Genomic DNA, 71787 nt, shown 5'->3' with positions numbered 1-71787 from the left:
TATAGAACAGATTCCATATGAGGAGAGATTAAAAAGATCGAGGTTTTGCAGTTTGGAACAGGAATAACTAAGAGGGAATATGATAGAAATTCTGTAAAATCATGATCCATGTGGAAAAATTAGGTAAGGAAAAAATATTTACTCCTTCACATAACACAAAAAATAGGGTTACCCAATGAAATTAAAAGGCAGAAGATTTAAAACAAACATTTCTTCACAGTCACCCTGTGGAATTCTTTGCCAGGTGATGTTGTAAAGGCCAAAACTATAACAGGAGTCCAATAATAACTATATAAGTTCATGCATAATAGGTCCATCAATGGCTATTTGCCGTGATGGGCAGGGATCCAGCACCATGTTCTGAGTCCCTAGCCTCTATTTTCCAAAAGCTGGGAGGGGGTGACAGGGGATGAATCACTTGATGCTTTCCTGTTCTGTTCATTCCCTCTGAAACACCTGCTATTGGCCACTGTCAGAAGACAGGAGACTGGGCTAGATGGACCAATGATCATACCCGGTATGGTCATTCTAATATTCTTATATAGACCCCACATTGCAGCCCAGTGGCCTAGTTTGCTTTATTGTATTTACTGCTTTGCATTATATTCAGCAGCTCTGATAACTGAAGGGAGGTGGGGAGGATGTAGCTCCCTTTTATGGACACGCAGCCAGCCAGTAGCTATAAAATCCCTCTTAGTAGTTGTTCTCTACTTGCTTTATCTGTAAAGGGTTACAAGTCTCACTGCTGTGCATAGGTACAAGCAAGTGAGTGGGCATCTGGCCAAAAGAGCCAATGGGAAGGCTAGAACTTTTTACAATTGAAATAAGACTCCCCTTTTGTCTGTCTGTTGTTGTTCTCGGAGAGAGGCAGACAGGGCTGCAGTTATAATGTAAGAAGCTCTGGGCCAGATATAAAAAATCATCTGTATCATACCTGGAAACTACTCATTTGAAACCCCAGATATGTAAGTAGATCAGGAAATGTCTAGGAAAATGCGATCAGGTTTATATCTTTTTATTTCTTTATGGCTTGTGGACTCCTCTGTGCTAACCCCAAGTGCTTTTGTTTTGCTTGTATCCTTTAAGCTGGACTTCAAGAACGTTATTCTTGATGCTTAATCCTTGGAAGTGCTTTTTTAAAATTTAGCAATAGCCTGAATTTTCAGATATAATGTCTTTCTTTTTGTTTTTAATAAAATTTACCTGTTTTAAGAACAGGATTGGATTTTTGTGTCCTAAGAGGTTTGTGAACATGTTGTTTAATTAGCTGGTGGCAACAGCTGATTTCCTTTGGTTTTCTTTCTCAGCTTTTCCCTGGAGGGGGTGGGGTAAAAGGGCTTCAGGGTACCCCACAGTGCAGAATTCCCAAGTGTGCCTTCCTGGGTTCTCAGAGGGGTTTTGCACTTGGGTGGTGGCAGCATCTACCAATCCAATGTCAGGAAAAGCTGTAACCTTGGGAGCTTAATACAAGGGTCTGATGGGTTGGATCATAGAACCCCTCCCCTTTGGAGCTGCCAAGACTACTTCTGCCCCTGCTTTCCCTGCCAGCTCAGTGCCCCAGCATTTTGTCCTGCTTAGCCAGATACCCCTTGTCATAACTGTCCTACTCAGATCTGAACCTTAGAGTTCAGAACATGAGAAGCTAGCATGAAACCTCCAAACTTAATTACTAGCTTGGAGCTGATATCGCTGCCACCAGCAAGAATTTCAGTGTCTGGCTCACTCTGGTCTCCCCAAAACCTTCCCTGAGTCTCACCACAAATGGAAATAACTCACTTCCCTTCTCCCTCTTTTTCTCCAGGTGTTCCCTCCCTGGGTTCCTGGAGAGATATACAGATTCAAGCTCCGTGAATCTAAACACAGGGATTCCACCCTCTTTACCTCCTCCCAGATTTCCCCACCCTGGGTACTCTGGAAGATTCCCTGCTTCAAGTCCTTGAAACACAAATACCGAGAGATCTAATCTCTCTCCCCCCTCACCCAGAGGGTATGCAATGTCAGGCTTAGTAAATCTAACACAAAGAGATTTTCCCCCTCCCTTTGTTTCTTAGCCTTAGCCAGTGAAAAACACTTAAACAGGTCTTAAAAAGAAAGGAAAAGACATAAAATGGCCTCTGTATCAAGGTGACAATATACAGGGTCAATTGCTTAAAGGAAAAAATGAATAAACAGCCTTATCCAAAAAGAATACAATTTAACACATTCCAGCAACTACACACATGTAAATACAAAAAAATATATAAACCTATTGTCTTACTATCCTTGTACTTACAACTTGGATACAGAAGATTAGAAAGCCTGGAGATTCCTGTGCTCATTCTCAGAGCCCAGAAAGAGAACAGACCAAGAACAAAGGACTCACACCCAAAACTTCCCTCCATCCAGATTTGAAAAAGTCTTGTTTACTGATTGGTTCTCTGGTCAGGTGTTGTTTGTTACCCTTTTCCAGGTGAAAGAGACATTAACCCTTAGCTATCTGTTTATGACACCCCTGTCTGCTCCAACACAGACCCAGGGTGTTTTAATACCTGGGAGAAGCAAATAACTGTGCATATCTCTCTATCAGTGTCATAGAGGGTGAACAATTTATGAGTTTACCTTGTATAAGCTTTAGACAGGGTAAAACAGATTCATTTGGGTTTAGATCCCACTGGGAGTTGGGCATCTGAGTGTTAAAGACAGGAACATTTATGTTAGCTGCTTTCAGGTAAACCTGCAGCTTTGGGGCAAGTAATTCAGACCCTAGGTCTTTGTTGGAGGAGACGGACATGTCTGGCTCAGGAAGACAGGGTGCTGGGGCCCCGAGCTGACAAGGAAAGGAGGGGCAGAAGTAGTCTGGCAGATCAGGTTGCAGCTCCCATTGGAAGTTCTGTGATCCAACTCATCACACAGGGAAATAATTGTTAGAATCCTTGTGGGCCCCCACCTTCTGCACTCGAAGTGCCAGAGCGGGGATTCAGCCTTGACAGCAGTAATGCAAGAAACGGACAAACCCGTATCCTGTAAGGCATTAGCTTCAGCTAATTAGCATACAGCTTAAAGCCTACAAACTTTAAACTGATAAACTTTGCACAGATACACGGCCCCGCAGAAAACCTCAACTCTCTGGGGAGCTGAAAATGGAGTTTAATGTGAAGTTCGGACCACAGGTACATGATTCAACCACAGAAGTGTCCTGGAAATGAACTGGCATACGTAACAGGTATATGAGATACTTCCTAGGCTAGCCTGCTTGCTTGCTGATATATCTTTTCGTATAAGTTTCTTAAGGGTTTGATTCTTTGTTTCACTATAATAGGTTTATATGAAGTATATTTTGGTTGTAACACAAGGGACCTGCAGGGCACATCCTGTGTGGTGAGCTAAGGCAAAGTTAGGATACATATGTTTTGGACCTTTCGCCAACATAGATGATGATGAACTAAAGCATAAGGTTCATATATGGCTGTGACCTTTAAAATAGAGGATGCTTTGAAGTAGGTTAACAATAGGATGGGCTTTCCTAAATTCAAATCCTTTTAAACTTAACAGGAACACTACAACTTGGAACTTGGAAAGAACTGAAAGAACTGCTTAGGACAAAAATGACAAATGTAATACCAAACCACAAAAGGGCCATGGTAACAAACTGACATCTGTGATAATAAGTTAAAATCATTAATATACTAACCTTTAGGAAAAAGACACCCCAACATTAGTAAGATGAGGAAATACAAACACAGAAAAGGGAAAAAAATCCCCAATTGAATATGCATCAAACAGAATCGCATCAGTGTAACATTGTAAAAGTGGCATTACAGCCCAGGGCCAGTAGGAGAAGGAGATGCCATCCCTAGGAGGTGTCAGAATGATGGCCACTGGCGATGATGGGGAAAGTGATGGTAATGAGGAAGATGATGGCCAACCTTTCAGGGTGTTCTACAGGAGAAGGTGTGAGTATATGGATGTGCAGATATACATTCTGTAGTATCTCTGTCTACCTTACTGAGCTGGAGTGTTTGTGACTGTGCTAAATGTATTACTCAAGTATATTTGTAAAAAATAAAGAATTCTTATAGTTTGAGTGTTGCAACTGCGCACATCGAGGTTCTCGACAATATAATAATTTGAATAATACCAGGTCTGATCTTGGGGCAAGAATGTGTCAACCCTGAAAGTGATATTTGGGGATTCTTAAATGATCAATATTATTAATACATAATCCAGAGATCGGGCAACAAGATGTATCTGCCCCTTGCTGTAACCAGCTTGTCCCCACACTCCTCCCAGAGCTGAGATAGAACCCATGAGTCCTGAGGGGTTCGCATTCTCCGCAAAGTAACTAATGAAGTAAGAACCTACATTAACATTTTAAAGCTAACCAATGTCCCTTAAGTGATTGGCCACAGGATGTGAGAACAACTTAGTATTAGAGCTGAGTGAGTGTAATATTTATTTTATTTTATTTCTTTGATACTGGAGTTGTACACAATGCTCCTGTCAGCTGATTGTTAAGCTATCTTCCAAAAAACTAAGTAGCCCCTGGAATCACGGTTAAAGTTGCCACCCCCACCAACATCTCAAATGGCTCTCTTGTAGCTGAGGTGGGGCAGGGAGGTGGAAATGATCCAGCAAGTGACAAGGGGAGGGTAATAGAGGAGCAAGTGATAAACGTGGGGCCTTGAGGTGAAGAGGCAGAGCAGGGGAAGTCTTGGGAGAAGAGGTGGGGCAAGGGTGGGTTTCGGGGGTCCAGTTACCAGCAGTTAGCAAGGAGGTAACCCAGTGAATGGTACATGAACTGATTCCCCAGTCTATCATGCTGACACAGCACAGTAGTTTCAGGAAAGGGTTTACTGTCTCTCTGGCTATTCAACAAGTGATTCAGAAAGAGGGCCCAGCATCACATACCTGGTAAGCTTTGCACAGAGCTCAATCTGAGAGCCAGAGCACCAGGAGAAAGGTTTAGGTCCTTTTATGAGTAAAGAACTAGAGCAATCTGTTCTGGATCTGTTTGGTACTCACCCCATAGATGGTGGGGTTTAGCATGGGGGGGGGCACCAGAAGGTACACGTTGGCAATGAGAATGTGGAAATGCAGGGATACATTGTGACCAAATCGGTGCATGAGAAAGGAGAAGAGAAGTGGGATGTAAGAGGCTAAAGTGACGCAGAGATGGGAGCTCCAGGTCCGAAAAGTCTTGAGCCGGGCATCCTTTGTGGGGAGGCTGAAGATGGCCCTAAGGATCTGGATATAGGACACAGTGATAGAAAACACATCCAGACCCACCACCAAGAATGCCACAGAGAGTCCATAGTAACTACTGATGCTGATGTCGGTGAAGGTCAGCTTCATCACGACTATGTGCTCACAGTACGAGTGCGAGATGAAGTTGGTTCTACAATATGGCCATCACCTTGCCAGCAAGGGATGGGGCATTACAAACATGCCACCATGCAGCACCACAGCCAGACCGATCTTGGCCACCACGAGGTTTGTCAGGATGGTGGAATGTCTCAGGGGATGGCAGATGGCCACGTAGCGATCCAGAGCCATGGTCACGAAGATCCCAGACCCTATCACTGAGAAGCAGTGAATGAAGTACATCTGGGTGAGGTGGGCACTGAAATCAATCTCCCTGTAATTGAACCAGAAGATGCTCAGCGCTTTGGGCACAATGGATGTGGAAAGGACCAGGTCCGTGACTGCCAGCATACAGAGGAAATAGTACATTGGCCCATGGAAGCTTGGCTCTATCTTCACAATGAACAGGATGGTGATGTTCCCCAAGAAAGTTATGGCATACATGGTGCAGAAGGGGATGGAGATCCAGATATGGGCCATCTCCAGGCCAGGAAAGTCCAGAAGGATGAAGGTGGAGGGGTTGGTGAAGTCATTCATGTTGGAATCTGACATGGAGTAGTGGAGAAGATGTCCAAATCTGAGGCAGAAAGTTTTCTCCTGCATGTACCCTACATTCCCCGGATTTCCTGTATGTGGCCAGGCTCTAGGGTGATGGTCACACTACAAATACCTGGATGGAGAGACAATGTTAATGTGAGACACTACATGCACAACTGGAGGCTGGTCTCATGGGTAAAGCAGTTTGATCACGATTCACACACTGAAAAATGACATTTTCATTATTTAGGTAATAAGTAATAATTGGAGATATACCAATCTCCTAGAACTGGAAGGGACCTTGAAAGGTCATTGAGTCCAGCCTCCACTAGCAGGACCAATTTTTGCCCCAGATCCCTCAGTGGCCCCCTCAAGAATTGAACTTACAATGCTGGGTTTAGCAGGCTAATGCTCAAACCATTGAGCTATCCTTCCCCCCCAATGAAAAGAAATGAAATATGAAAAATTGACCCTACTAATGCCAATTCCATATTTTATGGTGCTCCATGCATCAATAATTCCTATACATCTGAAACTGTTTAGTTTAGAGCAGAGAGAAAAAAGCAGGTATATGATAGAGGAGAACAAAGTAAAAGAATGGAACGGATTACATTCAAATGGAGAAAGAGAAAACAGTTCTCAACCAGTACACTCTATAGACCTTTACTGTTCAAAAGGGTTAACTCTCCAAAGCCGCGGCATATTTATTAGCAAAACTGCCTGGGAGGAAAACTTTAGACAAAAAATTGGAATGAAAATTCTTCAAGAAGAGTTTATTAGATAGGTAAAATGCCACAATTCCACCGTCAAGAACGTGGACACCTTTACCTAAAAACCCAGTTCTGTGGCAAAGGGAAAGCAACAGTTAAGGGGGGGGAAAGCAGTATATACAAATGGGGGAAAAGGGAATATAGATAGCGAGCAATACAAATTGGATGTTATGAAAATTGATTCGTATGTTAAAGACATCAGGGAAAATCTATGTCTGGCAAGGCTAATGATCATAAAACGGAAGTTATTGAAGTACATTAAGAACAAAAGAAATCCTCGAAAAAGTTTAGACCAATTCCTAGAGAGTGAAAGGAAACTTTTTAATGTACCTGAAAAGTTAGATGTGTTCATGAAATGGCTGTGTTCTGCATTTGGAAAGAAGTGGTATGTGGTACTCATATCACATGAGGTGATGAAATACTTTCCAGTCCATCAGCTGTCAGGGAGAATGTTTAACAGCATCTACAGTAGGACCTTAGAGAGACGAACACCAGAGTTATGCACTGACCGAACAACCACACATCTCACTCGGAACCGGAGGTACACGATCAGCGCAGCAGAGCCACACAAAAAAGGCAAATTCAGGACAATTCTGTGTTAATTTTTTTTAATACTTTAAATTTAAGGGCAACTTTAAAAAAATTGAAGCTAAGTAAACAATGTATAATCTGGTAGGGAATTTGTTAAAAAAAAAGTCTAGGAATATGATTAATGCCAGTCAACAACATGGTTTATGAAAAACATGTCTTGCCATATAAACACAATGTTGTCCTTTAATGAGCGTATATGTTTCATAGATCAAAGGAACCATGTAGATGCAAGAAACTTCAATATTTCTCATGCATTTGATTTAGTAGTGGAAAATATTTAGATAAAAACTGAACACTGCACAATATCAGTAGGGTGTACATAAAATGGATTAATAATGGGCTGACAAATCTCAGGAAGCAGTTGTCAATGGACCATTGTCAGTGAATGTGGCTGGTTCTAGTGGGGTTCTTCTAGCCCTGATGCTATTCAATATTTTCATGAATGATATGGAAACAAACATAAAATCACTGCAGATAAAATTTGTGGACGACTCAAGGATTGGCAGAGTGTGTGCAATGAGGAGGCCAGGGCTGGCAGACAGATTTATCAGGAGTATTTGGTAAGCTTGGCTCATGCAAACAAAAAATTTTAATACGGTCACATGCAAAGTTATCCTCTCAGAACAGGGAATGCAGGCCTGACCCGCAGACTAGGGCACTGTATTATGGAATGCAGGGACCCTGAAAAGGATTTTGGAGTTATTGTGGACAATCAGCTCAGCGTGAGCTGCCAGTGTTATGCTGTGGCCAAAAGGGCTAATGCGATTCTTGGATGCATAAACAGGGGAGTGTTGAGTTGGAGCAGGGAAAGTATTTTACCTCTGCACATAGCTTTGGTGAAGCCAACTGTGTCCAGTTCTAGGGTCCACATTTCAAAATGGATGTTGAAAAATTGGAGAGAGTGCAGAAAAGAGCCACAAAAATGAGTGGAGGCTGGAGAAAATGCCGGACAGTAAGATTTCAAGAGCTTCATCTATTTATCTTCTAAAAAAAACAACCAATCAAGCGAGACATTCCTGGTCAGAAAAATGTGGGTAATAAAGGGCTCTTTAATCTAGTGGAGAAAGGCAGAGCAAGATCCAGGTGAAAATGATGGCCAGATTTTTAGCACAAAGGGAGATTAACCATTGGAACAAACTGCAAAGTGAAGTGGTGGATTCTCCAGCTCCTCCTGTCTGGAGATGCAGACTGGATGCTTTTGTGGAAGATCTGCTTGAGGGCTTGTCTACACTTAAAATGCTACATAGCACTTCAGTGTAGACACCAGTTACACAGACAGCAGGGGTTATCCTGTCAGCATAGGTAATACACCCCTCAAGAGGGGGTAACTAGGTCGATAAAAGAATTATTTCATTTACCTCAAGGTGTCTACACCAGGGTTAGGTTGAAATAGCTTCACCTCTGAGGGGTATGGATTATTTTGCTGTTGCAAAAAAGGAAAATGCAGTTGCGGGTTGCATTTACAAAGGCATAGAATGTAAGTCATGAGAGGTGATAGTATTCCTCTAATCAGTGCTGGTTAGGCCTCAGCTGGAGCATTGTGTCTAGCTTGGGTCACCAATGTATAGGAAGGATGTAAAGAAACTGGAAAGGTTCCAGAGGTGACAGCCGAAGATGGTCCAATAGATGGAAATACAAATCAGATGAGCAAAGACTGAGGGAACTGGATATGTTTAATTTGGAAAAGGGAAGATTGAGGGGGACATGACAACGGTCTTCAGCTACTTGAAAGGCTGCCATAAAACAGATGGAGAAAAGTTGTTCTTTCTCACCACAGTGGGTGGGACAAGAGTAAATGGTTCAAACTACAGCAGAGCAGATTTAGAAGAAATCTGAGGAAAAAACTTCCTAACTTTAAGAACAGGAGTACAATACTAATGATACCCTGGGAAGCTGTGGAAGCACCTTCACTAGAGGTTTTCCAAAGGGGTGTGAATAGCCATTAGTCTTGGATGACTAAGACAACAACAAATCCTGCATCTTGGCATGGGTTAGAGTCACTGACCCTTGCCGTCCCTTCTCTTTGGGCTCAGTATTCCTCTACTCAGATACTGGATCTGTGGATGTGGGGAAAGCAGTGGATGTGTTAGTCCTTGATTTTAGCAAAGCTTTTTATATGGTCTCCCACAGTATTCTTGTGACAAGTTAAAGAAGTATGGGCTGGATGAATGGACTATAAGGTGGATACAAACCTGGCTAGATCATTCGGCTCAACGGGTAGTGATCAATGGCTCCATGTCTAGTTGGCAGCTGGTTTCAAGTGGAGTGCCCCAAGGGTTGGTCCTGGGGCTGGTTTTGTTCGACATCTTCATCAATGATCTGGAGGATGGCGTGGACTGCACTCTCAGCAAGTTTTCAGATGACACTACGCTGGATGGTAGGGATAGGTTACAGAGGGAATTAGATAAATTAGAGGATTGGGCCAAAAGAAACCAGATGAAGTTCAACAAGGACAAGTGCAGAGTCCTGGATTTAGGACAGAAGAATCCCATGCACTGTTACAGATTAGGGACCGAGTGGGTAGGAAGCAGTTCTGTAGAAAAGGACCTGGGGTTAGAGTGGAAGAGAAGTTGGATATGAGTCAACAGTGTGCCTTTGTTGCCAAGAAGGATAACATCATTTTGGGTTGGGTAAGTAGGGGCATTGCCAGCAGATTGAGGGACGTGATCATTCCCTTCCATTCGACATTGGTGAGGCCTCATCGGGAGTACTGTGTCCAGTTTTGGGACCCACACTACAAGAAGGATGTGGAAAAATTGGAAAGAGTCCAGAGGAGGGCAGCAAAAATGATTAGGGGGCTGGAGCACATGATTTATGAGGAGAGGCTGAGGGAACTGGGATTATTTAATCTGCAGAAGAGAAGAATGATGGGGGCTTCTTTAGAGGTTTTTAAGGTCAGGCTTGACAAAGCCCTGGCTGGGATGATTTAGTTGGAAACTGGTCCTGCTTTGAGCAGGGGGTTGAACTAGATGACCTCCTAAGGTCCCTTCCAACTCGAATATTCTATGGCTTTTTGATTAGGCCTCCATACTTTCCATCAGATACAAGTCAGGTAACAGCCCCCATGTTAACATCCATAGCCCTGAAATGCAAGAGTAGGAGGTGATAGTATTTGTGATTTGTGCATTAAAACACAGCCGGCTTCTGAGATGTTTACTTATTGCCTTCTCCAAGAGGAGATTTACCTCAGTGGGGCCTGAACAAAGTATGGACTACGGCCTCTGAATTTGGTCTTGTGTCAGTGAAATGCAGCCACCTCGGCTGGAGGCCATCAGCCGGGGAGGAAAAAGAAAGAGGGACATATTTTCTCATGATATTGAAGCAAACTCATCACCTGTGGGCAGGGAACTTGGATGTTTAATGGATGTGAAGAGCAGAAAGGACACAGACTTACTCTCTATCCCATCATATACATGTTACACTCGGTTTGTCCAGCAGGTGAGCTCTTATGCAAGAAGTGGGTACCTGTTAATCTTGAGATGGAAGTGTCTTCCCTGCCAATCCCCCTCAGGTAGCCATGTCTTACACCTCTCTCAGCAGCGCATCTGCAGCCACATCCCATGCCCAGAGCCGACACAGGGAAGTGCACCATTCATAATATAGCTCTGTGCAATCCCAATGGGATTCGCTCAACCTCTAGAGGCATCGGAATGTAAACAGGCTGGAGATAAACATTTCTGTGCTGCTGAATTCTGAATCCTTCTTTAGGAGTAAACAGTAATTAAGGGACCTCCCCAAAGGGAGATGAGAACTCTTGGGCTCTGTGTGGAGTCAGAGGCTATTTGCCTGTGTATCTGTGTATATTTAAAAACTAAAGTTGATCAGTAAAAAAAAACCCGTGGATAATGCCTAGATCTCCATAGGGTCTGAATCATGTAAACACCCATGATGGCTGGGATGATAGTAGACAGACAGATCTGGATACAGATGACTGAGGGGAGATATGAACACTTTCTGCAGGCACACAGGGCTGTCGATCAGGGATCAGAGATTAATTATTCTCAGCAGTAACTATCATCAGACTGTGCAGCACCTTCCATTGAAGGGTCTTCAAAACTCCTATGAAAGGAAAGTCCCTATAAACATATCCCCATTATACAGATAGGTAAACTGAGGTACAGGGAGACATGAATGATCCACGATCATACAGACATTGAGTGGCAGGATGCAAGACAGAATGCAGTAGTTCTGACTTCCCTGTCTTGAAATGAGACTGACTGAATTCTCCTGTCTGAGCCGAACAGAGGCACCTTGTCAACCTGTGTGTAACAAACCAGAAAGGAAGTAGGCAGGAGATGGAGTGGTAACAGCAGTAAGAACGGGTGGTTCCATAGGCTGCTGGGTGGGTCTGACAGAGGTAAAATGCACAGCCCTGCCCTGGATCTGAGAAGCATGTCCTGGGCCGTTAAGAGCAGAGTGCATGTTCCGGGGCACTAGATCAGGGATAGCGAGAATGGGCTATTGAGTGGCAGCTACACCAGACAGACAGCTGGGCTTGCATGGCTCTGTGTTAGCTTTTGGAACGGTGCTGTAGCCATCCTGGAGGTCAAACATCTGAAAGCCCCCAAGGAGTTGAAACTCTCGGGCAATGCAGCAGACTCTGGGAAAAGACTCAGACAGAGTTTTGAGATATGTCTATGCAAGCAGCTGGGTTTGGTGAGAAAGACCAGGAGAAAACAGCAATCTTCTCCAAAATTGCAGGACTTGAGGCAGTGGGCCGCTTCACTGTCATGCAACTCAGGTTTTGTTTGCACTGACACTTTTGTTGGTAAAACTTTTGTCCATCAGGGGTGTGAAAAAACACCCCTTTGACTGGCAAAAAGACCAGTGTGGACATCACTATGTCATCAGGAGATACTCATTTGGGATGGTTTAACTATGCCGTCAGAAGAGATCTCTCACATTGGCATAGAGTGGGTACAGCGGAGACCTTACGATGGAACAGCTGTAGGGTAGACAGAGCCTCAGTCATGCGGGGAGCCGGTTATTACATGTTTTGCAGAAATGTGAAGAGCCTTGTGTAGTGCAAAATAGCAAAACATTCCAAGGGTAAAAGTTACACCTTAGAAGAGAAAAGTAAGGCAAGTCTGTGATGCTCTGTACCTCGGGGAACACCCAGCACAACCATGCTCGTCCTTTTAAATTGGTTGTGTGGTATGCAATTCAAAGTTCGTCATTCTGGGTGTCTTGAGCATGGTTGTTATAGAATCATAGATTCATAGAAGATTAGGGTTGGAAGGGACCTCAGGAGGTATCTAGTCCAACCCCCTGCTCAAAGCAGGACCAGTTCCAACTAAATCATCCCAGCCAGGGCTCTGTCAAGCTGAGTCTTAAAAACCTATAACCCATTCCAGTGCTTCACCACCCTCCTAGTGAAATAGTGTTTCCTAATATCCAATCTAAACCTCCCCCACTGCAACTTGAGACCATTGCTTCTCGTTCTGTCATCTGCCACCACTGAACACAGTCTAGATCCATCCTCTTTAGAGCCCCACTTCAGGTAGTTGAAAGCAGCTATCAAATCCCCTCTCATTCTTCTCTTCTGCAGACTAACTAAGCCCTGTTCCTTCAGCTTCTTCTCATAAGTAATGTGTCCCATCCCATCAATAATTTTCATTGCCCTGTGCTGGACTCTCTCCAGTTTGTCCACATGCTTTCTGTAATGGGCGGGTGGGGAGCAAAATTCTATGTAATACTCTAGATAGGCAGTGCCAGTCAAAAAAGCAAACAGAATGTTTGGAATTAATTACGAAAAGGATAGATAATAAGATAGAAAATATCATATTGCCTGTTTATAAATTCATAGTATAATATAGAATCAGAGAAGATTAGAAGATTACTGTTGGAAGTCATGTGCTCCAGTCCCCTAATCATTTCTGTTGCCCTCCACTGGACTCTTTCCAATTTGTTTGTCCTCTACTGATGTTATTGTTACAGTAATTTTATAATGATGTTATAGGTGATAATTTCATATATATTGTTATGAGGCTGAAAATGTGTCCTCATGGCTTAAAACAAGCCCAGGCAAAAATACTGTCCAAGAACAGAGAGGCAGTTCACACCTCATCAGGACATGTATGGGACAAACCCATCCCAGCCTCATAGGAACAAACAACACTGGCCTAGGCAACAACAAAAGGATCTGATAGATTCTCAAGTGAGTCACCCCCTTCCTTTAGTCAGTTTGGGACTGCAGTGAGGTAATGGTCCCCTGACTCTGAAGGGGTGAGGGGGGGACAAAGCCAAGAGGGAATAAAGAACACGATAAAAGGGAGAACCTTTGCCATGCTCTTTCTCTTTCTTCCACCTACATCTACAGACACCAAACCAAGTGACTGAAGTGCTGATCAACGGGGAGAGCTGGACTGAAGAACAACCAGCCAGCCTATGGTGAGAAGCATCTAAGTTTGTAAGAATATTGAAAGTGTTAAGATCAGCTTAGAAAGCATTTTGCTTGTATTTCATTTGAACAAATCTGACTTATTATGCTTTGATTTATAATCTCTTAAAATCTATCTTCCATAATTAATACATTTGTTTGTTTATTTTAGCTGAAGCAGTGTGTTTGGTTTGAAGCATGTCAGAGACTCCCCTTGGGATAACAAGCCTGGTACATATCAATTTCTTTGTTAAATTGATGTAATGTAATAATTGGAAATATACCTATCTCCTAGAACTGGAAGGGACCTTGAAAATCATCGAGTCCAGCCCCTGCCTTCACTAGCAGGACCAAGTACTGATTTTTGCCCCAGATCCCTAAGTGGCCCCCTGAAGGATTGAACTCACAACACTGGGTTTAGCAAGCCAGTGCTCAAACCAGCATCCGGGGGCATAACTGGGCATTGGAAGATGGAGGTTCCTAAGGTTTTGTCTGGGACTGGAGATATTGGCTAGTATCGTTTGGTTGCAAGTAGCTGGGAGCAGCTTACGTGTCAGAGGCTGTGCGTGATCAGCCCAGGAGTGGGGTTCTCACTGCAGAGCAGGGTAAGGCTGGCTCCCAGAGTCAAGGATTGGCGTCGCCTAGCAGATCACCAGTCTTGATAACAGCAGGGGAACGTCACAATGACACCTTCACTGCTTACAAAACTCCAACTAGTACTGAAGGCTGCAGAGAGTCTCCTCAGCAACGCAGGCTACTGCGAGCACATCAGACCTGTCCTCCACGCTCTACACTGGCTTTGCAGTGAACATCAAGTCAAGTTCAAGGTCTTGGTTCTCATCTTCAAGATCATCTGCAAGATACTCAATGGCCTGGGGACTCACAGACCCTAAAGTTCCAGCAATGGCACTTCTCTGGCACAATGGGGCTCTCGACAGCAGGGGTAAAGCTCGTCTGTGCAGGAGACAGGACTTTCTCGGGGGCCAGAGCAAGGCTGCCCCAGGGACTCAATGAACATGTGAGGTTTCCTGGGAACATTCAAACTAACATAAAACAATGGCGCTGGCCTGCAAAAAGCTGAATCATTCATGGACATGTGACTTGCCCAGGTGGCTACAAACTCCATCTTGCTGCTGTGATTCTGCATAGGAGAATAAAGGGGTTTCTGCCCAGAAGACAAAGAATATAAAAGGCCCTGGAATCCCCTCCATTTTGTCTTCAGCTGGCTCAAGACATGGCCTCTCCACCCCAAAGAGATGCCTGAAAGAAACTGGAACAAAGGACAGTAACTGTGGGGGTGTGAGTGATCGCTGGACCCAGACTTGGAAGGAGACCAGTGAGTGAAAGAATTTTATTGGAACATCTCTGGGGGTAAGATTTCATCTGTAATCAGGTTCTTAATGTATTAGGCTTAGACTTGCGTGTGTGTTTTTTTGTTTGATTGTTTTTTGGTAACTTACTTTGTTCTGTCTGTTATTACTTGAAACCACTTAAATCCTACTTGTTATGCTTAATAAAATCACTTTTGTTTATTAATTAACCCCAAGTAAGTAATTACAATCTTGGGGAGCAAACAGCTGTGCATCTCTCTCCATCAGTGTTATAGAGGGTGGACAATTGATGAGTTTACCCTGTATAAGCTTTATACAGAGTAAAATGGATTCATTTGGGGTTTGGATCCCATTTGGAAGTGGGAATCTGGGTGCTGGAGACAAGAGTACTTGCTAAGTAGTTTTCAGTTAAAGCCTGCAGGTTTGGGGGACGTGGCTCAGACCTGAGTCTGTGTTTGCAGCAGGCTAGCGTGTCTGGCTCAAACAGGCAGGATTCTGAACTCCCAAGCTGACATGGAAAATGGGCTCAGAAGTAGTCTCAGCACATCAGCTGGCAGTCCTAAGGGGATCTCTGTGACCCAACCCATTACACTGGTGCTCTTGGATACTTTGGCATACTAATTAGGCTTTTTCTTTCATTACCTCGTTCATCACTTTCAGCATCTCCTACTGTTGGACCACGAGTTTTTGGAAAGCTTCACTTAAACTTTCCTATGTTAATGGTGTTTGGAGGAGGGGCTTTTCCACAGCATTTGCATTCACTAGGCCCCCACCTCGTGTACGGGAATTGGGCTAGGCATCTGTTCCACAGGGGCTTCCTCTTCATCTGACCACATAATAGCAGCCTGCATCAGTTCATGGAACTTCTTACTGGGCCCTTCCTTAAACCTCCTTTTCATTTCACAACGGAGGGAATCATCCCTGAATGCCTACACTAACTGCTCTTTCAGAACCATATTTGAGTCTGGAACTCGTTGAGGGTCTCATCACCCTACTTTGCTCATTCTCTCCTGGAGGTCATGGATGTATGCCCTGACAGTTTCACCAGGCTCCTGCTTTCTCTCAAAGAAATCCTTTAGTTGGGTTCCAATAGGTTCCTTGTCTCTGTACACTTCTAGGAGGAGTTAAAATATCTTTTCTACTTCTTTCTTGTCTGCCATTGCCATGAACTTTACGGTGGCCTTCTCCTGATCCTTGAGGTGTACCTCTATGAGTCCACAAAATCTTCTTCAGGTACTCTTAGCCGCCTTCACAGACTGACCTGCTCCTCTACCGTAATGTCTCCTGGTCTAATTGTAAAGCCATTGAACTCTGTGACTTTCTGTTCCCGTGGGACATTAATAGTAGGGCTTTTCTTGGCTTCTGCTGCCTGTTGGCCTAATACTGCTTAGCCAGTGACAAGGTTTCTCTCTGTTCAGTTCTAGCTTGTTGTAATACCTCAGCTTCCTCTGATAATCTGCACTGAAGTTCAGCAAACTGGGTCTGTAGTTCTTCAATTCCAGCCATAGTAGGGTTCTTGACCAGGCCTGGACAGTGCTACCAAAATTCAGCCAGTAAACCATTGGGGCAGATCCTATGGATAGGATTCTCTTCATGATGCCAACTATGTAAGTGGTGGAAAGGTCCCGCTATTGTGGGGAACTTTCCTGGTTTCTACACCACCCTGGTGGAATGGGCTAGCGAAAGGATCTGAGCCTTCGCTCCCACTCCCTTTACTCAGAGGCCTCCCTGACCTCGAGGGCTCCCCTTCCACTCTCCCGTGCGGCAGAGTGCTCATAACCCCAAGGATTCCTGGGGGCTCGACCCTCAATCTTGTCATAGTCACTTGGGAGAGGGGCTAGGGTGTCGCCATTCTGGGGTGCTCTCTCCGCTCTGGGCATTTCCCTGACCCACTGATCACCACACATAGGTCAATCCAATACAATTTATTAAACACAAATCAATTAAAAATGAGGAAAAATGAAAACGTTTAAAGGCAAAGAAAACCCTGCTCTGTGGGTACTGGACATCGCAAACAGCCGTCTCTGGAATGCTAGGGGAGTTCACAGCCTGTTCCTCACATGTGCCAAGCCTCCCTGCCAGGCCCTGGCTGGGGTCCCCTGGTTGTGGTCACACACCCTCAGGCTTCAGGTGGCAGGGCCCTTCTTCCCAGCATCAGCCCCCAGTCCAGCCTGCAAGACATTTTGGCTGCCTCTGCCAAGGGTCGCCATCACTCTCCCCAGCTGCTAACAGCATGAGGCCCCAGAATGCTCCAGCCCCAGCCCCACTCTTCCTCAGCTCCCTGGCTGCTTTTCCCCAGGCCTCTCCCCACTGCCCCTGGGGCCTGTTAGTCTCAGTCTCCTGTTTCCCATCGACCATTCCTTTTGGTACTGGGAGCTGGCCAACCAAAAATCCTCACTAAGTTTTATGAAGGGGCCAACAGTCCCCTTATATGGAGCTGAAGCTAATGAGCCCAACCTGCAACTATGCACAGGCGCCAACTTTCATTGGCACTGGTGGGTGCTTGTGCCCATGGCCCCGTCCACAGCCCTGCCCTGACCCTTTTTCCCTCCCTTCCCCTATTGGACCCCTCTCCAAATCCCCGACCCGGCTCTGCCTCTTCCGCGAGCGTGCTGCATTCCTCCTCCTCTCCCCTCCCTCTCAGCACTTGCCCCGTGAACCAGCTGTTTCGTGGTGCAAACGCTCAGAGGGAGCAGGGAGAAACAGGCACATTCAGGGAAGGAGGTGGAGGCGGAGGTGAACTGGAGTCGGAGGGTAGGACGGGAAGCTGCCAGTGGTGCAGAGCACCCACCAATTTTTCCCTGTGGTGCTCCAGTCCCAGAGCACCCACAGAGTCAGCGCCTATTCAACTATGGACAGTTAACTGAAAACTTCATTACTCAGATCAATGCGGCTGGAGCAGGAGATGGCACCCATCCCATTCTTCAGTCGCACACTAGATTTCAGCCCAAATTCAGTGCACCTGGAATGATAGATGCAAAGCACAAAACACAACGGGTTGGTTCGTGCACTGAAGGACGCTGGGAGTGTTATGTAGAGAGACGTAGGGGTGCACAAAGAATCACAGGGAGTCTGGTTCATTTCCTACCCGTGGCACTGAGTAAGAAGCACCATTGAGCTTTGAATTTCCTGTGTTCCTTTCACCCTACCCAGACCCAAAATGTGACACCCAGGGTGTGACAAGGACCCAGACTGAGGCCCACACAAATATTATCCTTGCAGGGGACTCTAGAGAGATTTGTAGATTATATGGCCAGAAGGGATGATGGTGGTCTTCTGCTCTGACCTCCTGCATTGCCCAGGCTGTAGGACTGCCCTGGATAAATTCTTGTTTGAACTCGAGCAGATCTTTGAGAAAAACATCCCATCTCGACTGAAACATGGCCAGTGATGGAGACACAACCTGGTCCTTGATAAATTGTTCCAATGGTCAATTACTCTCAGTGTAAAAAATGTCCACTTTGTCTCTAGTCTCAATCTGTCTGCCTTCAATGCCCAGCCACGTACTCTTGTTAGACCTTTGCTTGCCAGCTTTAAGATCCCGCTGTTACCAAGTTTCTATTCTCTGTTATAAGTCCTGAATGAATGCAATCACCTCACTCCATAACCTTCTCATGAAGTGATTGAGCTCATTGAGGAATTTGTGCCTTGGGGAGGTCCCCACATCCATACCCCAGAGTTCAGACTGGGGGAAACCCTGACAACCCCAAATCCCACTTTCCCTTCAGCATTTACAATGGTGTTAAATATATAAAAATGTGTTTTTAATTTCTAAGGGGGTCACACTCAGAGGATTGTTATGTGAAAGGGGTCACCACTACAAAAGTTTGAAAACTACTGCACTACACAATCAGAGCTGTTTGATACAGATCACAGCAAAAGGGCTTTCCAGAAAGTTGGAAGAAGATATAAAAGGGAGTATAGTGAGGCGGTGTGGTTCACCACCACCCCAGAGAGAGACAAGCCCCAGCTAACCTCTCTACAGGGGGAAATAACATAACGATGGGACCCTCGTTCTCCCTACAACAACACTTCTGAAAGTATCGGAGGGAAAAGACTGAACTGGGGGAAGTGCGGATCTCAAGCAGGGAAGAAGGAAGCCTGCCTGAAAAAGCAAACCTGCTGGTGCTATCTAACTGGGTGAGACCCTGCTTGATTCAAATACTGACTAGCACAGTAGCCTTAGATTGTGGTTTTGTTTTATTTCTCATGGCAATCTACTTTGAGCTTTTTGCTATCACTTCAAATCTAACTTTACCTAGTTAATTGCTCTATTTTATATTTTATCTAAAACACTATTTGTTGTTTAAAGTCCAAAGGGGAAAAACATCAGCTCATGAAGAAGAGTCGGTGCACATCCACTTTCCGTTGTGGAAGTGGCAGACTGGGTAATAAATTCATATGGGTCGGTTTTGACCAGGGTAGGATGGTACAGCTCTGGGGTTTTAGGCTGGGGAGCTTGGAGCATTTTGGCTGTAGCCTCTCTATTGTGGGTTCATGCAGTGGCTGGAAAGAGCATTCATGGACACAGCTGGGTGGGGTCTCTGCCGGTGGACACTGGTGTGAGTGTAATCTTGGAGTGCTTTGCAGCTTGTCACAATGTCACAGTGCAAGAGGGATCCCAGATTGCCAAGACAGAAGGGTCAGCTGTACCCCAGTTCCAGGTTGCACCCCAAGAGGGACCCGTGAAAGATAATCCAGAAAGTGTCGCGGGGAGGGAGGGGAGGAGAGAACGACAGGGGAAAGGCCTTGGGAGAAATGACATAGAAGTGGGAGGGACCTTGAGGGAAGATGCAGAGTGGGGTGGAGCCTTGGAGAAAGAGGCAGGGCAGGGTGAAGTTCCTCAGGTGTCCAGTTACAATTAGAATTACAATGAGAAAGGTGGAAACCCTATAAGTTAATGAGTTGTACACAGACCAATTTCTCAGCTTGTCATGCTGACACAGCACAGTACGGTCAGGAAAGGGTTTAATGTCTCATAGACTCATAGACTCTAGGACTGGAAGGGACCTTGAGAGGTCATCTAGTCCAGTCCCCTGCCCTCATGGCAGGACCAAATACTGTCTAGACCACCCCTAATAAACATTTATCTAACCTACTCTTAAATATCTCCAGAGATGGAGATTCCACAACTTCCCTAGGCAATCTATTCCAGTGTTTAACTACCCTATCAGTTAGGAATTTTTTCCTAATGTCCAACCTAAATCTCCCTTGCTGCATTTAAGCCCATTGCTTCTTGTTCTATCCTTAGAAGCTAAGGTGAACAAGTTTTCTCCCTCCTCCTGATGACACCCTTTTAGATACCTGAAAACTGCTATCATGTCCCCTCTCAGTCTTCTCTTTTCCAAACTAAACAAACCCAATTCCTTCAGCCTTCCTTCATAGGTCATGTTCTCAAGACCTTTCATCATTCTTGTTGCTCTTCTCTGGACCCTCTCCAATTTCTCCACACCTTTCTTGAAATGCGGCGCCCAGAACTGGACACAATACTCCAGTTGAGCCCTGACCAGCGCAGAGTAAAGCGGAAGAATGACTTCTCGTGTCTTGTTTACAACACACCTGTTAATGCATCCCAGAATCACGTTTGCTTTTTTTGCAACAGTATCACACTGTTGACTCATATTAAGCTTGTGGTCCACTATGACCCCTAGATCTCTTTCTGCCATACTCCTTCCTAGACAGTCTCTTCCCATTCTGTATGTGTGAAACTGATTGTTCCTTCCTAAGTGGAGCACTTTGCATTTATCTTTATTGAACTTCATCCTGTTTACCTCAGACCATTTCTTCAATTTGTCCAGGTCATTTTGAATTTTCACCCTGTCCTCCAAAGCAGTTGCAATCCCTCCCAGTTTGGTATCGTCCGCAAACTTAATAAGCGTACTTTCTATGCCAACATCTAAATCGTTGATGAAGATATCGAACAGAGCCGGTCCCAAAACAGACCCCTGCAGAACCCCACTTGTTATACCTTTCCAGCAGGATTGGGAGCCATTAATAACTACTCTCTGAGTACGGTTATCCAGCCAGTTATGCACCCACCTTATAGTAGCCCCATCTAAATTGTACTTTCCTAGTTTATCTATAAGAATATCATGCAAGGCCGTATCAAATGCCTTACTAATGTCTAGGTATATCACATCCACCGCTTCTCCCTTATCCACAAGGCTCGTTATCCTATCAAAGAACACTATCAGATTAGTTTGACATGATTTGTTCTTTACAAATCCATGCTGGCTATTCGCTATCACCTTACCACCTTCCAAGTGTTTGCAGATGATTTCTTGAATTACTTGCTCCATTATCTTCCCTGGCACAGAAGTTAAACTAACTGGTCTGTAGTTTCCTGGATTGTTTTTATTTCCCTTTTTTTATAGATGGGCGCTATATTTGCCCTTTTCCAGTCTTCTGGAATCTCCCCCGTCTCCCATGATTTCCCAAAGATAATAGCTAGAGGCTCAGATACCTCCTCTATTAACTCCTTGAGTATTCTAGGATGCATTTCATCAGGCCCTGGTGACTCGCAGGAATCTAACTTTTCTAAGTGATTTTTTACTTGCTCTTTTTTTATTTTTTCTTCTAAACCTACCCTCTTCCCGTAAGCATTCACTATACTAGACATTCCTTCAGACTTCTCAGTGAAGACCGAAACAAAGAAGTCATTAAGCATCTCTGCCATTTCCAAGTCTCCCGTTACTGTTACCCCCTCCTCACTGAGCAGTGGGCCTACCCTGTCTCTCTGGCTGCCCGGTCAGTGATTCAGGGAAGAGGGGCCAGCACCATGTCACCAGCCAACTGTGCACGGAGCTCGGTCTGAGAGCCAGAGCACCAGGAGAGAAGTTGGATCCCTTTATGAGGAAAGAGCTGGAGCAGCCTGTCCCGGATCTGTTTGGTCCTCACCCCGTAGATGATGGGGTTCAGCATGGGGGGCACCAGGAGGTACACGTTGGCAAGGAGAATGTGGAAATGCAGGGGCACATTGTGCCCAAACCTGTATGAAAGAGAGGAGAAGAGACCTGGGATGTAAAAGGCTAAGATGGCACAAAGGTGGGAGCTGCAGGTCCCAAAGGTCTTGAGCCGGGCGTCCTTTGTGGGGAGCCTGAAGATGTCCCTGAGGATCTGGATATAGGAGACAGAGATAAAAAACAAATCCAGACCAATCCCAAAGGATAGTGCAAAGAGTCCATAGTAATTACTGATGTGGATGTCGGTACAGGACAGCTTCACCACGGCCATATGCTCACAGTGTGTGTGAGGGATGATGTTGGTTCTGCAATATGGCCACCGTCTCGCCAGGAAGGGATAGGGCAATGTGAATATGACACTGCGCAGCACCACGGCCAGGCCGATCTTGGCCACCACAGGGTTTGTCAGGATGGTGGAATGTCTCAGAGGATCACAGATGGCCACATAGCGATCCAAAGCCATGGCCACAAAGATCCCAGACTCAATCCCTGAGAAGCAGTGAACGAAGAAGAGCTGGGTAAGGCAGGCACTGAATTCTATCTCCCTGGAATTAAACCAGAAGATGCTCAGCAGTTTGGGCAGGGTAGATGTAGTCAGGACCAGGTCACTGATGGCCAGCATGCAGAGGAAATAGTACATGGGTCCATGGAGGCTCGGCTCCATCCTCACAATGAATAGGATGGTGAAGTTCCCCAAAATGGCTATGTCGTACATGGTGCAGAAGAGGATGGAGATCCAGACATAGGCTGCCTCCAGTCCAGGAATGCCCAGCAGGATGAAGGTGGAGGGGTTGGTGAAGTCGGTTTTGTTGAAATCTGACATGGAGTAGGGGAGAAGGTGTCCAACTCTGAGGCAGAACGGTGTCTAGTGCGTGTACTGTATGGTCCCCTGTCTTCATGTATCTGCCCAATGTCTAGGGTGATGGTTGCTGTACAAATGCCTGGATGGAGAGACCATATGAATATGAGACACTACACACACTACTGGAGGCTGTTCTCATGGGTGAAGCAGATTGGTCACTCTTCACACACTGAAAAATGTTATTCAGAGAAATGAACTATGTACGATTGACCCTACTAATGCCAATTCCATATTTTATGGTGCTCCGTGCATCAGAAATTCTTGCACGTGTTGGTGTATAAAACCTTAATAGGCATCATCAGGAAACACGAGTGTTCCCACATTGTTCCTTACTACAAGGAAACCAAAGCTACAGAGTCCATGTTTCCTGTTCCTGTTAGAGAGCTTTCCCTTCACCCGCTTCCCTGGTTCTTGTCATGCAGACAGAAAGCAGAAGACCTGCATTCCAAAGTGCAAGCTGATGTTCAGGCAATTCAGTGCTTATTGTGATTAGTTCCAAGCAAGCGTATCCAGAGCGCTACACGCCAGCAGTGTCTGTTTCCCAGTGTTCAGTTCCCAGCTCTGACCCCACTTCCCCATTCCCTCTTCCTATTTCCCTGATCCCACCTCCTCCTCCTTATCAGGCTCAAATATACCTGCAGTGCATGCCCCTAGTCACATCTCTTACAACTATAGTGATGTTCTGTTTTCGAGGGTCGTGAGTTGACGTCTTCGTCTCACCCCTTTTGTTCCCTATGGGAGCGATAAGGAGTGACGTTGTGTTCTGGACAAGGCCAGGCCTTTCTTCAACTTCTAGGGTTTTTTATGCCTGCCCCATACCCTCCCTTGCACCTCCTAACTGGTTGCTTGGCCTTGCCTTGAAATAAGGAGTTGAGGCGTCTTTATCTGTGCGCTCATATATTGTATTCCCACCATGCCCAGTAACATGTTAGCTGTATCCCTTATCTTTTCACATTGTACAAAAGCCCCATCTGGTTGTGGGAAATGCAACACACAGTCTCTTTGTTCATTGTTCTTCACACATATTAGTATAAGATATGAGAATATCAAAACGTCAAAGCAAAGTTCTATCTCAGGCTGAAAAACAAGCCTATATACTAACAGTTCCCCATTCACCTGATAGCTCAAAATCTGAGAGTGGAAAACAACCAAACGTTTGCCAAAATATGCACTGGGGGAAATATCCCAACTACAATAGACTTCAGGGAAAAGACCCAGACATCATTAATAGCAACGCAATGGAAACACCTGCTCATTCACAGCAGTGGACAAAAGAAGACAATGTTCGGATGCCTAAGGAATGAGATGTAGAGGAACTTGCTCTGGACATGCGCTCAGTTTTGGTCACTCAGTCTCTCTAAAGAACACAGCAGATAGAAAGGAGATTTCTGAGACAGGCTGTGAGAATGGGGGAGGCTGCCATAATCAGACAGACTGAAAAGTCTGGGATTGTTTAGAGAAGAGATGAATAAGGGGGATATGATAGAGGAGAATAAAATAAAGAATGGAACTGATTGCATTCAAATGGACAAACAGAGAACAGTTCCCAAGCTGGAATATTATAGACACATAATGCTTCAAAGACACTAATTCCCCAAAGCTGAGACAAATTATCAGCAAAACTGATTGGGAGGAAAAAAATAGACAGAAAAATGGGAATGAAAATTGGAAGTTCTTCAAGAAGAGATTATTCGATAGCTAAAAAGGCACGATTCCACAATCAATAAAGTAGAGAATTTTGGACAAAAACCCAGTTTGGTGGCAAAGTGAAGGCACCAGCTGGGGAGAGTGGAAACAATGTATAACAAATGGGAAAAAGGGAAAATAAATAGCAAATAATACAAATTGGAAGCTATGAAAATGGATAAAGAATGTTAAAATGAACAGGGAAAACTCCATACTTGAAAGAGCTAAGGATAACAAAAAACAGTTTACTAGGTATATTAAGAACAAAAGAAATACTAGAAAAGTTGTAGGCCAATTGCTAGAGGGAGAAAGAGAAACTTTATAATATTTCAGAAAAAGAAGATGTGTTCAAGAAATGTTTTTGTTCTGCATATGGAAAGAAGTAGTGTGAGGTACTCATGTCACCAAGGTGACAAAACACTTTCCCATCCATTAGCAGTCAAGGATGATGTTAAACAGCATCTATAGTAAAACCTTGGAGTTACGAACACCAGAGTTATTAACTGATCAATCAACCACACATCTCATTTGGAATCACAAGTAGGCAATCAGGCAGCAGCAGAGCCAAAAAAAAGAGGCAAATACAGGACAGTTCTGTGATCAATGTTATTACGCACATATTGCACTGGGTTTGTGGAGCAGGTGAGCTCCTATGCAAGAAATGATACCTGTGAATCCTGAGATGGAAGCTTCTTCCTTGAGAATCCCCCTCACATAGCTGTTTCCCACCCCTGTCTCACCCCAGCCTCTGCAGCAAGAACCCACGCTGAGAGCTGACACAGGGGTGTGCACCATTTATAATATAGCTCTGTGAAATCCCGGGGGGGGGGGTTGCTCAGCCTCTAGCTGATAAGCGAGCACCTTGATGTAAACAGGATGGAGCCAAGCCTGTCTGCCCTTCTGTGCTCTTTATCCACCTTTATGAGTAAATAGTAATTAAGGGACCTTCCCAAAGGGAGATGAGAACTCTTGGGCTCTCCACTGAGTCAGAGAGGAATTGGCTGCTCTGTGCATTTGTGTATATTTAAAAGTTATAATTTATTAGTAGGGATCCATAGGGCCCATTAGTAGGGAAAACTAGGGATTCATAGGGTCTGCTACTATGTAAATGCCCAGGATAGATGGCTAGGTATTAGACAGAGAGATCTGGAGAAAGGTGACTTAGGGTAATCATGAAAACTTTCTGCAGGCTGACGGGGCTGTCACTAAGGGATCAGAGATCAGTAATTCTCATCACTAACTATCAACATACTGTGCAGCATCTTTCACTGAAGGATCTTCAAAACATCTTGCAAACGAAAGTCACTATGAACATATCCCCATTATATAGATAGGTAAACTGAGGCACAAGGAGACATGACTTGGCCAAGATCACACAGAGATTGAGTGGCAGGATTACAGAATCCAGGAATCCTGACTTCCCCGAGGAAACCATGATCTCTCCATTATGTGAAAAGGGAAATGGTCTCCCACTCTGACAGGGGCTGTTCATTGAGTGGGATTCAGAGGAAAGGCTGGACAAGTGGAGCCTGAGTCCTCACCAGCCTCTCCAAGTGAACCTGAGATTTTCAGAACTAGCTGGAGGTTGTGAGCGCCTGTGAGGTGTGAACTCTGGGACTCCACTTCCACTGCCACTCAGAAACATGCCACCACACCACGGTCACTGGGGTCGCTTCCGGGGAACAGACTCAGGAGAACCAACACCACAGAATGTTCCTGTTGATTGAGTGCTGGAAATCAAATTAAAGCAAGAAACAGCTACTGTGTGTAGCACACCAGAGAGGGGGCAGGCGGGAGATGGGGGAGGAGCAGCACTAAGAACGGGTGGTTCCATAGGCTGCTGGGTGGGTGTGAGACAGCAGAAATGTACAGCCTGGCCCTGGCTGCTGGAAGTGTGTCCTGGGCCATTAAGAGCAGATCACGTGTTCGGGGAACGAGACTTGGGCGAGCGAGAACCGGCCATTGAGTAGCGCTGCAGCAGACACACAGCTGGAAGCATGTGACTTTCCGTTAGCTTCTGTAACCTGCTTGAGTTCTACTCATGCCTCCCTCCGTCCAGTGCAGTCTGAGCCTCCTGATGAATTCACCAGACAACCGGTGCTTATGTCTGGGGAGCCCTTTTGTAATTCCACATACATGGATTTCATCCACATTGGCATCCCCGATGATACCAGCAGCTGGGGTCGCTCTGCCCTGGCATGAAGTTGCCTACAGCTGGTATGAGCAAGGTCTGCAAAGGCACTTGGATACTACAGTGTAGAAAAGCCTCTAGAGAGAGAGAGGGAGAGAGCGCTTGCTAGCACAGGGTCAGGTATCCCAACCTGTTCCCCAGAAAAGGAGTGCTTCCAATCATATGCACCAACTCCATGGGTGCTCCGGGGCTGGAGAACCCACAGAAAAAATAGTGGGTGCTCAGTATCCAGGGCAGCCCTGTCAATCAGCTCCTGCCTCTCTCCCCAGCTCCTCCCACCCGCAGTGATCAGCTGTTCAGCAGCATGCAGGAGGTGCTGGAGGAGCGGGTGAGGCTGTAACGAGGCAGGCGTTGGGCAGGGGAGAAGCAGGTCTCAGGGCTTAAGGGAAGCGGTGGAGTGGGGTCAGGGCCTGGGGCAGAATGAGGGTCGAGCACTCCTGGGAACTGGGGGAGTTGGCACCTCAGCTCCCAGTGACCCTCAAATTTGTTGGGCACTCACTGATTGTCTGCAAACAGCAACTGGTCACTCGGATCTGGCTCCACCTGTATGTTTCCCTAAATTGCATTGGCAGACCACTAAAAATACACACTATACTCAACGCTTAATTTGGAATAAAAGAGGTGCCAGGCTCAAGCAATTTTTTTATATTCAATTTTAAAATTTATATATATATATATATATATATTTGTTTATATTCATAACTGATGCATCAAGCCGAGAGACGCCTGGTTTCTGAACTGCCAGGCCTAGAGATGCACAAGCCCTGGCACAAATTAAGCACTGACCATACCGCCCTGACATTCCCTTTCCTTCTCAGCAATTGCTGTCACCACCACAGGCATGCATTGTGTGAATTGGAGGGCAGGTCTCCCTGGAGGTGCTGAGTTGACAAGGAGGTCTCCCTGGTGATGGTGAATGGGAGGAGAGGGGGCCCATGAGACAATCTCTCCATTAACATGTACTTCCCCCTAAGAAATAGCCTGAAAGCCTCTGGTTTAGGGGACCCTGAGGACCCTTGGTGGATCTTTTTGGTTCTGACCCCATGGATGATGGGACCAGCAGAAATGTTGGCTACAATGATGTGCACATGGGAGCCACGCTGGGACCAAATCGATGGGTGAAAAAGGAGAAAAACGCTGGTGTGTAAGACACTAGGATGACACAGGTGTTGAGAGACTTGAGACACACCTCTTGGGAGGCGAGTTTGAAGATTGCCCTGAGGATCAGGATATAGGACCAGACAATGAGGATAAAATCTAATCCACCCCACCTCTTGAGAAATGCTATGGTCAGAATATAGGATTTTGTGATAATCGTGTTCGCACATTCCAGTTTCACCAGTGCCATGAACTCACAATAGGTGTGAGAAATGACATTGGTCCTGCAGTACGGGAGCTGCTTCAGCAGAAATGGGTGTGGGCCCAGTAACATGTCCCATCTCATCATAATGCCCAGCCCTATTTGGCTATGGCTCAATTGGTCAGGACTGCTGAACATCGCAGCGGGTTACAGATGGTGACGTAGTGATCAAAGGCCATGGCCAGCATGGACCCGGACTCCATTGTAGTCTGAGTCCAACTGAGAGGATCAAAAAAATCTAGACAAAGCGAGTGTTGATATGAATGGCCTGGCCCCTGAACCAGAAAATGCAGAGGGTTTTGGGCAGGGTGGTGGTGGATATGACCAGGTCGGCGAGCGCCAGCATGGAAAGGAAAAGGTACATGGGCTTGTGGAGGCTCGGCTAGGAGGAGGCCGTTCCCCAGGAGGGACAGAATGTAGACGAAGCAGAAGGGGATGGAGATCCAGACATTCGCTGCCTCCAGCCCCGGGATGCCGAGGAGGATGAAGGTGGAGGGGTGGGGTGTTGTCCAGTTGGAAGCTGCCATGGTGGGGCTGGTTGGGTCTGTTCTGTTCCTCGACACGGCTGCTTCCTGCCTCTGCAGCTAACCATTAGAACAATCACTAACGATCTGACGGGAACATGACAAGGTGGTGTGTTGTCACCATCAGCTCTTCACCTGTCCTGTGCTAATGCCACCTGAAGAGTGAGTCACAAATAACCTATTCCTGGCTCCTGCGCTGCAGCCATTCCACCCTCACTACAGAGGCTTTCAGCAGTAAGCGAGGGCTCTGTAGCAGTTCAGAGCCGTGTTTCTTTTTCGCTCCATTCTTCTCATTAGATTCAGTAAGAACTTTTGCTGGCAGACAGCCATTCGATTTTACCCATTTAAAGCAGCTGGAGCACTGGCCCATGGCAGCCAACTGAAAGAGAGACCTCATTTGAACCATTCTAATTCATTGTGCTTTGCCTCTGCTTGGGAGGAGTGAACACCTGTGGCGGGGAGGGAAGGGAAAGTGATGTGAGGGTTACCCTTCAGGCGGGTATTGGGTTTGGGTGGCTCAGCCTTGATTATTGTGGCACAACAGTGGCAGGAATCTCAGCAGAGAGGATGGGGTGGAGCAGGCCCGGAAGGCTCAGCTGCACTCTGGGCCCTTAGAGGCAGCAAGGGTGATGGATTCTTCCTAAAAGTAGGGGGGCTATGAGGTCCCGCCCCCTCCATGTACCCACCCCTGTCCATCCTCTTCACCTTGAAGTCCTGCCCCCCTACCAAGCCAGAAGCCACAGCCAAGCAGGGAGCCCGGGATCCTCCATCGCCCTGGAACCAGCCACTAGCCCATTTCCCCACTCCCTGGACTCTCCATCCAGGGCAGGAGGAGGGTCTGTGACTCTGCACAGCTGCCTCTGTGGCTCTTACCCCTGCCTGGCTCCAGCTTCCAGCCTGGTTGAGAGGCAGGGCCTCAGGGACTGAAGAGACACAGCCGGGCCATAGTAAGAGCCTTGTGGGCAGCTATGGGGATCCATGGGCCATCTCCCTGCCCTAGGAAGTGGACAATTAGCCTTTGGTATCTAAAATCTAAAGGTTTATTGAAAGAAAGAAAGAAAGAAAGAAAGAAAGAAAGAAAGAAAGAAAGAAAGAAAGAAAGTTAAATTTGGTCAAAGAAATCAAATACATGCAACAATTGCAAAGTCCTTAGCTCAAGCTTGTAGCAGTGATGGAATAAACTGCTGGCTTAAATCAAATCTCTGGTTGCTTCCAAATCATTGGAAGGTCCTCAGTCCCTTGGTTAGAATGTTCCCATTTCTATAACTCCGTAGTCCAGAGATTTGAACAGGAAAGAGCCTGGAGCAGGAAAAAGGCAAAATGGAGGTGTTTCCTGGGCCTTTCATAGCTTCTACCATATGGAGAGAAACCCATTCTTTCAAACACAGCCCTCAGCACAGCTAATGGAAAATCACAGGGAAGAAGATGGTATTTGGAGTCACATGGGCAAGTCACATCTCCAGCATGATTCGCTTAGTCACAGCAGAGGCCATTACCTAAACTTCAGATGGAACGTTCACAGGAAAGTCCATTCCATGTAGATGGGTATCATCCATTGTTAGCTATGTGTTCTTTTGATAGGTCACCTAACTTGAATAGCCCCATCAAGATGTGCAAGCTAAATACCTTGTGGGTGTTACCCCAGGAGCAAAAATATTTGAAATACAGGGATAGAGCCAGTGCTCATAACTTCAAATATAAATATTATATATGCATGCAAATGATATAACCATATTCAGCAAATCCTATCCTTTCCTTAGACACCTTACTTGCCATACTTTGTACAAGATTTGTTGCAGTTATATAACAACGGTAGCAACAATAATCTACATGGTCAATTTTAATGAGATAATGTCACAGTCGTTCCCAGCTCTGATACAGACAGAATGCTAAACACAGCAGGGGCCACGGTAGTGTGAAGCGCCAAGTTCAAGCCAACTGGAACCTCGAGTTAGGTGTGTGGGAGGCTGGCCTTCCCCACTGCTCACGCTGTGGCACCTCTGATTCTATGTACAATGAATACAAGGGGTCCGGTGGCACCTTCAAGACTAACAGATTTATTTGGGCATAAGCTTTCGTGGGAGAAAAAAAACAAAAAAACCACCACTTCTTCAGTGCATGGAGTGAAAGTTATAGATACAGGCATAAATATAAATATTAGATGACTAGGGAGGAGTATGAAAATATTGCTCGAGCATGCAGCAGTGTAATCAGGAAGGCCAAAACACAAGTGGAGTTGCAGCTAGCAAGGGATGTCAAGGGTAACAAGAAGGGTTACTCTGGGTTACAGATTTTAAGGCCAGAAGGGACTGGTCTGATCATATAGTCCAGTATAACATGGGCCCTAGAATTCCATCCAGTGATTCCTCCCTCCCGCCAGTACCTTCTGGGTGGAAGTCCCTTTCTAAAAGATACACTCTAGTTCAACCTTGATTTAAAGATATGAAGTGATATAGAATGACGTGGTTTGAACTAACCTCATTATCTCTGGCTTGCCTGCATATATATACCTGCCCCTGCAAATTTCCACTACATGCATCTGACGAAGTGGGTATTCACCCATGAAAGCTCATGCTCCAAAATGTCTGTTAGTCTATAAGGTGCCACAGGATTCTTTGCTGCTTTTAAAGAATGACGTGTGTCTGACAAAGTGGGTATTCACCCACGAAAACTCATGCTCCAATAAGTCTTGTTAGTCTAGAAGGTGCTTTTTAAAGAATCCACTGCATCCCTTGGTAATTTGTTTCAATGGTCAAATACCTTTGTCATTAAAAATGTGTGCCTTATTTCCGGATTGCCATGGTTCAGCTTCCAGTCTTTAGATCTTGTATGTCTTTGTCTGCCAGATGAAAGACTCCCCTTGCATAAGGGATCTTCTCCCCATGGAAGAACTTCCAGACTGTGACCAAGTCAATTGAAGCTACACAGATTGAAAGAGTGATGACTCTGACAGTAAAGCATGCTTTTCCACCCTGGAATCATTCTTGTAGCTCTTCCCTTGTCTTTCGGTGAAGGCCACTGGACCATGGGAAAATCATTTCATCATTCTGTACCTTGTTTCTCCATCTGTAAAATGGAGATAACCATGTTCTCTCTCTCTCTCTCTCTCTCTCTCTGGGGTGCTGTGTTAGTATATTAATTAACAGCCAGGAGATGCAAAGACACTACAGTGATGGCAGCTGTATAAATACCTTCATAGATCACACATGTATTGTTGTCCCATTAGTTCAAAAATAACATGGACATAAGAACATTAGAACAGCCATCCTGGGTCACACCAAGAGTCCATCTAGCCCAGTATCCTGTCTGCTGACAGTGGCCAATGCTAGGTGCTTCATAGGGAATGAACAGAACAGATAATCATCAAGTGATCCATTCCGCATCACCCTTTCCCAGCTTCTGGCAGTCAACAGTTTGGGGACACCCAGAATGTGGGGTTACATCCCTGACCTTCTAGTTAACAGCCAATAACAGGCCTATCATCCAGGAACCTATCAAGTTCTTTTTTGAGCCCAATTATTGTTTTGGCCTTCACAGCATCCCACAGCAATGAGCATGGAGTATTCTGGTTTTTCCATTTTGGCCAATTACCACCCAGAGAATGGGGAAATATTTAAATAACTAGAACTAGGAGCACTGAGATGAAATTAAGACAAGGAAAATTTAAGCTAAAGAGCAGGAAGAGTGTCCTGACAGTGAGACCTGCAGGATGTGGATTTGTCTTCCAGAGAAAAAAATGATGGAAGCTCCTTCAACTTAGTTATTGAAAACTACACTAGACAAGTCTTATGAAAATATATTAGTGGGAAAAAGTGTGCACTGACCAAGGGACCCGGACAGGTGGGGAACACTATCTCAGTAACATTTAGCCATAGTGTCTAAGGGCCAGCACCTGAAGGCCTCTTCCATCTTTGTCATAGCGAACAAGCAGGTTGGTTGAGATGCAGCATGGTCTAGTGCAGAAGCGGGCAAACGTTTTGGCCCAAGGGCCACATCTGGGTGTGGAAATTGCGTACAGGGCCATGGAAGGGGGTTGGGGCACAGGAGAGAGTGTGGGGTGTTGGAAGGGGTGTGGTGTGCAGGAAGGGGCTCAGGGCAGGGGGTCGAGACAGAGAAGGAGTTCTGGATGTATGAGGGGGATCAGGGAAGGGGGTTGGGTACAGAAGGGATGTGGGGTGCAGCAGGGGGCTCAGGGCAGGGAGTTGGGGTGTGTGGTGCAGCAGGGATTCGGGCTCTGACCCAGCGCTGTTTACTTGGAGTGACTCTGGAGTGGCAGTGACTCACACTGGGGCCAGGGCAGCTTCCTGCCTGCCTGCCTGGCTGCCCTGGCCCAGGCCCCACACTGCTCCAGGAAGTGGCCAGCACCACCTCTCTGTGGCCCCTGGAGGAGGGTAGAAGGCTTCACATGCTGCCCTTGCTTGTGGGTGCCTTCACTGAAGCTCCCATTGTCCACGGGAGCTTCAGAGGAGGTAGCCACAGGCAAGAGCAGAGTGTGGAACCCTCTGCCCTGCAGCCCCCACCATCAGGGGCTGCAGCGATGTGGTGCCCGCTGCTTCCTGGAGCGACACGGGGCCTACGGGCCGTAGTTGGCCCATCCCGGGGCTAGTGGCTAATGTATGGGACTGGAGACCTGAGCTGTATTCCTGACTTTTCCAGTCACCTGTTCTGTGACATTGGACAAGTCAACTCTCTGTGCCTCTATTTCTCCTCCCACCTTGACTATGTCTTTGCTAAAACTGCAAACTCTTTAGGTCAGGGACAGGACAGTGCCTTCGCACTGTGCGGTCCCAATCTCAGATGCGGCTTCTAGTCATGACAGCAGCAGAAAAATAAGTCAGCTTGTAAAGAAAAGACATCCATCACTGCTACAGTAAACAGCAGCACAAAGATTACAGCCCTCACCAACGAGCTCTGAATCAGAACTTCTCTGATTAGCCCCCTGCTCCCCTGGCTTCTGGGGTTTAAATCCTGTTTTCTCCAGCTGGGGCTGCCTTTTGCTAAATGGCTGGGCCTGTGTCTCCAGCAGGGTTTGGCTAAAGTGGCCCTGTCATAAACAGGTGGTTAAGGGTTAATGCCTCTATTACCTGTAAAGGGTTAAAAAGTTCACCTAGCCTAGCTAACACCTGACCAGAGGGACCAATGGGGGAACAAGATGTTTCAAAAGGAAGGAGGGAAGTTTTTCCTTTGTTGAGAGTTTCAGTTTTCAGCCAGAGTGAAAAAGATCAAGGAACCAGCCTCTTATCAGGGTTGTAAGTTTTAGAAAGAAATAAATAGGTTGATGTTTATTTCTTTGTAACCTGTCTTGTGCAATTAGAGGTAGAATCAAATTGGATATATAGGTATTTTTTTGTGTAACTAAATTTGTGCCCAGGGGAACATCCTCTGTGTTTGAAATCTGCTGTTTGTGAGAGTAGATGGTATGCTAATCTCCCCCAGAGGGTTTTCTTTTACCTTTCTTTTCTTTACTTAAAAGCCTTTTTTCTTAATACCTGATTGATTTTTTCCTTGTTTTTAGATCCAAGGAGATTAGATCTGGACTCACTAGGGATTGGTGGGGGGAAAGGAGGGGAGATGGTTAATTTCTCCTTGTTTTAAGATCCAAGGGGTTTGGATCTGTGTTCACCAGGGAATTGGTGAAGTCCCTCAAGGCTACCCAGGGAGGGGAAGGTTTTGGGGGGACAGGGAGTGATCCAGACACTGAAAATTCTGGATGGTGGCAGCAATACCAGATCTAAGCCAGTAATTAAGCTTGGAAGTGTCCATGCAGGTCCCCACATCTGTACCCTAAAGTTCAGAGTGGGGAAGGAACCTTGACATGGTGAGCAGTGGTGAGGGATTTTTTAGGAACCAAAAGCCAGATTTTTTTTCCTCGTTTGAGATGCTGAGGAAGCAGCGAAGGAGAGATACCCTGAAGGCAAACAGATAAAGGTTTTTCTAACAAGGCTTTGTTGGAAGGGATTTCCAGCTGGGCTTAGCTGGAGAGTAATTAACGGTTTGCAAAAGACAAGTTACAAACCAGTTTTTCTGGTTTCTTCTCATTCTGAGAAGTCCAGTTAAAAGCTGTGGGGTTTGTTTGTTTGTTTGTTTGCCTCGCAAACCAAGATAGCTCAGGCAGAGCAGGGAAAAATGTCAGGCAAGGAGAAAAAAACCATACAGCAACAACTAGAATTGGCCAAACTCCAGGCTGAGGAGGACCAAAAGGAACATGACAGACAGATGGCCAGAGAAGAGGCTGCCAATGAAAGAGCTATGGAGGCAAAAGAAAAAGAGATGGAGATCCAGAGAGAGGCCCACAGGCATGCCCTGGAATTAGCAAGGGCTAAGCAGGATGTACCCGCCAACCCTAACAACCCTTCTCCAGGTACCACTTCCCATCCCAGAAAATTCCCCACCTACAAGGCAAGTGATGATACTGAAGCCTTCTTAGAAAATTTCGAAAGGGCCTGCCTTGGGTACAGCATCTCTACAGACCAGTACATGATAGAGCTGAGCCCACAGCTGAGTGGACTCTTAGCAGTGCTGGCGGCTGAAATGCCTAAGGAACACATGAACGATTATAAACTTTTTCAAACCAAGGCCAGAATCAGAATGGGGCTAACACCTGAGCATGCCCGTCGGCGGTTCAGAGACCTAAGGTGGAAACCAGATGTGTCATTCACCCGACACGCCTACCACATTGGAAAGAATTAGAATGCCTGGATATCAGAAGCAAATGTTAAATCTCTAGAAGAGCTGTCCTTCCTAATGCAAATGGAGCAGTTCTTACAAGGTGTTCCTGAGGAAATAGAAAGGTACATCCTAGATGGGAAGCCCAAAACTGTAACCGAGGTGGAGGAGATTGGAGCCAGAGGGGTGGAAGTGGCAGAAAAGAAAAAACCTACTAGCAGTTGGAGCGAATATCAGAGGGGGCAAACCGAAACTAAACCCTATCACCAGGGGCAACCCAAGGCCCCACCTACAACCCAGAGAAAGCCCCAGACACCTTATTGTCCCACCTCACCAGTCTCCAGCAATCCACCAGCCCAGTGACCAGTCAGCTGGGCGATGTTTTAAATGTAATGAACTGGGACATATAAAGGCCCACGGCCCCAAGAACCCCAACTGATTACAGTTCATTACACCACAATCACACCAAAGATCCCCAGGCACAGATGCCTCTCCAATACCCTCGGAGCGAAGGGAAACCTTGAGAATGGGTGGAAAGAAGGTTATCGCGTGGAGAGACACGGGGGCACAAGTGTCAGCTATCCACCAATCCTTAGTGGACCCCAAATTCATCAATCCAGAGGCTAAGTGACAATTCACCCATTCTTGTCAAAATCTTTAAACTTGCCTACAGCTGAGTTGCCTGTCCAATACAAGGGCTGGTCAGGAATGTGGACTTTTGCAGTCTATGACAATTATCTCATCCCCATGCTACTGGGGGAAGACTTGGCCAACCATGTGAAGCTGGCCAAGAGGGTGGGAATGGTCACACGCAGCCAGGCCAAGCAAGCTTCCACACCCATTTCTGTTCCTGAGCCGCCCACCAGGGCCCCGTCTGTGTTACCAGAGACCCAGACAGAGGTGGTGGAACCAGATCTTCTACCCATGAATGCTACAACCATAGTGAATCCAGTCCCAGAGCCAGAACTGGAAAAGCAACCAGCACCAGAACCGTTGCCAGCACTGATGCCAGCGCTTGCAAACCCATCTACAACTCCAACGCTAGAGGGCACCAGCGGGACTGAACTGGCAGAAGCAGCAGACAACCCTACCCAAGAGGCTCAGCCAGAGCCTGAAATATCACATAGTGCACCAGCGGAGAGCGGTTCACAATCAACGAAAACAACCTCATCACCTACATCGCTTCCAGAGGGACCAAGCCCAAGTCCACAGTCCAAGGAGGAACTGATGTCTCCAGCCTCAAGGGAAGAGTTCCAGGCTGAGCAGGAAGCAGATGACAGCCTTCAGAAAGATTGGGTGGTGGCACGGAGCACCCAACTGCCTCTCAGCTCTTCTAACCGATCCTGGTTTCTTGTAGAACAAGGACTTTTATACAAGGAGACTCTTTCTGGTGGACACCAGGAAGACTGGCATCCTCAAAGACAGTTGGTGGTTCCAACTAAGTACGGGGTAAAGCTCTTGAGCTTATCCCATGATCATCCCAGTGGTCATTCCGGGGTGAACAGAACCAAGGACTGGTTGGGGAAGTCTTTCCACTGGGAGGGAATGGGCAAGGAAGTTGCTAATTATGTCCGGTCTTGTGAGGTGTGCCAACGAGTGGGAAAGCCCCAAGACCAAATCAAAGCCCCTCTCCAGCCACTCCTCATAATAGAGGTCCCATTTCAGCGAGTAGCTGTGGATATTCTGGGTCCTTTCCCAAGAAAGACGCCCAGAGGAAAGCAGTACATACTGACTTTCATGGATTTTGCTACCCGATGGCTGGAAGCAGTAGCTCTAAGCAACACCAGGGCTAACACTGTGTGCCAGGCCTTAGCAGACATTTTTCCCAGGATAGTTTGGCCTTCCGACATCCTTACAGATTCAGAAACTAATTTCCTGGCAGGCACCATGAAAAACCTGTTAGAAGCTCATGGGGTGAATCACTTGGTTGCCACCCCTTACCACCATCAAACCAATGGCCTGGTGGAAAGGTTCAATGGAACTTTGGGGGCCATGATATGTAAATTCGTAAATGAACATTCCAGTGATTGGGACCTAGTGTTGCAGCAGTTGCTGTTTGCCTACAGGGCTGTACCACATCCCAGTTTAGGGTTTTCACCGTTTGAACTTGTGTATGGCCACGAGATTAAGGGGCCACTACAGTTGGTGAAGCAGCAATGGGAGGGGTTTATGCCTTCTCCAGGAACTAACATTCTAGACTTTGTAAGCATACAAAGCACCTTCCAACACTCTTTAGTCCTTGCTAAAGAAAACCTAAAGGATGCTCAAGAAGAGCAAAAAGCCTGGTATGATAAACATACCAGAAAGAGTTTCTTCAAAGTAGAAGCAGCAAAGAATCCTGTAGCACCTTATAGAGAATGAGCTTTCGTGGGTGAATGTACATGCATCTGACAAAGTGGGTATTCACCCACGAAAGCTCATTCTCCAAAACATCTGTTAGTCTATAAGGTGCCACAGGATTCTTTGCTGCTTTTACAGATCCAGACTAACACGGCTACCCCTCTGATACTCCTTCAAAGTAGGGGACCACGTTATGGTCTTAAAGGCGCTACAGGCCCATAAGATGGAAGCGTCATGGGAAGGGCCATTCACGGTTCAAGAGCGCCTGGGAGCTGTTAAGTATCTCATAGCATTCCCCACCTCGATCTCAAAGCCTAAAGTGTACCATGTTAATTCTCTAAAGCCCTTTTATTCTAGAGAATTAAAGGTTTGTCAGTTTACAGCCCAGGGAGGAGATAACACTAAGTGGTCTAAAGGTGTCTTCTACGAAGGAAAAAGTGATGGTGGATTGGAGGAAGTGAAGCTCTCCGCAACCCTTGGACGTCTGCAGTGACAGCAGATCAAGGAGCTGTGCACTAGCTTCTCACCATTGTTCTCAGCCACCCCAGGATGGACCGAACGGACATACCACTCCAATGACACAGGTAATGCTCACTCCATTAGAACCCCACCCTACCGGATGTCTCCTCAGGCCCAAGCTGCTATAGACCGGGAGATCCAAAGCATCCTACAGATGGGTATAATCCTCCCCTCTAACAGTGCATGGGCATCTCCAGTGGTTCTAGTTCCCAAACCAGATGGGGAAATATGCTTTTGCGTGGACTACCGTAAGCTAAATGCTGTAACTCGTCCCGACAACTATCCAATGCCACGCACCGATGAGCTATTGGAGAAATTGGGACATGCCCAGTTCATCTCTACAATAGACTTAACCAAGGGGTGCTGGCAAGTACCGCTAGATGAACCCGCCAAGGAAAGGTCAGCCTTCATCACCCATGCAGGGGTGCATGAATTTAATGTGCTTCCTTTCGGGCTGCAAAATGCATCCACCACCTTCCGAAGACTTGTAGATAGTCTCCTAGCAGCACTGGGAGAATCTGCAGTTGCCTACCTCGATGATGTGACCATTTTTTCTGATTCATGGGCAGAACATCTGAAGCACCTGGAAAAAGTCTTCGAAAGCATCAGGCAGGCAGAACTAACTGTTAAGGCCAAAAAGTGTCAAATAGGCCAAAACAGAGTGACTTACCTTGGACACCAGGTGGGTCAAGGAACGATAAATCCCCTACAGGCCAAGGTGGTTGCTATCCAAAAGTGGCCTGTCCCAAAGTCAAAGAAACAGGTCCAATCCTTCTTAGGCTTGGCTGGATATTACAGGCGATTTGTACCACACTGCAGCCAAATCGCTGCCCCACTAACAAACCTGACCAAAAAGACCCAGCCAAATGCAGTTCAGTGGACTGATGAGTGTCAGAAGGCCTTTACTCAGCTTAAGGCAACACTCATGTCTGACCCTCTGCTAAGGGCCCCAGACTTTGACAAATCATTCCTAGTAACCACAGATGCATCTGAGCATGGTGTAGGAGCAGTTTTAGTGCAGGAAGGACCAGATCAAGAATTCCATCCTGTCGTGTTTCTCAGCAAGAAACTGTCTGACAGGGAAAGCCACTGGTCAATCAGTGAAAAAGAGTGCTACGCCATTGTGTATGCCCTGGAAAAGCTACGCCCATATGTTTGGGAATGGTGTTTCCAGCTACAAACCGACCATGCTGCAATAAAGTGGCTTCATACTGCCAAGGGAAACAACAAAAAACTTCTTCAATGGAGTTTAGCTCTCCAAGATTTTAATTTTAAAATTCAACACATTTCAGGAGGTTCTAATAAAGTAGCTGATGCACTCTCCCGTGAAAGTTTCCCAGAGTTAACTGGTTAAAATTGTCCTTGAAATGTGAAAAATCTTGTAGTTTTACATAATTAGTAGTATATGTAAAGGTGCATGTCTTTTATTAATTTATTTATTCTAAGGTTCCAGGAAGAAATCACGGCCAGTGTGGTTCAACACTGTCTGAGATTTGGGGTGTGTGTCATAATCAGATAGTTAACAGTTAATGCCTCTTTTACCTGTAAAGGGTTAAGAAGTTCACCTAGCCTAGCTGACACCTGACCAGAGGAACTAATGGGGAACAAAATGTTTCAAAAGGAAGGAGGGAAGTTTTTCCTTTGTTGAGAGTTTCAGTTTCAGTCAGAGTGAAAAAGATCAAGGAACCAGCCTCTTATCAGAGTAGTAAGTTTTAGAAAGGGATAAATAGGTTTATGTTTATTTTCTTTGTAACTTGTCTTGGTACCATTATCGGAATTATCAAAATTGAGTATTTGGGTATTTTTTATGTAACTAAATTTGTGCCCAGGGGAACACCCTGTGTGTTTTGAATCTGTTGTCTATGAGAGTAACTGGTATGCTAATCTCTCCTAGAGGGTTTTCTTTTACCTTTCTTTTCTTTAATTAAAAGCCTTTTTCTTAATACCTGATTGATTTTTCCTTGTTTTTAGATCCAAGGGGATTGGATCTGCACTCACTAGGAATTGGTGGGGGAAAGGAGGAGGGATGGTTAAATTCTCCTCATGTTAAGATCCAAAGGGTTGGATCGGTGTTCACCAGGGACTTGCTGAAAAAGTCTCTCAAGGCTACCCTGGGAGGGGAAGGTTTTGGGAGGAAAGGGGGTGTTCCAGACAAAGGATCTGGATGGTGGCAGCGATACCAGATCTAAGCTGGTAATTAAGCTTAGAAGTGTCCATGCAGGTTCCCACATCTGTACCCTAAAGTTCAGAGTGGGGAAGGAACCTTGACAGGGGCAGGTTTCCATCAAGGAGAAACACACACAACTGTCACACCAAAGCCTGGGCAGTCATGAAACTGGTTTTCAAAGCCTCTCAGGATGCGCAGCGTGCCTTGCTGTGCTCTTCTGTTCAACCTGATATCTGGCGCAAAATATTGTCTGCCGTTGCTTTCACGGAGGGAGGGGTGACTGATGACATGTACCCAAAAGCAATCGTGACAATGTTTTTGCCCCATCAGGCATTGGGAATTTAACCCAGAATTCCAGTAGGTGATGGAGTCTGTGGGAACTGTGGGATAGCTACCCATAGTGCACTGATCTGTAAGTTGATGCTATCCACGGTAGTGAGGATGCACTCCACCAACTTAATGTGCTTAGTGTGGACATACACGATCGACTGTATAGAAATCGATTTTTAAAAATCGACTTCTATAAAATTGACCTAGTTTCGTAGTGTTGACATACTCAAAGAACAAAATGTTAATTTCTGGAGCAGATGTAACCTCCTCCCATTGATGCTTCACCAACTGTAATGGCCCCTTAACGTGGTGGCCATAAACAAGTTCAAAGTATGAAAACCTCAGACTGGGATATGGTACAGCCCTGTAGGCAAAGAGTAACTGCTGTAACACTGGCTCTCAATCATTGGAGTGCTATTCATGGATCTACATATCATGGCCCCCAAAGTCCCATTAAATTTCTCCACTAGGCCATTTGTTTAATGGTGGTAAGGGGTGGCAACCAAGTGGTTCACCCCAGGAGCCTCCCAAAGACTTTTTATTGTCCCTGCCAGGAAGTTAACTCTTACCCTGGCAAAAATCTCTGCCAATGCCTGGCTTACGTTTTTAGCCCTGGTGTTGCTTAGAGCTACTGCTTCCAGCCATTGGGTGGGAAAATCCATGCAGGTCAGTTGGTAGTGCTTTCCCCTGGGTATCTTCTTATGGAAAGGACACAGAACATCCAGAGCTAGACGCTGAAATGGAACCTCAATTATGGGGTGTGGCTGGATAGGGGCCTTGATCTGGTCTTGGTGCTTTCCCACCCTCTGGAACACCTCACAAGACTGTACATAGGTAGAAATATCCTTGCCCAGCCCCTCCCAGTGAAATGACTTCCCAAAATGGTCTTTGGTCCTGTTCACCTCAGAATGACCACTAGGGTGATCATGGGCTAAGCTCAAGAGCTTTTCCCCATACTTAGCTGGAACGACCAACTGTCTCTGGGGATGCCAGTCCTCCTTGAGCCCCACCAGAAAGGGTTTTCTTGTATAAGAGTTCCCCTTCCACAACAAACCTGGATGTATTGGAAGAGCTGAGAGGTGGTGGGTTGCTCCGTGTCGCTGTCCAAGTTCCCGTGAGGCTTTTATCCGCTGCCTGCTCTGCCTGGCACTGCTCCCTTGATTCTGGAGACATTAGTTCCTCGCTGGGTTGTGGACTTGGGTTTGGTCCCACTGGAAGCAATGCAGGTGATGCGAGTGTTTACATTGACTGTGAACTGCTCTTTGCTGGTGCAGTAGGTTGTATTTCAGGCTTTTGTTAAGCTTCTTGTGTCGGTTTAGCTGCTGCTGCTGCAGGCTCTGTGACTCCCCTTGGTGCTGGCTGCCCTGACTCTGGTGGGGTTTAAAGCCCGGGCTCTGGTGCTGACTGCTCCACCAGTTCCAGTCCTTGGACTGGTTCTGACTGGGTTCCAGGAATTGTATCTACAACTGCTGCCACAGTCTCTGGTCTGGGATTGAGCTCCACCACCTCGTACTCGGTCCCTGTAGGAGGCTCAGGAATGGAGTTAGGTGTGGAGGCCTGTTTAGCCTGGCTGCGGGTGACCATCCCTACTCTTTTTGTTAGCCACACATAGTTGGATAAGTCTTCCCTCTGCAGCATAGGAATGGGATAATCATCATAGATTGCAAAAGTCCATATTCCTGACCAGCCCTTGTACTGGACATCAACTTGGCTGTAGGCAAGTTAAGAGTTGGCCTTAAAGGGTTGCACCATTGCTTGGGCCTCTGGATCGATGAATTTGTGGTCCACCAGGGGTTGGTGGATAGCTGACACCTGTGCTCCACACAGCAAAGGCAGGGCCACATGCTCATCTGGGCATGCAGGTAGGACTGCCCCCTGCACCCAAGCAAGAGCAGTGGTAGGCAGGGAAGGAGGAAGGGCAACTATGGACGCTAGGCAACAAGGGTCACTGGCGATGATGGGGCCAGCAGCCTGCTGGGGCTTGGGAGTTCCGGATGCTACTCCATGCAGGGCCTGGGGGCACTCTCCCTGGACATGCCCCATCACCTGGCAGAGGCAGCACCGGGCCTCCCTTGAGGAATAGTGTACCTGGTACTAAGCCCCCTGGTAGGGGACCAAAAAGTACCTCTCGAGCATTTCTCCATCATGTGCCGCCGGCAGCACTTGAAGCTACCCTGCTGGCAAAACTGGAGGACGTGACAGAGGGCAGGGTCCTTGCAGCCTAGTGGGAGAGGGCTAATGACGGAAATCAGTTTTCCCAGGGTGGAAAGGAAATGTAATAGGTCTAGCCCCATATCCTGTCTTCTGAGAGTGGCCAGTGCCAGGTGCCCCAGAAGAAATGAACCATACAGAGAATCATCAAGTGATCCATCCCCTGTTGCCCATTCCCAGCTCCTTGCAAACAGAGGCCAGGGACACCATCCCTATCCTTGCCCAAGCATTAAAAAGCTTCTGCATTTCATGATCAAAAGCATCACGCAGAGCGAATGTTAGACTCAGCCTCACCATTCAGCTTCAGCCCCTGGGTAACTTGTACTGACAGATGTTTGACTGCATGCATGTGTTCCCGCTGTGTGCCATCCCAGCCCTGAGTAGACAGCTGGCACAGCAGACCTCACATTAGCCATCCAATGATCACCAGGTCCTTTAAGGGATGAAGGCAGAAAGTCAGCTTTATTGTCAACAAAGCATGGTACCAGAACCTCGCAGACTATATGAGATCACTAATACATGTATGCCCATCACAAGCGAATGGCAGGAATTTCTGTTCCTCCCCAGGCCAGACAAAGATACTCCCTCTGTGAGACATCTTTGTACCCCCATACAAACAATTTAGTTACTGTCCCCTGACATGGCTAATGATCACCCATCATCATGTACATGTTTGATTAAAACATCTCTATTACAGGCTGTCATCCTGACCTTATCTTCGCGGAGGTCTCAGTGTGCTCCTGTTATCCTTTGAGAATGTTTTTATACCATCCTTGATATTGGGATGTTCTGGTACCTCTTTTTTTTTTTTTTAAATATCAAGATGTGTTTGTGTGAGTACTCTGCGACTGGCACGTCTTAGGAATGTGTATTTCTCCAATATCATCCATGTTTTTGCAAGAGTTTGTGAGCAGGTCATGCTTCACAGCAAGCCTCTGACACAAGGGTTTATGTCTCAGGCACTCTTCCTACACATAGTGAAGTTCCAGATAAGGTGCAGTGTCCATGTGTAAATAGCTTGCTAATGGGGCGTGCACCATGGATCTCCCTCCCTGTGAATTACCAAAGCCACCCCATCCTATTCTCAGCATCCTGCCTTCCCAGCCAGTGCAGGGGCTTCTCCTTCCACCTCTCAGCTGTTGTCCACCTAGCTTCAAAACTGATCCCTGGCCCTGCCCCAGAGGCCCACATCCATTGCAGGGACCCTGCCAGCTACAGGCCCATCATCAGGAGGAACAAAAGGGAGCTGAAAGCTAAGGAAATAAGCCACACAAGGGTCTCTGCCCTCAGGACTTTGTAGCTCAGCCTTAGGGCCCACAAGCTGTATGATGAACAATCTCGATCATCGGCCACACAACCCTGCTCCCAACACCCAGCTCTTTTCGCAGCTTCTTGGCTTCCCTCTCTCCTCCTGACTGGCCTGTCAGCCCCAGTGCTGCTTGCTCGTTACCCTTACTGCTTCCTTCCCAGTGCAGGAGCAGAGGGAGCCCAGCTGAGGGGAGGAGGGAGGTGGAGATGATCCAGTGAGTGACAGATGGCGGGGAGGAGTGAGCAAAAGGGCCAGGGCCCAGAGGAAATAGGCAGAGAAAGAGGCAGGGCTTCAGGGAAGAGGCGGGGTGGGGGACAGTGCTTCAGTGGTCCAGTTACCAGTCGGATTCAGGGAAGAGGGCCCGGGACCATTTCTCCAGACAGCTCTGCACAGAGCGCGGTCTGAAAGCTAGAGAACCAGAAGAAAACTTTTAGGTCTCTTTATAAGTAAAGACTGCTGGAGCAGTCTGTCCCAGATCTGTTTGGTTCTCACCCCGTAGATGATGGGGTTTAGCATGGGGGGCACCAGAAGGTAGACATTGGCAATGAGAACATGGAAATGCAGGGGCACATTGTGGCCAAACCGGTATGTGAGGGAGGAGAAGATCGTTGAGACATAAAAGGCTAAGATGGCACAGAGGTGGGAGGCACAGGTTCCAAAGGTCTTGAGTCGGGCATCCTTTGTGGGGAGGCTGAAGATGGCCCTGAGGATCTGGATATAGGAAACAGCGATAAAAAACACATCCAGACCAAGCACGCAGAATACCACAAAGAGGCCATAGTAACTACTGACGCGAGTGTCGGAACAAGCCAGCTTCACCATGGCCATGTGCTCACAGAGTGTGTGGGGGATGATGTTGGTTCTGCAATATGGCCGCGAGCTCACCAGGAAGGGATGTGGCATTACGAGCATACCACCGCGCAGCCCCACAGCCAGGCTGATCTTGGCCACAACAGGGTTTGTCAGGATGGTGGAATGTCTCAAGGGATGGCAGATGGCCACATAGCGATCAAAAGCCATGGTCACAAAGATCCCAGACTCTATCACTGCGAAGCAGTGAATGAAGTACATCTGGGTGAGGCAGGCACTGAAATCGATCTCCCTGGAATTGAACCAGAAGATACTCAATGTTTTCGGCACAATGGATGAAGAAAGGACCAGGTCGGTGACGGCTAGCATGTAGAGGAAAAAGTACATGGGAACATGGAGGCTCGGCTCTGTCCTCACAATGAACAGGATGGTGAAGTTCCCCAAGATGGCTATGACGTACATGGTGCAGAAGGGGATGGAGATCCAGACATGGGCTGCCTCCAGGCCAGGAATGCCCAGCAGGATGAAGGTGGAGGGGTTGGAGAAGTCTGTTTTGTTGGAATCTGACATGGAGTAGGGGAGAAGGTGTCCAACTCTGAGGCAGAACCGTGTCTCCTGTATATACTGTATGTTCCCCTGACTTCCTGTATGTGCCCAGAGTCTATGGTGTTCGTCGCGGGACAAATTCCTGGCTGGAGAGACAAAGTTAATATGAGAATCTGCGTGCACATGCTTAGGGAGATCTGAGAGTGAGAAAAGACCAGACCTTTTCCAAGACGTGCCAGGGGCAAACAACCCAACTAGAACACATCTCAGGGAAAGGACCTGGGCATCATTGATACCAGCTCCACAGAAACACCTGCTCATTCACAGCAGTGGCTAAAAACAGTGCTCGGATATCTGAGGTGTAATCATAGAATATCAGGGTTGGAAGGGACCTCAGGAGGATATCTGAAGGAATGTGATGGAGAACCCTGCTCTGGATGTGCACTCAGTTTTGGTCACCCAGTCTCTATTAAGGATGCCGCAGACAGAAAGGGGATTTCTAAGATAGGCTGTGACAATGAGGGAGGCTGCCATATGCCAAAAGACTGAAAAGTGGGACTGTTTAGATTAGAGAAGGGACAAAGAAGGGGGAACATGATACAGGAGAGAAAAATGAAGGATGACACTGATTAAATTCAAATTGACAAACAAAGAACAGTTCCCAACCAGTAATATCTATAGATATTTAGTTCTTCAAAAGGACTAATTCTCCAAAGCTGAGGCCAATTATCAGCAAAACTTATTGGGAGGAAATATTTAGATGGAAAAATGGGATTGAAAATTGTGACTTCTTCAAGACAAAAAGCCATTTTTGTCATTCCCCAGTCTAGAGTGTGGACAAATTTGGCTAAAAACCAAGTTCAGTGGGAAAGGGCAGGTAGCAATTAGGATGGGGAAAATTCATATATAATACATGGGAAAAAGAAAAAAAATAGATAGAAATCAATACTCATCAGAAGTTATAAAAACTGATATAGGAAATTAAAGATATTTGAGAAAAATTCATGCTTCGCAGGGCTAAGGATAACAAAAAGGAGGTTCTTAACTATATTAAGAACAAAATAAATCCTAGAAAACTTATTGGGCCATTATGAGATGGAGAAAGGAAACTCATTATTGTTTCAGAAAAGGTAGATGCGTTTGAGAAATATGGTTTTTCTGCATTTGGAAAGAAGCAGTATGAGGTACTCATCACATACGGTGATAAAATACTTCCAAGACCATTAGCTGTCAAGATGTTAAACAGCATTGACAGTAGAACCTTAGAATTACGAACACCAGAGTTATGAACTGACCAATTAACCATATATCTCATTTGGAACCAGAATGCAATAATGAATCAACAGATCCAAACCAAAAGAAAGGCAAATACAGGACAGTTCTGTGTTAAAATATAAACTATTTTAAAAAAATAAAGGGAAATTAAAAAAAGAAAATTTGACCAGGTTTGAAAATAATGGAATAGCTGGTATGAGATTAGTTAAAAAAAATCTAGGCAATTAATGTCAGTCAACAACGTGGTTTCTGGAAAAACGTCCTGTCAAATAAACCAAATTTCATCCTTTAATGCAAGTACGCATTTGGCTGATCAAGGGAATTATGAATTTGATTTAGTAGGGGAAATATTCAGATAAAAAATTGAACAGTCTACAATATCCATAGAGCACATGTAAAATGAACTAAAACCAGGATAACTGACAGATTTCAGAAAGCCATTGTCAATGGGCCATTGCCAGCAAATAGGATTGTTCCTAGTGGAGCTCTGTAGGGATCAGTTCTAGGCCTAATGCTATCCAATATTTTCATCAAGAACCTGGAAGCAAATAGGAAATCGTTGCAGATAAAATTTGTGGATGACCAAAGGTTAGCAGAGTGGTTAAAATTATGAGGCCTGGGCAGCCATACCAATTGATATGGAATGTTTGGTAAGCTGGGCCCATGCAAACAAAATGTTATAATATAGTGAAACAGTCTAGGGCACTGTATTATGGAATACAGGGAGCCCTAAAAGGATTTAGGGATCACTGTGGACAACCAACTCGTTGTGAGCTCCCAGTGCGATGCTGTGGCCAAAAGAGCTGTTGTGATCCTTGGATGCATAAAACAGGGGAATGGTGAGTTGGAGCAGGTAATGGATTTTGCCTCTGCACATGGCATTGGAGAAACTGACTGCGTGCAGTTCTGCGGTCCACATTTCTGAAAGGATGTTGAAAAATTGGAGAAGGTACAGAATAGAGCCACAAAAATGAAAGGAGGCTGGAGAAAATGCCGGACAGAGGGAGAGACATAAAGAGCTTTATCTATTTATATTATCAAAAAGATGATCAAGCAAGACTTTCCTGGGGAGAAAATAATGGGTGCCAATGGGGTCTGTAATCTAGTGGAGAAAGGCAGAACGAGGCCCAATGGCTGAAACCCGCTGGAAATAAAGGACAAGTGTTTAGCACTGAGGTTGATTAACCGTTGGAACAAACTGTGAAGGGAAGTGGTGGATTCTCCAGCTCCCCATGGCTGCAGATCCAGACTGGATGCTTTTTTGGAAAATCTACTTGACGGTTTTTCTACACTTAAAATGCTATAGCAGCTCTGCCATAGCGCTTCAGTGTAGACATTACTTACACTGACATCAGGGGTTCTCCCATCAGCGTGGGTAATCCACCTCCCTGAGAGGTGGTAGCAAGGACAATGGAAGAATTCTTCCGTCGACCTCATGCTGTTTACACCGGTGACAGCCCTTGATTTAGCTACATCTGTCAGGGATATGGACATTTCTCCTAGTATAAAAAGAGAAAATGCAGTTTTGTGTTGCATTAGCATGCAAGTCACGGGAGGTGATCGTACTCATCTATTTCATGATGATCAGGCCTCAGCTGGAGTACTGTGTCCAGCTTGGGCCACTAATGTATGGGAACGATGTAGAGAAACTGGAAAGGATCCAAGGGATGGTATACAAGCCATAAGAGGAAGCTGAGGGAACAAGGTATTTTTAGTTTGGAAAAGAGGGGCTTAAGTAGGACATGCCAGCGGTCTTCAGGTACTTGAAGGGCTGCCATAAAAATATGGAGAAAAGTTGTTCTCTCTGGCCACAGAGGGCAGGACAAGAGGCAATGGGTTCAAAAAGATTTAGATGAAATCTCAGGAGAAACTGCCTTCTAGTATCAGGGGGTAGCCAGGTTAGTCTGTATCCACAAAACCAACAAAGAGTCCAGTGGCACCTTCAAGACCAACAGATTTATTTGGGCATGAGCTTTCATGGGTAAAAAAACCTCATTTCTTCAGATGCATGGAGTGAAAGTTACAGATGCAGGCATTATAGACTGACCCATGAAGATAAAGGAGTACCCTATGGCCAAGTAGGCAGAGAGAGCCAGAACAGATGCCTCGAGAGGTCGTGGAAGCTCCTTTGCTGGAAATTTTCCAAAGCGGGCTGGGCAGCTGTCTGTCCTGGATGGTTTAGACACAACAAATCCTGCATCTGGCAGGGGATTAGACTAGAGGACAATTGTGGTCCCTTCTCACTCTGTGGCTCTATGATTCTATGATGTAAAATCCTAGTCTATACCAGGCATTAGTCAACCTCATGTTATGAAGCTCAATACAGGGGTTATTGTATGAAATGTAATGGCCTGTGTTATATAGGAACTCAGACTGGATGATCTAATGGTCCCTTCTGGACTATAAATCTATCAATAAAGAAAGTAGATCAGGCATTTATATTTACTGTGTGTCACAACACACGAACAAGGAAACATTCTGTTACATAGAAAGTCTGAACATATAAAACTGATAAAAGAAAAAAAATTGCATACCCCATATTTGGCCTGTGGAACTCCTTGGCACTGGCATTACTGGAGCAAAGCGTATAGCTGCATGGGATTCACAAATGGATTGGCCATTGTAAGTGGTGCTGATGGCACCACCATTATTTAAGGCTGTCTGACACCATTAATTAGGAGACCTCATTTCCAGTTGCTTATAAGTTTGCCAAATTTTAAGCATTTGGACTGCAATTTCCCATGCTGTGTGTCTGCTTTCAGCTAAATGGGTTTTGGTTGGTTGGTTGGTTGGTTGGTTGGTTGGTTGGTTGGTTGGTTGGTTTTTTAAATTTGAGGCATAACAGTTCATCTGACTTCTCAAATGAAGCAATTCCAGTGAGGAGCCCTAGCAGCTCCATGCTTTCCAGCAGATAAAAGTCAGGGGACAGCCTCCACTCCCCATCCTGTTAACAGACAGAGCCCTGAAATGCAGGAGGAGGAGGTGACAGCGTCTGTGCATTAACACAGAGCCAATGACTGAGGTCTTTAGTCAGTTCTTTCCCCCAGGGGAGCTTTACCTCAGTGGGGCCTTAGCAAAGTACAGTCCACAGCCTCAGAATTTGGCCTCAGTATTGTACATCTATTAACACTTTTCTTACTGAAGGATACACTTTGCCACTGAAACGCAGCCACCTTGGCACTTGAGGTCATCGGCCAGCAGATGGGGATTCACAGAAAAGTGTAACCTTTTGGCCTATGTTACTGGAGCAAACCCTTCACCAGTAGAATGGGTCCTGGAATGTTTAATGGCTGTGCGGAGTGGAAAGAACCACAGTCCTACTCTCTATCCCAGTGGTTTTCAAATTGTGGATTGCAACCCAGAGCTGGGTCACAGAATGGAAGGGACTGGGTCTCGATGGCTCTAGTGAGCCTCGCCCACCGTACTGTTAAAAGTCCCATCAGTGGGGCTGCCTGGGTAAGGCAGGATAATATCTACCTGTTCTGGCACCACGCTGCTCTCTGGAAGTGGCCAGCAGTAGGTCCAGCTACTAGGCGAGGGAAGCCACAGGGCTCCGCGTACTGCCCCACCCTGAGAACGGGCTTCGTCCTGCCAATGGGAGCAGGGGTGAAGGGCCTGCGGGCAAGAGCCGCGTATAGGCGGGAAGCCTGTCTCTGCACCCTGGCTGCATCACTGACCAGGAGCTGCTGAAGGTAAGCCTGCACCCCAATCCCACACCCCAATCCCCTGCCCTAGCCCGTAGCCCCCCCACAACCTGAAGCCCCTTACTGAACCCCAAAGCCCTCACCCCAGCCCCACCCCGGAGCCTGCACCCACAGCCCAGAGCCCTGACTTCCTCTCAAACCTCCACCCCCTGCCCTAGCCCAGAATCCAATCCCACAGCCATCATCCCCACACCCCAAAACTCTGCCCCAGCCCTGAGCCCCTCCGCAAACCCCTCATCCCCAGCTGCATTAGGTCATGGGCATCAACAATTTTCTTCAGCTGGGTCACCAGGCAAAATGTTTGAAAACCTCTGCTCTATCCCATCATACCCACATAGCACTGCATTTATTGAGCAGGTGAGCTCCTCAGCAAGAAGAGGGGTACCTGTGAATTCTGAGATGGAAGTGTCTTCCCTGGGAATCCCCTTCAGGTAGCGGAGTCCCACACCTCTCTCACCCCAGCATCTGCAGCAGCATCCCACACCGAGAGCTGACACAGAGGTGTGCACTGTTTATAATATAGCTCTGGCAGTCCCAGTGGAATTTGCTCAACCTCTAGGGGAGAAGCAAACATCTGGATGCAAACAGGCTGGTGACAAGCGTGTCTGTGCTTCTGTTCTATTTATCCAGCTTTAGGAGTAAACAGTAATTAAGGGACCTTCCCAAAGGGTGACGAGAACTCTTGGGGTCTCCACTGAGTCAGAGAGGAATTGGCTGCTCTGTGTATTTGTGTATATTTAAAAAAATATATTTGATTATTAAGAAAACTAGGGATAATGTCTATGTTTCCATAGGGTCTGATACCCTGTAAATGCCCAGGAGGGATGGGTAGATAATAGACAGACAGATCTGAAGATAGATCTTTGAGGGGAGATATGAACACTTTCTGCAAGTACACAGGGCTGTTGCTTTGGGATCAGAGATCAGTAACAATCACCATACTGTACAGCACCTGTCATTGAAGGATCTTCAAAACTCCTAACAAAGAAAAGTCACTATGAACATATCCGAACCCAGGAGTCCTGACTTCCCTACCATAACCATGATCTCTCCATCACGCCAAGAGGGAAATGGTCTCTCTTTATGGCAGGGAATGTTTGTTGGGTGTGACAGAGAAAAGGCTGCAAGAAGGATCCTGAGCCTTTACTCTCCTCTGAAAGGGAATCTGAGGCTTTTAGAACCAGTTGAAGTTGTGAGCTCCCTGCTCCTGTGAGGTGTGAACTCTGGGACTCCACTTCCACTCCCACTCAGAGACCTGCCAAAGCGTCACAGTCACTGGGGTCGCTTTGAGGGAACAGACTCAGGAAAAGCAACACCAACAGAGTGTTCCTGTAGATAGAGTGCAGGCAGAGTTCTGTCCTGGGAACAGAGGCCTCCCTCCTCGCAAAGCTGCCCTGGAACAAGGGAGGTTCTATAGGCAGGACAGAGAGTGGATTAGTGTTTGCACTGGATTTCTTCTCTCCCTCTCGGTTCATTTTCTCCCACTGTGCCTCCTATGTGGAACTGAAATTGAATGTTCCAGACTGAATCAGACTTTCCAGGACTGTCCCGGGAGTTAGGTGCTTAAGGACCGTTGTGAACCACTTAAAAACCTCCCATTGGATGATGATTCCCCCTGGACATCTCTTTTCTGAGCTCAATCAATTAGCCATTTCTCACTCCATCTAACGAGTGCTCTACTGATATTGTCTAATGATACTTGTTAATCTGAATGTCATCTGGTACTAGGTCAAACTACTTGCAATGGTGTAAATCTTTTCCATCTCCCCAGGTCCCTTTATCACCCAAATCTGGTATCACTTAAAAAAAGAAACCATGTCTCTTTGCCACACCGCTCCAGTATTAATTCTTCTGGCATCATTGCAGCGCCCAGCATTGCAGCATAAGGACCAGGCCTGTACCCAGATGTTTGCAGCATCTGCTCCCTTTCTGCCTCTCTTATGTGCAGGAGTTATATTGCATGTGGTCACCTAGGGGAAACGGAGGAAGTTTTAAATGCTAGCCCTTAAACCACAAGCAACTGAACAAGGATTGGCTTCTCATTTGTCTATCTCCCCCTCCCCAACCTGGTTCCACTTTTGTAAAAATCAAACTATTTGGGGGGCTTTATACTGGTGCCTGTCCTCAACGACCATCTAGGTTGCTAGTGAAAGGGAGATTTTCTGAAGTTGCAACCAGTGATCCCAAGGATGTCTTCACAAAAGCTGTAGCACATGACCTCTTGCCCATGCCTCGTGGCCTTACTCACCATCGCTGGGCCAGCAAACTGACGCTTGCAGTAGCGAGCAGTTGTCATGATGTTGTGGTTTGCAGGGAAGTGCATTGAGTGGTGTTTCTTTTATGAAAAGAATTAACTTTGCATAAGAAACAGTGTATGGACAGTCAATGCTACCCTTGTGCTTTGTATTCTTTGCAGCTGAAACCTTGTCCATTGGCACATCCTCCACAACAGGCCAGAGACATTCCCAGATTAGAAGGCAGAAATAGAAGACTGAGGAGGGCATGTTCAATGCATTAATGTGCATCTCCAGGAGTGCCAAGACGGAGCACAGCACTGACCTACAACCTGCATGAAGACAGGGAGGACAGGAAAGCATTCAGAGAACAAAAGCGTGTCACACAGGAAGAGATGCTGTGGATTATGAGCAGGGGCGGCTCCAGGCCCCAGCATGTCAAGCGCGTGCTTGGTGCAGCAAGTCGCGGGGGGTGCTCTGCTGGTCGCCGCAAGGGCAGCAGGCAGGCTGCCTTCAGCAGCTTGCCTGTGGAGGGTCCGCTGGTCCCGCAGCTTCGGACCACTCACAGGCAAGCCGCTGAAGGCAGCCTGCCTGCCATGCTTGGGGTAGCAAAATCCCTAGAGCCGCCCTTGATTATGAGGGAGCAATCAGACATGTTGAGACATCTGGCTGAGGTTCAAAAATGGCATCTGGAATCTAGAGTACCACTGCAGCCTATGCTGAACATTGCCAAGTTCCAGATCCTCCTCTCCAAAATGTCCTAGTATGTGGGGAGGGGAGAAGTCCGGTATCCCTTCCACTCAACTCCAGGGGAGGGTACAAGGATCAGAAGGTGCCCCCCTACACACATACTTTTGATTGCTATTGCAGTACCATTGTAAGCAAGCGGTCCTTGTCCCCCCATGTTATCTTACTTTTCTTTGCCGACTCTGTGATTAGCGAGGGTGGAATTTACAGGGAAGAAAATTAATTCAGCACACAGTGACTAGCAGGGGCGTAGTTTACAGGGGAAGATATAAAATGAAGGGGGAAGCTTCGTAAGGAACAACACAGATAAGTGTCACATTACTGTGGGTCATTGCTGAAACTGGTTGCCAACAGGTGATCTATCTCAACCTCCCACCCTGCTGGAAATTTTTCTCCCTTTGATTCACAAATATTATGAAGCACACAGCAGGCAGCAATAACAATGGGAATATAGCATTCACTGAGGACTAACCTAGTAAGCAAACTATGTTGTGGCTTTTTAAACATCTAAAGGCATATTCCACCATCATTCTGCCCTTGTTAAGCCTATGGTTGAACCTTACTGCTGTCCAGGCTGCTTGTGGATGTCTTCATGAGCCATGGGAGCAAGAAGTAGGCTGGGTCTCCCAGGATCATGACTGGCATTTTGACATCACCAATGATTATTTTGCAGTCTGGAAAGAACGTTCCTGCTTTCAGCTTTCTGAACAGACTGGATTCCTAAAGATGCGGGCGTCATGCACCTTTCCTGCCCATCCCATGTTGATGTCGGTGAAACAGTCCCTGTGATTCACCAGCGCTTGCAACACCATAGAGAAGTACACTTTTTGGTTTATGTACTCTTTGGCAAGGTGACTTGCTCCCAGCTCAGCTCTGTCCCCCACTCTCTCCTTAGCTCAGCCTCACTCTGGCCCAGGCAGCCTCAGCTCACATGGAGGATGAGACCCCCCACCTTAGACTTCTTCACTAGCCTGCCTGCCCTGTAAATCGGGCTGAACAGGAGCATTCGCCTCTTCTCATTGCTCCAGGGGCATGTCAGTCTCAGGGGTCTGGTTTTCCATTTACCCTGCCTTTTGGTACTGGGAGGTGGCCAATCAAAACTCCTCACTAAGTTTTAATAAATGGCCAACATTCCTCCTTGCACAGAGCTCACACATTCCACTCTCCAGTCACACACTGGAGTTCAGCCCAAATTCAGTGCACCTGGAATGATAGATACAAAGCTCCAGACACACAACGGTTTGATTCGTGCCCTGAAAGATGCAGGGAGTGTTATGTAGAGAGACGTAGGGGTGCATAAAGAATCACAGGGAACCTGGTTCATTTCTTAAAAGCCACATTGAGTAGCAAACATTGTTGAGCTTTGAATTTCTTGTATTCCTCTGAATCCTGCCCAGACCCAAAATGTGGCGCCCAGAGCGTGATAAGGACTCAGAATGAGGCTCACACAAATATTATCCTTGCAGGGGACTCTAGAAAGATTTGTAGATTATATGGCCAGGTGGGACCCTGCTCTGACTCCCTGCATCACAGAGGCCATAGGACTTCCCTGGATTAATTCCTGTTTAAACAGAGCAGGTCTTTGAGGAAAACATCCCACCTTGATTGAAACGTGGCCAGTTATGGAGACACACCATGATCCTTGCTAGATTGTTCCAATGGTCAGTTACCACCAGTGTTAAAACATTCCACTTTGTTGCATTTCAGTTTGTCCACCTGAAACCTCCAGCCACTGACTCTTGTTAGAGCTTTGCTGGCTAGCTTCAAGAGCTCACTGTTATCAAATTTCTGTTCCCCATAATAAGTATAGAATGCAATCACTTCACATCATAACCTTCTCCTTGGTAAGAGACTGAGCTCAGTGATCTCCTGGTGCAGCCTTGCTCTGTCCCCAAGAAAGTTCTGACTTCTGCACGGATGAGCTTTACCCCTGCTGTCGAGAGCCCCATTGTGCCAGAGAAGTGCCAGGAAAGAGACTGTTCTTGGTAGAGCTTTCAGTCTGGCTGGCTGAGCTGTTCCATTTTGTAAAACCAAACCTGCAGTGTTGCAGGGATTTGAATCTGGGTTTCTCATATTCAAGTTGAAGGTGCTAAACCATTGGGCTATGGGATACTCTGGGGATGCAAACACACAAACACATACACACAGATGCACGTGCACATACACTCACACACACACACACACGTGGAGGCACATGCACGAACACACACATTCCCGACCTTCAAGGGCCCATCAGGGAGGTGTGGTCTGAAAACCCCTAATAGATCAAACATGCTGGGGAGATAGGCAGGTGAACATCTATTTGAAGAATCCCACTACAATTTAGGTCTGAGTGAAGACTCTGAGGAGCTCATTAGCTGCAGATCATCATCTGCACTCAAGTTGCTTTGTGCAGAGTATTGGCAAAACCTTAGGCTCCTACAGAATTAGGCAGCAGATGAGCCAGAGTTTGAGAAAGGCAGTTGCAGCTAAGTTCAGTGATTACCTAAGTGCCTTTGTAAATCTAGCCCTGGTCGCCTTTTTGGATTATGCTTTAGTCAAACACAAGCTAAGGTTGTTCAAAGTAAAGGGAGTAGTACACTGTTCAATAGCATTCATCACCCTGTATTTTTGACAGGTTTCTATACTCCATCCTCTTATGTAATGGTGCTGTTTTGCCATTTTGATTTTTTTTGTTATGTTTGAAGAGGGGGATTGTTGTGTGTTTGTGCTTTCAAGCATTTAATTGATTATTTAGAGACAAAAGTTGGAAGAATAGAAAAAGACAGCTTAAAGTAAAGGTGATTTTTAAAAAAATGCTTTTTTAGGTTTAGAGGAAAAACAGAAACAGACTGCTGTAGTGGCACAGGAGCCAGCAAACGGAGCTGTAGACAGAGGAGTTTGAATGGGAGTTCTGTTAGAGGAGAAGGAATTTGTAGCTATTTGTGATTGTTTTTGTATTTGTATTTGTAGAGGCTGGAAGGGGCAGTGTGCGGAGGCCCTGGTTGGTTTTTTTTGGCCTTCCTCTGTAGCATGGGACATGAGTCACTTGCTGGAGGATTCTCTGCACCTGCAAGGCTTTAAACCATGATTTGAAGACTTCAGTGGCTCAGATATAGGTCGTGGCTTGTTTCAGGAATGAGTGGGTGAGATTCTGCGGCCTGCATTGTGCAGGAGGTCAGACTAGATGATCATAATTGTCCCTTTTGACCTTAAAGTCTATGATTCTATGATCGGTTATTAAATGGAAGAAAGATTGTTTGGAAAGATTTAGTAAAGACTAGTTTGGAATGTTATTAAAATGGAAAAAGAGAACTTAAAGGAAAATAAAGATTTTTGTTATTAAAAGCTTAGTATGAAAGAAAAGAGGCAAGTTATTAAAGAAAAGAAATATTTTTGTTTAGGTTTATTAAGGAGAGATGATTTTAAAGGACAAGTTTGCCTTCTTATTAAAGAACCAAAATTTAAAAGGTTTATTAAACATAAAGTTAGGTTAAAAAAGAACACATGCTAGAAAAAAGGGAATTTTATAAAGTGAAGACTTTTTAGTAAGCACATGGTAAAAATATAAGGGTAGGTTATAGACTCATAGACTCTAGGACTGGAAGGGAACTCGAGAGGTCATCGAGTCCAGTCCCCAGCCCTCATGGTGGACAAAATACTGTCTAGACCATCCCTAATAGACATTTATCTAACCTACTCTTAAATATCTCCAGAGATGGAGATTCCACAACTTCCCTAGGCAATCTATTCCAGTGTTTAACTACCCTGACAGCTGGGAACTTTTTCCTAATGTCCAACCTAAATCTCCCTTGCTGCAGTTTAAGCCCTTGCTGCAGTTTAAGTGCTGCAGTTTAAGTGACAGGTTAATAAAGAAACATTTAAAATATTAAATATAAAGGTAGGTCCTTACTGAGGGTCATATAGGCCGCTCGAGCCTTGCTTGGACAGATAGGGAGCCAGCCATAGGGCCCAGGTTAACCTATCCCATCCAGCACCCAAGACTACCTACTCAAAGGTGCAGAGGAAGGAGTGTGGCTCATTAGCGGGGCCCATCTTACATAGTCCCAACCTTGATACTGAGGTGGGACTCACCAGTTTTGTAGAAGCTGCTGGTGCACATTGTCTTGATCCCTTATAAAGTCTTGTAGGTTTTTCTTCTGTTGGACCTGCCAGGAGAGTACGGTCTTCTTCTCCAGTTGATGAGAATAACCACTAGTGTTGGGTGAGTCTGCCCTATTTCTCAGCAGTTTGTCCTGAATTTGGCAACCTCGGCAGTGTCCCACAGAGGCACAGTGACACATGCACTGTGACAGGGTTGGGACTCACCACTTAGCGCCTCCTTCTGGTTGTCTCCGAGAATTAGCTCAGTCCAGTGGAGCACCCTCTCCTGGTGGTGTCCCACCCGTTGTCTCACCTTGGTTGGCACTTGAGCCTGTGTCGCTCTTCAGCTCGCAGTGTCCTCTTCAGGACCACTGCCCTCCGGCTGTGCCCCTCAGTCCAGCCACACCTGCTTCAGTGGGGGGGGGGTCAATAAGCAGCCTTTCTGCACTCCAGCCACCATGTCCAACTACACCCCCAAAGTCTAATCCCTCCTGCAAGGGATCTGGTGTACTCTGTGATGGCCGCTCCCCATGGTCGATGGCTGGGTGTACTGAAAGGAGGGAAGGGGGGGACCCAGGCCTGCCCTCTACTCTGAGTCCTGACCCAGGGACCCTCTGGCAGCAGCCTCACTGTCCTCCTTTTTTCCTTACCTGAGGAGGTTGTGAAGGCTAGGACTATAACAGCATTTAAAAGAGAACTAGATACATTCATGGTGGTTAAGTCCATAAATGGCTATTAGCCAGGAAGGGTAAAGAATGGTGTCCCTAGCCTCTGTTCATCAGAGGATGGAGATGGATGGCAGAAGAGAGATCACTTGATCATTGCCTGTTAGCTTCACTCCCTCTGGGGCACCTGGCATTGGCCACTGTCGGTAGACAGATACTGGGCTACATGGACCTTAGATCTGACCCGGTACGGTCATTTTTATGTTCTTATGTTGCCCTCATCTGTCCACTTCCCTGGGCTGCTTCCCCTATGGCCCCTTGCACCCGCTAGGCCCTTCCCTTCAGGACCTGTAGCCTGGCAGGCTATAGGCTAGAGCTCCCTTTGGCTCCTCGAGCCTGGCCATCACTACGCTGTCCCAGGTGCTAGTCTCCCAGCCCTGGAGACAGACCTTTCCTCTTCAGGCTAGGACAGACTGACTGCTTCTTTCCTGGACAACCTTTATATAGGGCCAAGCTGAGCCCTGATTGGCTGTCTCCAATCTTGGCTCTGATTGGCCCCCTGTAAGCCCTTTTCTTATTGGCTGTCAGTCTGCACAGGCCCACTGGCCTTCCACAGCCCACACTATCAAGAAGTGGGGCAGCCGCCCCACTACATGGACACAGAGTTGACTGTCAATAGGTGCTTCACAAACTGTTGCTCACTATTCCCAGGAGGTATCTCACTTTTACAGATGGGGAAACTGAGGTAGCAGGAAGGGAAATGTCTTGAGCCAGGAACACAGCCCATCCATTGCTTAGTCTCTCTTAGACCGGGCTTGTATGGTCCACGTAGCATCACAGAGGCCTGGTGCCTCTCTCCACTGGATTCTCCAGTGAGGGGAATCTCTCCTGATTTCAGTGGGCTGCAGCTACTTACACCAGCTGAGGATTTGTCCCAAGTCATTTAACTAGAAATAAAGCATCAGCAGAGACCAGTGAGCTGAGAGTGAACAGTCCCAGCTCTGTCACAGATTTGCTGGGTGACCTTGGACACAGCCTCTCCATGCATGAAATGGAGATTATTCTTTAATATGTTCAATATCCTGCTGCCAAAATGCTTTAATCAGAGCCTTTGAGTCACATGCTGCACTGATTTGGTTCCTTGCAGCACATTGTTGGTCCTCTCTGTAGAGTTCCAGGTAGTGTGTCGTCCCTGGTAAAAAAGCAAGACAAAGCTGGAAACTGAGCTGTGTGGAAACCTGTTTCTGTGGCTGTTTTTTGTTTTGTTTTATTTTGTTTTGGGTTTTTTGGCTGTTTCTTTAATAAATTCCTCATATTTAAAAAGGACTGCAACTCCACGGATCATGGCACACAAGTAGTCTCACTGCATTTAATACAACGCAGAGGAGCAATGCCCGTTTGTGACATTATTGATATAAACTGGGACTATATAGAACATGGTTTGCAACCAAGGTCCTGTAATGGCACCAAATCTTACGTAAAGGTGGTCATATAAGGTGTCTAAGAACAGGAGTTCTGAGTGACACCCCAGACAAGTTGGTGTTAGCTCTGCTTAGCCTTCTTGATGGCCCATTAAGGACCATCAGCTACACAATTGACCCATTGAGAGGAGGCAGATACGCCTTGTGACTCAGCAAAGTATGCAGGGACTTGCCATGTGACTCCAAACTCCATTTTGCCGTAATTTTCCACAGTAAGAACAAATAAGTGTTCTTACACCTGGAAGTGCCTGTATAAGGCTGATGCCTCATCTCCATCTTGTCTTCAATCCTGCTTCCTACCTCTGGAGGAACTTTGCTACAAACAGAAGCTCTGCACAAAGGACTGAATGACCCATCCCAGCTGGAGATGTTCTCCAGAGACTTGATTTGAACCTGCAGTTTACTCCATCACTGCTACAAGCCTGAACTAAGAACTTTGCCATTACTGTGTGTAATTAATTCCATTTAACGACTTCTAGCTCTCATCTCTATCTTTTTTTCCTTTATGAATAAACCTTTAGATTTTAGATTCTAAAGGATTGGCAACAGTGTGATTTATGGGTAAACTCTGATGTGTATATTGACCTGGGTCTGGGGCTTGGTCCTTTGGGATCGAGAGAACCTTTTTCTTTTACTGGGGTGTTGGTTTTCATAACCATTCATCCCCAGGATGGGTGGCACTGGTGGTGATACTGGAAGACTGGAGTGTCTAAGGAAATTGCTTGTGTGATTTGCAGTTAGCCAGTGCAGTGAAACTGAAGTCATTTTTGTCTGGCTGGTTTGGTTTGCCTTAGAGGTGGAAAAACCCCAGCCTAGGGCTGTGACTGCCCTGTTTGAGCAATTGGTGCTGAATTGGCACTCTCAGTTGGGTCCCGCCAGAACCGCATCGTCACAGTGGCATAGTCATGCTAGGATCCACAGAACCAGGTCAATTAAGTTTTGGATCAGAACCCCATGCTATCCAAATTTGAAATTTTGGAATTGAGAGTTTAGTTGGTTAAATATCAGTGACCATGAGCCAGAAAGCATCAGCAAAAGCAATGAAACTGCAAGCCCTGATGGACAGCCTGCAGTTTGAATATGAGCAAAAACTGGCAGAAATTCGAATGAAAGAGAAGCAAGCCTTGGCCCAGCTGGAGGAAGAAGCTGCTGAACGAGAGAAAGAAGCTGCTGAATGAGAAGAAAAAGCTCGTAAGGGGCATCTGGAACTGCTGGCTGCTGAGGAGAAAGCTCGACAAAGGCAACAGGAGCTGGAACAGGAGATTCACAAGATGCAACAAGAAACTGCCAGACTTCAGCTCCAAGTCAAAGAAGCAAGGGAAGAACAGCAGAAACTGTATCCTCTTAACAATCTAGTTTATAACTATGTTGATCTGTGGTATTACTCTGGGCAGTTTTCTGTGTCTAACCAGTTTTGCTATGGCCAGGGAGAGGGGGAGTCTAACCTGGTAAGTAATAGCTGTTTGTCTCTGCAAGAAAGCAGAGTGTCTGTGAATGGAGTTTCTGAATGTCTGTCTAACGTCTCAGAAGTGAATCTGGAGTTAGATCAAGAGCAAAAAGATCTCATTGGGGAGGAAAATGTTTCTCAGGAGCAGATTCAAGTAAATGGTCAGGTTAAAGCTCTAACTGAGGAAGGAAAGGGTAGATTTGTAATGGGTAATGGACTGGTGGCTAGTGCAGCTTGTAAAAGTAAACCTAAAATGGGTAACTGTGATTTGCTGGAAGTAGCTCAGTGTAGTGAAAAATGCAGCAGCTTATCTGTGGGGAGTGGCAATGTGCCTGGTAGGGAAAGTTTGGAGGAGCCTAGGCAGCCTTGTGAGCTGATGGCTTTGTCTAGTCAGCAGCGTGGGAAGACAAGGATAGTGGAAGATGAGTGTCCCTATTCCTTATCTGTTTCCTGTGTGGAGAAATGTGACAGAGAAGGAAATGTGCCTGTGTCTGTCAGGGGTATTGACTTGCCTATTGTCATAAACAGATAGCTAAGGATTAATGTCTCTTTCACCTATAAAAGAGTTAACAAACAGTGACCTGAAACACCTGACCAGAGGACCAATCAGAAAACAAGACTTTTTCAAATCTGGTGGAGGGAAGTTTGGGTGTGAGTCCTTTGTTCTTGGGCTGTTCTCTTTCTGGGCTCTGAGAGTGACCACAGGAATCTCCAGGCTTTCTAATCTTCTGTTTCCAAGTTGTAAGTACAAGGCTAGTAAGACAATAGGTTTATATTTTGTTTTTTGTATTTACATGTGTGTAGTTGCTGGAATGTTTTAAATTGTATTCTGTTTGGATAAGGCTGTTTATTCATTTTTTCTTTTAAGCAATTGACCCTGTATATTGTCACCTTGATATAGAGACCAATTTTATGTCTTTTTCTTTCTTTTTATATAAAGCTTTCTTTTTAAGACCTGTTGGAGTTTTTTTTTTAGTGGGGGCTCAAGGGAATTGAGTCTGCAGCTCACCAGGGAATTGGTGGGAGGAAGAAGTCAGCGGGAAAAATCTCTTTGTGTTAGATTTACTAAGCCTGACTTTGCATACCCTCTGGGTGAGGGGGGAGAGAGATTTGATCTCTCGGTACTTGTGTTTCAAGGACTTGAAGCAGGGAATCTCCTAGTGTACCCAGGGTGGGGAAATCTGGGAGGAGGTAAAAATGGGGAAGGGAAGTGGGTTATTTCCCTTTGTGGTGAGACTCAGGGCATCTGAGTCTTAGGGTTTCCCAGGGAAGGTTTTGGGGAGACCAGAGTGAGCCAGACACTGGAATTCTCTGGCTGGTGGCAGCGATGTCAGATCCAAGCTGGTAATTAAGTTTGGAGGTCTCAGGCTAGCTTCTCATGTTCTGAACTCTAAGGTTCAGATCTGAGTAGGAAAGTTATGACACCTGTGGACAAAGCTACCTCAGTCTCCAAGCAATTGTCTGTGAACAGCCCTGTGTGCTGGGACAAGGGAAATAAGATCCCAAGCTGTGTGTCTGGTGAAGCAGAAGGTGTCTCCAGCTTTTCTGTGTCTGTGGAACAGGCAGAAGGTGCCTTTCAGCCTGTGAGGGTTGAGAATAGTGCAGTTGTCTCAGAGTTGGCTGCAAATACAGCTAAAGCCCAGGAAGGGAATGGTCCTAAGTTTGTGTCTGCTGGGGAGAATGGCACTGTGACTAGGTTGCATCCAGTTAGTGTCATAGCAAAATCCCAAAGACCAGACAATTCTGGTGCTTGTAATTTGCCAGTTGCTAAGGTGTGGTTGGAAAAGGGTGTAGCAGCTCTGTCTACTCAGGGTGATACCCTAGCCAGGGCACAAGGAGAGCAAAAAGGTGATTTAATTGTGTTACCTACTGACAGTTTAACAACTTGTAAAAAGGAGGAAGTTTCCTAAACATGTGGTGTTGAGCCTGACAACGTGCAGGTTGCCAGTGACTATGAGGAAAGTTGCAGAGGGAAGGAGAAAACCTCTAAACTTTTATCTAGTAAGTCTATAAGTTTGCCTAAAAGAGAAGTGGGTAGAAATCTGCCTGATGGGCCAAAGGTGATCCTGAATGTAAGTAAGACCCAGAAGAAGTCTGTTGTAAATGAGGAAAGTGTTCCTTTAGAGCAAGCCCTAGGTGAAGAAGGTAAGAGCAAAATGTCTGTAAGGGGTGAATTGTTGCTTAGAAAAGTTGCTAAGGAAAGAAATCCTCATGGTAATCTGTGCAGGCAGTTTGGAACAACTGAAGGGTGTGAAAGTGATTTAATCAAGGAAGTTTTAGTTCCTAACAGCTAAAAGTTTTCTATTGTGAATGGATCCACTGACTTTCCTTTTGAAAAATCCAGTGTGGATAGCTTTGAAACGGTCTCAGATGGAGTAAAAGTTGTTAAGGAATTTAAACAGCCCTATGACCAAGTGCCTGGGTTTGGCCAGCTTGTTGGGAAGACAATGGTGTTGGGACAGGAATGTCTCCATGCTAATTCTGTAAGTGAGCAGCCTGTGCTTCAGGATCTGAGAACAGATTGGGTTAAAAGCAGAATAGTTTTATGGATAAAGACTTGAGGATGCAGGAAAGAGCAAACAAACTCTCACCCTTAAACCCTTTGGATTTGTGTGGTATCTCTGTAAGACAGAGTCCAACATTAAAATTGGTGGCAGCTAAGAAATTAAAAGCTGGTGTTTGTATTAATGCAAATTACCTGGCTGGTAGGGAGAAGAAAGACTTGCTAATAGCTGTTAGCACAGGGAGCCCACCCATCAGCCAGTAAATTTGGTTAAGCAAGAGAAATCAGGGTTTAATCCTGCAAGACAAGAAGGAAAGAGAAAACTAAATTTTGCAAAGGGAAGCCAAAAGTTAACCCTAAAATTCCCAAACTCCAATGGTATTGAGCCAAAGGTGTGGCATACCCACAGGGGTCTGTTTTGGGACCGGTTCTGTTCAATATCTTCATCAACGATTTAGATGTTGGCATAGAAAGTACGCTTATTAAGTTTGTGGACGATACCAAACTGGGAGGGATTGCAACTGCTTTGGAGGACAGGGTCAAAATTCAAAATGATCTGGACAAATTGGAGAAATGGTCTGAGGTAAACAGGATGAAGTTCAATAAAGATAAATGCAAAGTGCTCCACCTAGGAAGGAACAATCAGTTTCACACATACAGAATGGGAGGAGACTGTCTAGGAAGGAGTATGGCAGAAAGAGATCTAGGGGTCATAGTAGACCACAAGCTTAATATGAGTCAACAGTGTGATACTGTTGCAAAAAAAGCAAACATGATTCTGGGATGCATTAACAGGTGTGTTGTAAACAAGACACGAGAAGTCATTCTTCCGCTTTACTCTGCGCTGGTTAGACCATTCCCAAACATATGGGCGTAGCTTTTCCAGGGCATACACAATGGCGTAGCACTCTTTTTCACTGATTGACCAGTGGCTTTTCCTCTCAGACAGTTTCTTGCTGAGAAACACGACAGGATGGAGGATCCCGGGCTCCCTGCTTGGCTGTGGCTTCTGGCTTGGGAGCGGGGCAGAACTTCAGGGTGAAGAGGATGGACAGGGGTGGGTACATGGAGGGGGCGGGACCTCATAGCCCCCCTACTTTTAGGAAGAATCCATCACCCTTGCTGCCTCTAAGGGCCCAGAGTGCAGCGGAGCCTCCTGGGCCTGCTCCACCCCATCCTCTCTGCTGAGATTCCTGCCACTGTTGTGCCACAATAATCAAGGCTGAGCCAGCCAAACCCAATACCCTCCTGAAGGGTAACCCTCACATCACTTTCCCTTCCCTCCCCGCCACAGGTGTTCACTCCTCCCAAGCAGAGGCAAAGCACAATGAATTAGAATGGTTCAAATCAGGTCTCTCTTTCAGTTGGCTGCCATGGGCCAGAGCTCCAGCTGCTTTAAATGGGTAAAATCGAATGGCTGTCTGCCAGCAAAAGTTCTTACTGAATCTAATGAGAAGAATGGAGTGAAAAAGAAACACAGCTCTGAACTGCTACAGAGCCCTCGCTTACTGCTGAAAGCCTCTGTAGTGAGGGTGGAATGGCTGCAGCGCAGGAGCCAGGAATAGGTTATTTGTGACTCACTCTTCAGGTGGCATTAGCACAGGACAGGTGAAGAGCTAATGGTGACAAAACGCCACCTTGTCATGTTCCCGTCAGATGGTTAGTGATTGTTCTAATGGTTAGCTGCAGAGGCAGGAAGCAGCCGTGTCGAGGAACAGAACAGACCCAACCAGCCCCACCATGGCAGCTTCCAACTGGACCATGCCCCACCCCTCCACCATCATCCTCCTCGGCATCCCGGGGCTGGAGGCAGCAAACGTCTGGATCTCCATCCCCTTCTGCTCTGTCTACATTCTGTCCCTCCTGGGGAACGGCCTCCTCCTAGCCGAGCCTCCACGAGCCCATGTACCTTTTCCTTTCCATGCTGGTGCTCACCGACCTGGTCATCTCCACCACCACCCTGCCCAAAACCCTCTGCATTTTCTGGTTCAGGGGCCAGGCCATTCATATCAACACTCGCTTTGTCTAGATTCTTTTGATCCTCTCAGTTGGACTCAGACTACAATGGAGTCCGGGTCCATGCTGGCCATGGCCTTTGATCACTACGTCACCATCTGTAACCCGCTGCGATGTTCAGCAGTCCTGACCAATTGAGCCATAGCCAAATAGGGCTGGGCATTATGATGAGATGGGACGTGTTACTGGGCCCACACCCATTTCTGCTGAAGCAGCTCCCGTACTGCAGGACCAATGTCATTTCTCACACCTATTGTGAGTTCATGGCACTGGTGAAACTGGAATGTGCGAACACGATTATCACAAAATCCTATATTCTGACCATAGCATTTCTCAAGAGGTGGGGTGGATTAGATTTTATCCTCATTGTCTGGTCCTATATCCTGATCCTCAGGGCAATCTTCAAACTCGCCTCCCAAGAGGTGTGTCTCAAGTCTCTCAACACCTGTGTCATCCTAGTGTCTTACACACCAGCGTTTTTCTCCTTTCTCACCCATCGATTTGGTCCCAGCGTGGCTCCCATGTGCACATCATTGTAGCCAACATTTCTGCTGGTCCCATCATCCATGGGGTCAGAACCAAAAAGATCCACCAAGGGTCCTCAGGGTCCCCTAAACCAGAGGCTTTCAGGCTATTTCTTAGGGGGGAGTACATGTTAATGGAGAGATTGTCTCATGGGCCCCTCTCCCATTCACCATCACCAGGGAGACCTCCTTGTCAACTCAGCACCTCCAGGGAGACCTGCCCTCCAATTCACACAATGCATGCCTGTGGTGGTGACAGCAATTGCTGAGAAGGAAAGGGAATGTCAGGGCGGTATGGTCAGTGCTTAATTTGTGCCAGGGCTTGTGCATCTCTAGGCCTGGCAGTTCAGAAACCAGGCGCCTCTCGGCTTGATGCATCAGTTATGAATATATATATATAATATATATATATATATATATATATATAAAAATTTTAAAATTGAATATAAAAAAATTGCTTGAGCCTGGCACCTCTTTTATTCCAAATTAAGCATTGAGTATAGTGTGTATTTTTAGTGGTCTGCCAATGCAATTTAGGGAAACATACAGGTGGAGCCAGATCTGAGTGACCAGTTGCTGTTTGCAGACAATCAGTGAGTGCCCAACAAATTTGAGGGTCACTGGGAGCTGAGGTGCCAACTCCCCCAGTTCCCAGGAGTGCTCGACCCTCATTCTGCCCCAGGCCCTGACCCCACTCCACCGCTTCCCTTAAGCCCTGAGACCTGCTTCTCCCCTGCCCAACGCCTGCCTCGTTACAGCCTCACCCGCTCCTCCAGCACCTCCTGCATGCTGCTGAACAGCTGATCACTGCGGGTGGGAGGAGCTGGGGAGAGGGGCAGGAGCTGATTGACAGGGCTGCCCTGGATACTGAGCACCCACTATTTTTTCTGTGGGTTCTCCAGCCCCGGAGCACCCATGGAGTTGGTGCATATGATTGGAAGCACTCCTTTTCTGGGGAACAGGTTGGGATACCTGACCCTGTGCTAGCAAGCGCTCTCTCCCTCTCTCTCTCTAGAGGCTTTTCTACACTGTAGTATCCAAGTGCCTTTGCAGATCTTGCTCATACCAGCTGTAGGCAACTTCATGCCAGGGCAGAGCGACCCCAGCTGCTGGTATCATCGGGGATGCCAATGTGGATGAAATCCATGTATGTGGAATTACAAAAGGGCTCCCCAGACGTAAGCACCGGTTGTCTGGTGAATTCATCAGGAGGCTCAGACTGCACTGGACGGAGGGAGGCGTGAGTAGAACTCAAGCAGGTTACAGAAGCTAACGGAAAGTCACATGCTTCCAGCTGTGTGTCTGCTGCAGCGCTACTCAATGGCCGGTTCTCGCTCGCCCAAGTCTCGTTCCCCGAACACGTGATCTGCTCTTAATGGCCCAGGACACACTTCCAGCAGCCAGGGCCAGGCTGTGCATTTCCGCTGTCTCACACCCACCCAGCAGCCTATGGAACCACCCGTTCTTAGTGCTGCTCCTCCCCCATCTCCCGCCTGCCCCCTCTCTGGTGTGTTACACACAGTAGCTGTTTCTTGCTTTAATTTGATTTCCAGCACTCAATCAACAGGAACATTCTGTGGTGTTGGTTCTCCTGAGTCTGTTCCCCGGAAGCGACCCCAGTGACCGTGGTGTGGTGGCATGTTTCTGAGTGGCAGTGGAAGTGGAGTCCCAGAGTTCACACCTCACAGGCGCTCACAACCTCCAGCTAGTTCTGAAAATCTCAGGTTCACTTGGAGAGGCTGGTGAGGACTCAGGCTCCACTTGTCCAGCCTTTCCTCTGAATCCCACTCAATGAACAGCCCCTGTCAGAGTGGGAGACCATTTCCCTTTTCACATAATGGAGAGATCATGGTTTCCTCAGGGAAGTCAGGATTCCTGGATTCTGTAATCCTGCCACTCAATCTCTGTGTGATCTTGGCCAAGTCATGTCTCCTTGTGCCTCAGTTTACCTATCTATATAATGGGGATATGTTCATAGTGACTTTCGTTTGCAAGATGTTTTGAAGATCCTTCAGTGAAAGGTGCTGCACAGTATGTTGATAGTTAGTGATGAGAATTACTGATCTCTGATCCCTTAGTGACAGCCCCGTCAGCCTGCAGAAACTTTTCATGATTACCCTAAGTCACCTTTCTCCAGATCTCTCTGTCTAATACCTAGCCATCTATCCTGGGCATTTACATAGTAGCAGACCCTACGAATCCCTAGTTTTCCCTACTAATGGGCCCTATGGATCCCTACTAATAAATTATAACTTTTAAATATACACAAATGCACAGAGCAGCCAATTCCTCTCTGACTCAGTGGAGAGCCCAAGAGTTCTCATCTCCCTTTGGGAAGGTCCCTTAATTACTATTTACTCATAAAGGTGGATAAAGAGCACAGAAGGGCAGACAGGCTTGGCTCCAGCATGTTTACATCAAGGTGCTCGCTTATCAGCTAGAGGCTGAGCAACCCCCCCCCCGGGATTTCACAGAGCTATATTATAAATGGTGCACACCCCTGTGTCAGCTCTCAGCGTGGGTTCTTGCTGCAGAGGCTGGGGTGAGAGAGAGGTGGGAAACAGCTATGTGAGAGGGATTCTCAAGGAAGAAGCTTCCATCTCATGATTCACAGGTACCATTTCTTGCATAGGAGCTCACCTGCTCCACAAACCCAGTGCAATATGTGCGTAATAACATTGATCACAGAACTGTCCTGTATTTGCCTCTTTTTTTTGGCTCTGCTGCTGCCTGATTGCCTACTTGTGATTCCGAATGAGATGTGTGGTTGATTGATCAGTTCATAACTCTGGTGTTCGTAACTCCAAGGTTTTACTATAGATGCTGTTTAACATCATCCTTGACTGCTAATGGATGGGAAAGTGTTTCGTCACCTTGGTGACATGAGTACCTCACACTACTTCTTTCCATATGCAGAACAAAAACATTTCTTGAACACATCTTCTTTTTCTGAAATATTATAAAGTTTCTCTTTCTCCCTCTAGCAATTGGCCTACAACTTTTCTAGTATTTCTTTTGTTCTTAATATACCTAGTAAACTGTTTTTTGTTATCCTTAGCTCTTTCAAGTATGGAGTTTTCCCTGTTCATTTTAACATTCTTTATCCATTTTCATAGCTTCCAATTTGTATTATTTGCTATTTATTTTCCCTTTTTCCCATTTGTTATACATTGTTTCCACTCTCCCCAGCTGGTGCCTTCACTTTGCCACCAAACTGGGTTTTTGTCCAAAATTCTCTACTTTATTGATTGTGGAATCATGCCTTTTTAGCTATCGAATAATCTCTTCTTGAAGAACTTCCAATTTTCATTCCCATTTTTCTGTCTAATTTTTTCCTCCCAATCAGTTTTGCTGATAATTTGTCTCAGCTTTGGGGAATTAGTGTCTTTGAAGCATTATGTGTCTATAATATTCCAGCTTGGGAACTGTTCTCTGTTTGTCCATTTGAATGCAATCAGTTCCATTCTTTATTTTATTCTCCTCTATCATATCCCCCTTATTCATCTCTTCTCTAAACAATCCCAGACTTTTCAGTCTGACTGATTATGGCAGCCTCCCCCATTCTCACAGCCTGTCTCAGAAATCTCCTTTCTATCTGCTGTATTCTTTAGAGAGACTGAGTGACCAAAACTGAGCGCATGTCCAGAGCAGGTTCCTCTACATCTCATTCTTAGGCATCCGAACATTGTCTTCTTTTGTCCACTGCTGTGAATGAGCAGGTGTTTCCATTGCGTTGCTATTAATGATGTCTGGGTCTTTTCCCTGAAGTCTATTGTAGTTGGGATATTTCCCCCAGTGCATATTTTGGCAAACGTTTGGTTGTTTTCCACTGTTAGATTTTTGAGCTATCAGGTGAATGGGGAACTGTTAGTATATAGGCTTGTTTTTCAGCCTGAGATAGAACTTTGCTTTGATGTTTTGATATTCTCATATCTTATACTAATATGTGTGAAGAACAATGAACAAAGAGACTGTGTGTTGCATTTCCCACAACCAGATGGGGCTTTTTGTACAATGTGAAAAGATAAGGGATACAGCTAACATGTTACTGGGCATGGTGGGAATACAATATATGAGCGCACAGATAAAGACGCCTCAACTCCTTATTTCAAGGCAAGGCCAAGCAACCAGTTAGGAGGTGCAAGGGAGGGTATGGGGCAGGCATAAAAAACCCTAGAAGTTGAAGAAAGGCCTGGCCTTGTCCAGAACACAATGTCACTCCTTATCGCTCCCATAGGGAACAAAAGGGGTGAGACGAAGACGTCAACTCATGACCCTCGAAAACAGAACATCACTATAGTTGTAAGAGATGTGACTAGGGGCATGCACTGCAGGTATATTTGAGCCTGCTAAGGAGGAGGAGGTGGGATCAGGGAAATAGGAAGAGGGAATGGGGAAGTGGGGTCAGAGCTGGGAACTGAACACTGGGAAACAGACAGTGCTGGCATGTAGCGCTCTGGATACGCTTGCTTGGAACTAACCACAATAAGCACTGAATTGCCTGAACATCGGCTTGCACTTTGGAATGCAGGTCTTCTGCTTTCTGTCTGCGTGACAAGAACCAGGGAAGCGGGTGAAGGGAAAGCTCTCTAACAGGAACAGGAAACATGGACTCTGTAGCTTTGGTTTCCTTGTAGTAAGGAACAATGTGGGAACACTCGTGTTTCCTGATGATGCCTATTAAGGTTTTATACACCAACACGTGCAAGAATTTCTGATGCACGGAGCACCATAAAATATGGAATTGGCATTAGTAGGGTCAATCGTACATAGTTCATTTCTCTGAATAACATGAGAACAGCCTCCAGTAGTGTGTGTAGTGTCTCATATTCATATGGTCTCTCCATCCAGGCATTTGTACAGCAACCATCACCCTAGACATTGGGCAGATACATGAAGTCAGGGGACCATACAGTACACGCACTAGACACCGTTCTGCCTCAGAGTTGGACACCTTCTCCCCTACTCCATGTCAGATTTCAACAAAACCGACTTCACCAACCCCTCCACTTTCATCCTGCTGGGCATTCCTGGACTGGAGGCAGCCTATGTCTGGATCTCCATCCTCTTCTGCACCATGTACGACATAGCCATTTTGGGGAACTTCACCATCCTATTCATTGTGAGGACGGAGCCGAGCCTCCATGGACCCATGTACTATTTCCTCTGCATGCTGGCCATCAGTGACCTGGTCCTGACTACTTCTACCCTGCCCAAACTGCTGAGCATCTTCTGGTTTAATTCCAGGGAGATAGAATTCAGTGCCTGCCTTACCCAGCTCTTCTTCGTTCACTGCTTCTCAGGGATTGAGTCTGGGATCTTCGTGGCCATGGCTTTGGATCGCTATGTGGCCATCTGTGATCCCCTGAGACATTCCACCATCCTGACAAACCCTGTGGTGGCCAAGATCGGCCTGGCCGTGGTGCTGCGCAGTGTCATATTCACATTGCCCTATCCCTTCCTGGCGAGACGGTGGCCATATTGCAGAACCAACATCATCCCTCACACGCACTGTGAGCATATGGCCGTGGTGAAGCTGTCCTGTACCGACATCCACATCAGTAATTACTATGGACTCTTTGCACTATCCTTTGGTATTGGTCTGGATTTGTTTTTTATCTCTGTCTCCTATATACAGATCCTCAGGGACATCTTCAGGCTCCCCACAAAGGACGCC

At 46.3% G+C, this 71787-nt stretch overlaps 2 protein-coding genes and 3 pseudogenes across 2 annotated transcripts in view; 1 reads left to right on the top strand and 4 right to left on the bottom strand.

The window, feature by feature from the left end:
• Positions 1-4965: 4965 nt before the first annotated feature.
• Positions 4966-5892, bottom strand: LOC115643062 (annotated as a pseudogene).
• A 15812-nt stretch (positions 5893-21704) lies between these two features.
• LOC115643061 (olfactory receptor 52R1-like) lies at positions 21705-22739 on the bottom strand. The gene has a single exon (XM_030546875.1). The coding sequence runs from the start codon at positions 22731-22733 to the stop codon at positions 21705-21707; it is 1029 nt and encodes a 342-aa protein (XP_030402735.1). The 5' UTR covers positions 22734-22739.
• A 4737-nt stretch (positions 22740-27476) lies between these two features.
• Positions 27477-28536, bottom strand: LOC115643060 (annotated as a pseudogene).
• Positions 28537-44505: 15969 nt separating this feature from the next.
• Positions 44506-45455, bottom strand: LOC115643080 (annotated as a pseudogene).
• Positions 45456-71073: 25618 nt separating this feature from the next.
• LOC115643059 (olfactory receptor 52R1-like) overlaps positions 71074-71787 on the top strand; it is a 1035-nt gene continuing 321 nt past the window's right edge. Inside the window, exon 1 of the mRNA XM_030546874.1 lies at positions 71074-71787. This exon is cut by the window's right edge and continues 321 nt beyond it. Within this exon, the coding sequence (XP_030402734.1) occupies positions 71080-71787 (708 nt within the window). The 5' untranslated portion in view covers positions 71074-71079.

Source organism: Gopherus evgoodei, unplaced genomic scaffold, assembly GCF_007399415.2.
Source record: "Gopherus evgoodei ecotype Sinaloan lineage unplaced genomic scaffold, rGopEvg1_v1.p scaffold_50_arrow_ctg1, whole genome shotgun sequence".
Lineage (NCBI taxonomy): Eukaryota > Metazoa > Chordata > Testudines > Testudinidae > Gopherus > Gopherus evgoodei.
Note: the sequence above shows the minus strand (reverse complement) of the source record. Positions and strands in the feature narration are given on the sequence as shown.

Coding starts and splice junctions, on each gene's coding strand:
- LOC115643061 (XM_030546875.1), bottom strand. CDS start 22,733: ATGTCAGATTTCAACAAAACCGACTTCACCAACCCCTCCACCTTCATC.